The 72,089-nt window shown below is 32.0% G+C and overlaps 3 protein-coding genes across 3 annotated transcripts in view; 2 read left to right on the forward strand and 1 right to left on the reverse strand.

Moving 5' to 3' along the window:
* Positions 1–6,851: 6,851 nt before the first annotated feature.
* On the forward strand, positions 6,852–10,887 carry LOC134709793 (uncharacterized). The gene is made up of 6 exons (XM_063569937.1): positions 6,852–7,066; positions 7,438–7,516; positions 8,139–8,293; positions 8,943–9,115; positions 9,564–9,723; positions 10,716–10,887. Exons 1-6 carry the CDS (start codon positions 6,862–6,864, stop codon positions 10,859–10,861), a joined length of 918 nt encoding a protein of 305 aa, XP_063426007.1. The 5' UTR covers positions 6,852–6,861; the 3' UTR covers positions 10,862–10,887.
* A 9,991-nt stretch (positions 10,888–20,878) lies between these two features.
* LOC134711093 (muscarinic acetylcholine receptor M3-like) lies at positions 20,879–36,787 on the forward strand. The gene is made up of 2 exons (XM_063571526.1): positions 20,879–21,404; positions 35,982–36,787. Exons 1-2 carry the CDS (start codon positions 20,977–20,979, stop codon positions 36,736–36,738), a joined length of 1,185 nt encoding a protein of 394 aa, XP_063427596.1. The 5' UTR covers positions 20,879–20,976; the 3' UTR covers positions 36,739–36,787.
* Positions 36,788–54,232: 17,445 nt separating this feature from the next.
* The window catches only part of LOC134712690 (protein unc-93 homolog A-like), a 22,347-nt gene continuing 4,490 nt past the window's right edge, over positions 54,233–72,089 (reverse strand). Inside the window, exons 2-5 of the mRNA XM_063574480.1 lie at positions 61,990–62,123; positions 58,984–59,097; positions 57,980–58,244; positions 54,233–55,536 (exon numbers count right to left, since the gene is read on the reverse strand). Of these exons, the coding sequence (XP_063430550.1) occupies positions 55,304–55,536; positions 57,980–58,244; positions 58,984–59,097; positions 61,990–62,123 (746 nt within the window). The 3' untranslated portion in view covers positions 54,233–55,303. The remainder of the gene's footprint in view (positions 55,537–57,979; positions 58,245–58,983; positions 59,098–61,989; positions 62,124–72,089) is intronic.

Below are 72,089 nucleotides of genomic sequence, written 5' to 3' on the forward strand. Positions count from 1 at the left end.
AGTTCCATCTTGTCGCCTTCGTACTTTAATTCGATGGCAACACGACGGGTTTACGAGGTCTTCACGAAGTCGTGTTGCCATCGTAAGACCTTCGGGTAGCATCGTGATTCATTCGTGTAGACATCGTATTGTCAAAACTGCCCCATGGAAACGATGAAAACACGAATGCAATACGATGTTCAAAGATGCATTCCCGGTTACATTACGATGGTGAGGATGATGATACGAACTCAATACGAACCCTCAACATCGGACGCACCTTCGGGGATTTTTTAACATGTTAAAAAATTTAGAACCCTTCCCGAAGTTGTCCCCGAAGTCTAGAAAAAGTGGCAGAGGGTTCTACGATGGTTAAAGATGGCACTACGAATAGCCCGATCTGGATACGATCAGTCCCGATTTTGAAATTTTCGATAATCATGTTGCCATCGGCGTAAAAATCGGGATAGTGTGACGCGGGCATTAACAATCCAAACTTTTCTAATTGGATTTCATTTATATATATTCTAGAACTAGAAACAACAGACACGTTTTTTCCGAATCATTTTTAAACTTATACCTCGAAATTGACATACACGGTCATCCCAATGCCAGAATCTATGACTAACAATACGATTTTACTTTTTAAGCTATCGACTTACCGACCTAAGTAGCAATATACCAATTTCATCTGCAAATAGGATATATATTTCATAACTTATTTATAAAGGAAGATGTGGTGTGAGTGCCAATGAGACAACTCTCCATCCAAATAACAATTTAAAAAAAGTAAACCATTATAGGTCAATGTACGGCCTTCAACACGGAGCCTTCGCTCACACCGAACAACAAGCTATAAAGGGCCAAAAAAATTACTGGTGTAAAACCATTCAAACGGGAAAACCAACGGTCTAATCTATATATAAAAAAAAACCAAAAAACAAGTTTATGTTGTTTTCCTCTTGTAATTCCCTCAGTTATAGTAAGTTTTCCCTCAATCGATTTATGACTTTCGAACAGTAGTATACTACTGTTGCCTTTATTTACGCTTAGAGGACATTAACACCATACAAACTAAGCTCAATGTCAACAGGGTCTTATACTTCCATTTATCTGCACTTGAAGCAGACTGAAACTAATTATCCTATTTAACAAAATAATTATATCTTTTTTCTAGGAACACTGCTCATACAAATAGGATTTTTTTCTTGTACTTAATTATACTGATGAAAGATTTCTTTCTGGTATCCTTTATTCATACCTTGTACGAGGTTAGTTGCACGGGATGTTTTTGACATGTTTTACTGGAAGTCAAAAACTTGTATAAAAACTCATGAGCATCAGTAGACTGTAAAGAAATGTAGCATTATACATAAAAAAAAAGGTAAAGAAGAAATAAGTTTAGTGATATATTTTAAATTCTTAGATATATGATGCAAGTTAACATGGGTTTGTTTGAGATTCACACAATCCGACATTGCCCGAAACATTTGAGAAACTGACAATATCATGAAGGTCCTAGCTGGTACATTTTTGAGTGAAGCACACAAACAAATGATTAATAATGAAACAAAGCAAAAGTGTTATAGGGTTTCATTTTATACAAATCAAAGCAAATATACTAAAAAGTAAACATCGAGTTTTTTTTGGTTTTGAATCTCACAAAAACAACAACCTGTACTTGTCAATCCGAATCATTTGGAATTCATGTCGTTTAAATCCTAGTGCAAAAGTTTGCTTCTCATTATACCAAGAGATTTTTAACAAAAATAAGTTTTTACACCAATTTCAATCAAAAGTTTTGAGAAAATCTTAAAATTATATCTGAAACAAATCTTGGAAGGAAATACCAGCACTGTAAAATCGCATTATCGCAGATATTTAAACTCCGTGATGAACCATTTTCAAATAAAAAAAACTGAATTTGCACGTATATGTATCAGAAATGATTGACAGTTTATTCTTAAGATACGCGATATTTTTATCAGTTAAGATATAATTTGAACAAGCAGTCTATTTGGAGTATTCTCAGAACTCATGTCCCAGGTTAGAAGATTTAGATTCTCGAAACTATGTTCAACCCCGCCACTTCATAGATGCGCTTGTCCTGTGACAGGAGCCTGTATTCAGTGGTTTTCGTGTGTTGCTGTTTTTTATTTCTGTTTATCGTTCATTGCTTTGTACATAATTCAGGCCGTTAGTTTTTTCCCTCGTTTGAATTGTTTTACATTTCTAATTTGATGACCTTTTATAGACGTTTATACGATTAAGGCTTTTTTAAGGTTGAAGGGCATGGTGATCTCTCAAGTTGTTTACTTTTATGTTGTATAGTCTTTGGTGGAGAGTTGTATCATTTGGAATCATAAATACCTCTTTATTTTATATGTTCACGTCCTATTTCACAAAATAATTAACTTTTAAAGTCGGGCATATATCGAAGTTATAGGAATTTTTATGATCAAATAAAAGAATATAAAAAATGAAAGTGGCTTTATTTCCATAAGAGTATTAGTGATCTAATATATAATGTGATGATGTATGCAACTATTCACGCTATGACTTCTCAGAAGACATGCTATAACAATATATCAATCTTGTACCAAAAATGCACTAATTAAAAACTATGTCTTGTTCACAATAACGACAGCAAAAGCTTTATACAAAGAAACACAGCCACACGTACACAAACATAACATGCACACTCGCACACAAACAATAGCCAACTAAAACTGTCGAAACAAGTAAAGAAATTTTACAGACTTTCGAAGATCTTTAATTACATTAACACTAAAAATATTAATCACATCTTCAAAATCATGCCGAGTGAGGAATTGTAACAGAAGCTTCGACGATCTTCAATTACATTAATACTAACAATATATAATGCACCAACCAAATCAAAACGAAAACATATGATCGAAAATCTACAACGCCCACCATCACCAACTATATACACCACAAACCTAACTCTAGACGAACGAAGATTGTTAACAGAGACCTTTTAAGAAGATTTCTCTTTAAACTAACACCATCATGACCAACAATATATAGTTACTGTAGATCGCCCAAATCTAGACCACTATGACACCATTAACATATGTCTACTCCTCAAAAACTGTTAAAATATCTAGATGAAAGACAACATATCACGATTGAATGAAAATCATTTCTAAATGAAACTGTGTGAACAGATTCCTTGAGTAACTGTAACGGAGTTATGCATGTGGATCGTTAATTTGCAATATTATTCAAAACTATTTTAAAACATTTTGATAAACAAAACAAGAGTAAAGTATATTCAACAAATGAGAGGTATAGCGAGCTATACACCAGGTTCAATTTTACATAAGAAAATTCCTGCACCAAGTAAGGAATATGACAGTTCTTGTCCAAATGATTGATGTGTTTGATCTATTGATTTTGCCAATTGATTAGGGACTTGCCGTCTTGAATTTTCCTCAGAGTTGGTAATTTTTCCCCCGGTAAGGTTGAACGTTGCACGTCCTGTAAAAAAATAAATGAGAGTTGTTCCCCTCGGATTTCTTTTAATCGTAAAAGGGACAGTTATAACTATTGTATGCCATTTTTGTTTGACTCTTATTTGATATACATTATACTAGATATATAATTGTATTGAAATAATACCATCAATAAAGGCAACAGTAGTATACCTCTGTTCAAAACTCATAAATCCATGGACAAAAAACAAAATCGGGGTAACAAACTAAAACCGAGAGAAACACATTAAATATAAGAGGAGAACAACGACATAACTCTAAAATGTAACACACACAGAAACGGACCGAGCATCAGACAAAATCCCACGAGAATAACAAATACAACATGAAATAAGCTATGATGACTTAAACTGCAAAATACTGCACAGACTGCTCGAATCCTTCAAAATTTATTCAACGGTTTATCATAACCTTATTGCCGTATTTACACTACAAATTTTACTCTGTGTACAGACAAACCTGTACATCTTTAAAAGTTTTAGAGTATAACTGGAACTAAATAATATATATACAATTTTAAATGTATTTTAAGTTTCAGAATTTAATTTTTTTACTTGATTTTGCTATTCAATTTTATTCGTTCTTGCAGAAGGTGCCAACATAAACTCACTTGGGAAGGAAGTTTGAGAGCTCGCTCTCATATGATACGCGTTATGAGTTATATTGATTTAAATGATCAATAGACATCAGTCAAAACAAGATGATTCAAACTGTTCAACTGTGTGGATTGTATCAAATGAAACTCGTGTGTTTGTTTATTTTTCTATCTTCTGCAGACTAGAAAATTATGCAAACCAAAATCCAAGTAAGTTTTATAGTAGATTTAGGGGTGTTAAAACGGCCATATTTTTCAATTCCTTTAGATGAACCTCAACTGCTGTCACCAAACCTCTTCAACTCTGTATGCATATGTATACTTTACTCAATGGCCAAGTGTCGAATGATTTGAAATTCAAAAGGTGCGTAATCACGTGATACATATGCAAGGTCTGTTTGACTTTACTGTCCGGTCATAGTGAAAATAAGTCAAAACATAACATATAATCATATGCGAAAATAAGGATATTAATTACAACTTTGTTGCTACTAAAAGATCGTTCCAGGTTCAATTTTTTCACTACTTTGTCTAACATGAACTGTAAGTTGCACTAACAATTGAAGGGGTCAATTTAGAGTCTTTGTTGACAATTTTCTTTCTTTACAAACTTACTATGGAAAATTATTTAGATATCTTAATGATATTGAAAGCAACATATATTTCGATGATTTTAAAGTTTGGCTGAGACTTTGATCAGTAAAATTATTGGTTATTGTTTCACTAAAGAGCGCGTAGAATAGGACACTTGTACTGTTACACAGAATATTTTCCTCATGTTTCCTGCGCATTGTTCAGAAAGTAGGACTATATCATCAAACATCCGCCTTTGAAAACATGGTTATTCTAAAGAATCATGAAATCATGTCTTATCTAGAAATGATTCCTTATCAATAAATATTGACCGAACGAGAGAAGACCGAACATGTTTGAAGGTCTCGCGAAAGATCATAGATAAATATACAATTATAGTCATTTATACTTAGCAAAGAAATACATTGATATCTCGGAAAAGGTCAAATACATGATTTATAACGTCTATAAGAAGTAAACCTGACCCCTCCCCCCTTTAAAAAAAAAGTAAATACTTTTTGTTATCAAAGCATTTATAAATGTACCAATGTTGAATATTTGACTTCCCCGACATAAAAATGTGTCAATATTTTTTTCCGTATGCAGTGACCTTAACCACTAGATCTCTCGTTATAACTTCGGCCACCGCACATCGTATATGCGAGGGGATAAACATGATGCAAGAATGTAAACAACATGAACTGGGGGGTAAATAGTAAAACAAGATTCTTAAAAAACTAATTTAATACAACAAAACATCTAACGACTCTTAGACACCATTTTCTTTTCCTTAACAAATGGAAACGCATATTAAAAAATTCCAAAAAATCAAAGGTCTATGTCACATTTTCCAAGTGTTCTGTTTTTATGGTTTATCAATGTCACGATCCGGTAAATTCGGCAACAATCTCTAAAGTTAATTGGCTTATAATCACTGAACGAAAAAGTGTTTGTAGATAATACGTTATAGATACGTAATAATTATTAAAAAAAACCTGCATGCAAGACTTCGTTTTCTCTATCTGCATGTATCGACAACATTCTCTCTAGAAACTCATTTCATGACTTTAAAAATCGGCTTATATTGTTTCATAATAGACAACATATATATCCGACTTAAGTTCATCTTTTAACTGTTTCCTAAGAATCTGATTTCCTTTCTATTTTCTGATGTAATTTTAGGAGAATGTTACCAAATTCATGTATTCTCATATGTATGCATCTGATACCAATATATTATGAGAAATTTGAAGTCGCACGATCAAAATCTTAACGAAAGATAAGCAAAATCTGGCATGATATGCAAATTAGGTCCCAAATAATGACATATAAAAGACGGGACGATACGGATCCAGTCTATTCTTCAAGACTTTAGTACAGGTAAAACATTGTTCTAGCTGTTGGGATTTATGAGACTTTTGACACGTCAAAAGAAAGTTAGAAACAAATTTGGAAATTATTCGTATTAAGATATGTGTTACTGGAAGTGCTATATTTTAAATTTGATATGATAGAGAATAATATTGTGCGTTAAAACAAACGGTAAACTGTATGTGATACTTTGCTGGAGTATTGAAATAGATGTTTTAAATGAGTTCGTGCATGTAATGAATGATTGTACATAGTTTTTATAATTTTTTAATGAACTATCCTGCATGTCGATGTAATAACTACGCTTTTGAAATGTGAATACAATTGTGTGATATCTTTTTACACAAATTAAAAATTATTGCAATTGAATATATCTTAACGTATTTAAACAATTAACAGTAAAAGCATTGTCCCCTTTTTTAGATATTTTTACCTATGATGTCATACATGTGAGAGCTACCTGTATAAACAGGTTTAAACCAACATTTTCAACATGAGGGAATGCATGTATCAAGTCTGGAATATGACGGTTATTTTCCATTTGTTTTAAGCGTTTGAGCTTTGTTTTTGCCATTTAATTTAAGACTTCCCATTTTGAATGGTCCACAGAGAGCGGTATTTTTTTTATTTCACTTTCAGTACTCAAAATATTAGAGGTAAACCAAACCAATAATATTTGTATCGTGTACACTTTTCCCGGTCCAATACTTGTTAAATATTCAGAAATGTAAAATGGCAAACAAGGTTTGTTATACGTGTTTAAATATGCAACGTGTTTAATCATACATCTTACACCATAAATAAACTATCGTTTTAGATTTCACCATGAAAATTTGTTTGCTTGTATTGGTATTGGCCGTCGGAAGCCAGGGATTCCTGTTAGCTGATTTGAAAGAAACTTTCCACAAAGTTGGAGATGCGTTTACCTCAACCTTCCACACAGTTGGTGAACAGGCCAAACAAGTAGGAAACTCACTTTTGGGAACACTTAAGGAACAAGGCACGAGCCTTTTGGGCCAGACTGTACAAAGTAAGAATTTATTAAAAAGTACAAATGAATTATTTCTACCTAATGTTTATTTTCAAATTATTGACATTAAGAGCCATTACTAGTTTTGTATGGTTTTGTATTTAGTAACATCACAACCGAAATTGCATTGTGATCCGAAACTCGTTACACTGGTTACATGTTACAAAGTTATTTAACATTTTTCATAAACGTAAAATTTATTTTGAAATGTTCTGAAACTGACCACAAAAAAGTCATGCCCAATTTGATAAAAAAAATTATAAATATATAAATTATATATATATTAGCTAGATTTGTTTTTCTTTTTACATTTTTTGTAAATAACTTCAATACTGGAAATGTATCTGTTAACAAAAACAACGCTGTTTTAGGTCTATTGTTAGGAGGAATGCAGGCTTTACAAAACACTCAGGTCACCGATGCTCCTACTAAGAGGAATCTAGAAGCACAGTAAGTTCTGTTAAACACACCAAGGAATAGTTTCATCAATACATAGTTTATGAGACAAGCAGAGAGAAAATGTTATCTTTATGAGACATGTATACCTTGAACCTGAGCAATACAATAGAGCAAACAATTGTTTGTTAATTTTTAAAGGATTTGGTATTACATGACCGGGATAAGAAAAAAATCATATTATTTACCGTATTCTTTCTTCATTTCATTTGGCATTGTCATTCTCTTTTTCGTCTTGAACATGCATTATTTTCCAGTGGACGTTAGGCAACAAACCATCAATCAATATTTTGATATATTTGTATTTAGCATCTCATTTTCTTTAAATCGTTTGTTTAATTTGCCCATTATTCTCTAGTATTTTTTACCTCAAGACCTTTCTAAATCTATTTCACAGACAATCGTATTTATATGTATTTGAAACGGTTGGATAACTAACAGGAAAAAAATTAACAAATGAAATTATCTTACCTTTCTGACTACATGAAGCATCCATATTGAACACTCTAAAAATTCTATTCGATTTAAACTTTATTCATTTATTTTTCGTCAAACAAAATTTGACCCCTTGCAATACATTTTTTTTCTCTATAACTCGCTATACTTTTCATTCAAGAATTCTTGAGGCTGAGTTGAAAAGTATCCTTGCCAACAAATTAGGAAAATACCAAACAACCTTCAACAGTGCCGTTGATACTTTGACAAAACTAGGAGCTCTCTCTCATAGTACCGATCCAACACAATTGGTAGAAGCTGTTGACGAAATCGTCCGTAAGTATATAGTACTTGAACATTTATATTAACCTCCTGATTTACTTGAACCAATATTGTAATCAAAACATATACTTTGTTCATTTAACCCCAATGTATCCTTATATTAGCTACTAATACAAATACCATTAAAGACGGAATAAAGGAATCCATATATTCTGAGATAGTTAAAGTCTAATTGAGGACTTTATTGAAAACCATATTTAAAATACAAGTTAAGTCTCAAGAATATGGCACATGGCTTTTCGATTGTCAAACATAATTATCTCTGTGAAAAGTAAAATCACAAAAATACTGAACTCAGAGGAAAATCAATTTGGAAAGTCCATAATCACATGGCAAAATCAAAAAAACAAAACGTTGATCACTGAACCGAAATATCAAACATCCAAAAACCAACTGGTAAAGACGAGATCACACACTTCACAGACGAGATCACATACTTCGTAGACGAGATCACATGTGAACAAGTGCAATGAGAACCAAAGACTTAAACATTCCCACTTGAATAAACATTAATAAACAATAATAAACAATAATATCATACGTGAGCATCACGTTCTCACGTCATCTTGGAATGATAACAGATTGATGTGGATAATAAAATAACTTTCATTTTTGCTTTTGACTTTCTATGATATTTTTTCAGACTCTCACAATACAGCCTCCAACAAATTATTGAAAGAATTGATCCAGGAAGTTCAACAAGCTTTTGGAAAATCTATTGATCTTACCAAAAGATCAGCTTTAACTGATTTACTCGGACAAGTTGGACAAGGTCTAGCTCAATTCTTCCAACCTCATCTTGAGGCAGCCAAAAACGTGAGTACTATTTCTATAATAAATCAGATGAATTACAAATAGCTTCAAATAATAAAATTGAGAATGGAAATTGGGAATATGTCAAAGAGACAATAACCGGACCAAAGAACAATCAACGATGCATGGCCACTAATAGGTCTTCAAAGCAGCGATACAATACCGAAAATAAACATACATTCTTTTTATAGTTAAGATTCATGATTCATTTTCAAATAGACGATTTACAGAAGTTGAAAACCCTGTAAAAACTTTAAGTTGGGCATTATTTAAAATACTCTTTGACCTCACACTTTTAAAAATCATTTCTGAGTAAATCTAATACATTATTTATATAGTAATGTCGAACGATTTCAAGTATTGCGTCATGAGAGGGTAGTTCAATCTAATTCAAATTAACCTGCAGTTTAAATTTTCGATTACAATTATGTCAATATTCCTTCAAATTCAGCTTGTCAATGGTCTCGGAAATGTTGTTAAACAAACAGGAACAGATGTCGGACCAGCAGTCCAACCTCACGTTGACGCTTTGAAAACATCCGGAGCAGCTTTATTACAACACGGACAAAATGCACTTGCTGCCTTGAAAGATGCTGTAAAAGATATTCTACGTAAGTAATATTAAAGGAACTTTATACAAAAATTGACATAAAACTAGCTGATCTGAAGTGCTCGTTCCGCAATGAAAGGTACTTCCCAGTAGTTTCACCATCGTGGTACTAATGACAGATAAAACCCGATGATAACTTTACACAAAAGGACGAGGAAGATCGAATGCAGATATTAGTATAAACAAATCTGCTGTTAATAATAACATTAAAATGACAACATTACACAACAGGGTTACAATAAATAAACAGATAAATGGGAGAAAATATAGGACAGAGAAACAAACGAATACTAGCCATCAAAAGGTAACAGGTTACAAAATATTCATATACACCAGACGTGCTCAACGTCCACACAAAGCTATGTTCAGATGTAAAAAGTTTGAAAGCCATATTAACTACAAAGTTGAAGATCGCTGAGGACCAAAAGTTCCAAAAAGTTGTGAAGCCAGGGTTATCAACCTGGGACAAAAACATCATTATTATCAAGAATAGTACATAGTTTTGCAAACAGTCAATTTATAAAATGACTATATAATAGATATACATGATTAAACTGAAGTGGTGACTAGCTATAGAATTAAAACGAATACATTACAACATTTGCAGGCTTGGGACAGACAAATACAGAATATTAAATGGTCAAACATGTTTGTATGCGCTCAACCCTCTCCGAACATGGAACAGGGGTGTTACAACACAACATAAGAAAAAACTGTAAAACTTAAAACAAATAGTTGGACTGAATGGCCATGAACTAGACCAATCAATGCTTAGTTGTAACGACATAATATCACATAAGCATTCACAAAGGAATACTGGTAGTCGATTTTTTTTCACCCTTCTCCAATTTGATATAAGTTCAAATGGTCGACTACTGATCTTTATATTCACAACCCCCATCTTCATGTCACAACTCCATCACCCAAAAGTAATTTGTTTTTATAACAATTACATTCGAAGGTATTTAACATTCGCTGTCTATTTTATTACAGACCAGACCCTGACAAACATGCAGCCACATTTAGTAAATGTTGTACAACACGGAACTGCCCTTGCTGGCCAAGCTGGAGCACAGTTCGCTAAAAATCTAGGAACACAAATGTTATCTGGATTACAAACAACACCACAAGAAGCTTAAACATTATGGAAAGAATACATTTTTTTTAAACATCAATAAAAATAATATATTTCTAAAGATTATTGTATAAGTTTGTTTTGGCCCCATTTATCAATATTTGTGGTAACAGATTTAAGGAGTTTTTGTTCTGCATATTTTGCTTAAATCAAATTTCAGACACTCGAAATTTGCATATACATAAATACATTATTTTTACTAATAAAATATGTCTTATTGAAAGGAGATCCGAGACATACATGCAAGAAACAGCAATTCAATGTAACAAAACTATATTTGATTTATAATACATGATATGTTTAGCGAATTATTCTCTCAAAAAATGCTGCTTTTCATGAAATTTGTTAAATATTAAAACGTTCAAGTGCTTGCGATGTAGTTGTTGGGGTATACTCTTGGGATCATTGGGATGTTTGTAACTGTAAATTCACAAGTATTTGGTTTCTCAGACAATCGGTTTTATCTGTAATTATCTCTTCTTAAAGTAAAAATGTGTCACGTCAATAAAAAGTGGCAACTAATTGAGTTTTAGAAAAGTATGTGAAATGATCAATGGCAACGTACAGAATACATAAGCCTACACTAATGTCTTAACAATCCTATAGAATAGAATATAGAATAGAATATTTTAATATTAAAGTGCAACCTGAATTATAACAAATATTACATTCATATATACAAGTAATTTTCAGCCAGCCAAATAGGCTTATGATGCACTGTACATTGTGTATCATTATTGAAAGTAAAATAAATAAATAAATATAGTTCAAATTTACAAGCAAATTATATAGAAAGGCACGTTATCGGTTGATCACAGATTGTCTGATGGTAAAACAGTTCAAAATAAAGTTAGAAACAAGCTTGCTGTAATTACAAAATAAATGTTTTAATTTGATGTTCACTGGTAGCGTAGTTAAGTCTATGTTGTATTTATCTCGGATTTCGTTAAATAATGTTGTTCGTAATTGTTCATAGCGTTCACAAAACAACAAGAGATGGTATTCGTTCTCTATTGATTGAGACTTGCACATTTTACAAAGGCGTTGGTCAAGTGGCACATTACGAAATCTGCCCTTTTCGATCTCTAAATGTAAAGTTCTGCTTCGCATCCGGGCTATCACTGATCGTTGTTGTCTTGATAAACACTTTTTCAAGTATGGCTCTACATTGTAGTCAGCTTTAATGTTTTTATATGTTCGTAGTTTAGGCTTATCTTCCAGTGCTTTTAGCCATTCCTGTTGATGCAGTTCAACAAGTTTGTTCTTAACACAAGATACGATATGAGCCGTTAATCGTCGTTCTGAGTTTTGATTGAAATACACATCTTGTAGACCACATTTAGTCATTATTGTTTTTACATCATTACTCCAAGTTCTTTTATATCTGTTGGAAATGTTGAAATCCCACATAAAAGTTTTGCGACACAGCCTATATTCAGGAATTTCACAAAGTTTACACCATAGTTTTATCATGTTACATTGAGTTTTCATGTGTATAGGAGTCCAGCCTGTATCTCCTGTGATAGCCGGGAGAGGATGGTGCTTGCCAACTCCCAAAAATGTCCGTATGGCTCTGTATTGTAATCTTTCTAGCGGATTGTACTTCTTAAATCCCCATACAGCAGATGCGTATTCAAGTATCGGCGACACTGTACTGTCATAGATTTTAGTATAAGTATCATATTCCATGTTTCCCATATTATAGTATTTTGAAGTTAATGATCCTAGAGCTCTGCTGCCTGCGGTAAGTAATTCATGCGTTGTAAAATCGGTATGTTCACAAATGACTAGGCCAAGATATTTTGAGGTAATTTCCACTGCTTTATCATCAAACATAAAAAGTATGACCGCGCTGGTTAACAGTAGTTTTCCGAATGTGCATAACTTTAGATTTGTCGTAATTAACTGTCATTAAATGATCCTTTGTCCATTTGTGCAAAGAGTCAAGTTGCGATTGTAGTCCATCAGCACTGTCAGACAAAATAACTAAATCGTCGGCATACAAGAGACAGCTTACCATGTAGTCTCCTATGTTAATTCCTTTGTGTAAGTTATTGATTTCTGGGATAAGACTGTTTATGAAAAGCGCAAAAAGTGTGGGCGCTAAATTGTCCCCTTGACGGACACCGGCGTCAACAGAAAACCAGTCAGTTAGTGTGTTTCTTGATAATCGCACAACGCTTTGCAACTTCCAGTACATATTTCTTATAGTTCTGTAGAAAGTTCCATGTATACCATTTGACAATAGTTTGTTCCATAGCAGTGCGTGGTTTACAGAGTCAAACGCTTTACTAAAATCAATAAAGCACAGATAAGTGTCCATATTCATAGTTTTTCGGTTTCGCAAAATTGTACAAAGGGTGAAAATATGGTCCAAACAGGAACGTAATTTTCTAAAACCATTCTGTTCCTCACTAAGAATGTCGTTTTCTTCGATGTACTTTACAAGTCTTTTATTCAAGATATGACAACACTTTCGCAACAGTGGACATAAGGCTAATGCAACGATATGACAGCGGGTCTCGGTAATCCTTCCCTTTTTTAAGAAGCGGTTGTATTACATTTTGACACCATACATCAGGAACTATCCCGTTACAAAAACATGTATTGTACAGTTCGTGTCATACATTAGTTAAATAAGCATTACGTAAAATTTCGTTTGGAAGGTTATCAATTCCTACCGCTTTACCAAGTTTAACACTTCGAAGAGCTTGTTTAGTTTTTTCTAAGGAGATCTGGTCATTAATATCATTTGCAGTGTGCTCATTTTCATTACCAGTTTCAATGTCAATATTACTCAGTTCTTGTTCATATCTTGAGTTCAATTTTTCTATTTCGTCTATCAATTCACTATTCGCTTCATTTGAATTCCCCGAAAAAAGTTTAGAATACTCTTCTTTCCATCTTCCAAGGATAATATTTGAATCATTAGAATAACCCCCCTCATTTAAGACAACACAATCAATTTTAGTGTTTTCCTTTCCAGGTCCAAGTTTATTAATTTCCCGCCAAAATTCTTTAGGGTGTGAAGTGTTCATTGTTTTTATTCTATTCAGTCGTTCAGCCGTGTATTTACGTTCTTCTTGTCTTAAACGCTTATCGAATTCTCTCCTTTTCAGTTTATAGCTATTTTCGAGTTGTTTCCGTATTCTCCTATCTCCTTTAAATTTTAAAAATTCTTTTTCGGTGTTGTTTGTTTCTAACAGTTGTTGCTGTAGTTCGGCATTCCAATACGGTTTTCCAATGTTACGTTTCCGTTTGTTTGTACTTTCATTAAAGTCTTTGTACTCCATATATTCGTCCATTTCATCATGTAAAGTTTTTACCAGGCGTTCGTATATTTTCTATGTTGTTCATGTGTAGCATCGAATCGATTATACTTTGAAGAGTCGTACACATCTTTCACTATTGAATATATCACGAGGAATCGTTGATATATAATATTTACGGTTAAATGTATTTCCCGATATCGTATTAGCATTATGATGACTTGTTTCTGATAACTTATTGATTTCCTCATATTCTGAAAAAATGTATTACACATGTAAGAATCGAGTGATCTGGTAGTCGGACGTTCGACGATAATTGAATATTATAATCAATCACTAAATCAGATACAAGTTGTACCTCAAAATTTGAAACTTTGGTAAGTTCTTCATATGGTACTATCATATAATCCACAACAGACCTTCCTTGCGGCGATACATATGTGAAGTTATCATTGTTCGTTTGTCCTCTACCATTTAACATACAACACTTAGCGTCTCTCAAAAAGTCGAGTAGATAGTCTCTAACGGCATTTTTAGTTTCATCAATAGGTTGTCTAGGTGGTACCATGTCTGGAGTATCGTCAAAGTCTTGTTGTGATCCTGAACGGCCGTTAAAATCACCACAGAGGAAAATCGGAACACCAGTGCTGTATAAATATATCTGCGATAACAAAGAGTCATAAAATTATTGTGCTATATTACCCCTACATGAACGTTCGGGTTGAAGATAACACACGCAAAAGTAAAATTTAACATCCTGATCATATTTACATTGAAGATAGATCCATAAAATGTCATCTCGGTTTCTGTCGAGAATGTTTCCATCAAAATTATTAAAAATGTTATTCTTGATAAGAAAACCAACTCCTCCACTTCCACGCCATGCATTTGTTGAAATAGTTTTTCTGTTGTTCCCTATTCCCATTTATAACCGTTCAAATCAATTGTCTGTTCATCTCGTAAATGACTTTCACTAATACCAACTATGTCAAAGTTCAAAGATGTTAGAATATTTTCCCTTAATGTTCTACTATCATCAGTTTCTTTAGTAACATACCAATCATTACAGTTCCAAAAAGCTACTAACAATTTAGCATCGTGACTATGAGACTGGCTTAAATATTAATGTGATGACTGTACCACTCTACCACCTTTGAATTCTAAGTCAGGTATCTTCTTGACAATTCTCCGTATATTTGCTTCTTGCATTCTTTCTTGGCGGGTGCGATCAGTCTCTATGTAGATGTTTTTGTAGTCGTCCTTCGTGTTCAATAAACGCTTCTTTTTTAATATATCGATACGGTCTTTCTCATTATGAAATGTTACAATTAACGGTTTTGGTCTTTGTTGGTCAGTACCGTTATTATGGTTGCCGATGCGTTGAACATTTAAAGAGGTGAAATTTAAATCTAAATTGCCCAGTAGACCATCAACATCTGAGATCAACATAAGCCTTGAGGCTTTCTGTACTATCACCGTCGTCTGTGTAATTAACGTTTTTAAAAATCAATTTGTGTTGAACAATGTTCTCCGGTGTTGTTATTTGTACACTATTAGCAGGTTGTTTAAGTTTATTTTCTAACGCTTTTAATTTATTATCAAATTCTGCAAATTCTAATGTCATTTCATCTCTGATTTTCCCCATATTAATTTGTATTTGTTGCTTAAAGCTAGTCTCTAAGTTTGTCATTCTCTGTTCTAAGGAATTCAGAAGGGAATCTTGGTTTTGTTTTATTGTCATCATCAATGCATATAAATCATCTGTTGGTTTTTCGGATGTCATGTCTTTGGAACTACCACTTTTATCCGTGTTGGTCGGCATTTCGTTGTCAGTGTGAGCTTTTTGTGATATCGGTTTTGACAAAGATTTCGTGTTCATACGTTTAGCTTTGGGATAGGATGTTTCACTGTCAGTTTTAGATGAACTGTAACGATGAGATCTGAAGTTTGGTTTATTTTTGTATCTAGACATTGGACATGGGAGACGAGTGTTGCAGTTTCACCTACTTTGAGTATCATTTACGATCTGTTGGCCATCATTATCAATGTTTTATATCATCATATCTTTAGAAACGAAAACAACGTCCATTGTTGACGAGCCTCACTTTCGTATATACAATAGCTGAGAGGCAAAATCACATATCTGAGTGACTGTCACAGTCTGCACAAGTTTTGAACAATACACGTGTTTTAACAATCACAAATACTTTTAGCTTGAAGGAAACATTAAACAAATACAAGTGTCTTTTATATTGAATTGATATGAATTTATGTCACTTATCATTTTGAATAGACTGCTGCTCATATTCAATTTGTCAACAAATTTTGCATATAATTGTAATGTAAGCTCATATATATTTCTGACATAAGAGTGACTTACAAGTGACTTATCTGCACTTAAGCCTAGATTATATTCATTTGTTCATTTATCAATGATTCTTATATCATTTACATATCTATAAATACTTGAATTGGATTGGTTAAGTAGAATTTTTCTCTTGGTTTACACCTCGATAAACCATGTTTCCGAAACTACTTTTGTAATCTATTCATGCGCGATACATATTCTTGCAGGGATACTGGGATTTTCAGCAGGTTGAGATTATAAAACAAATGCATAACAGTTGTTTCTATTTTAATGCATATATTACCAAAAAAAAAAAAGAAATAAAAGAAATGCACTTAAGCTTTGAAAATGTATAAAAATACAATTTAAATAAAATTCCGTGAAATTTCACGAATGATTTGGCGAATTTACGTCACGAATTTAAAACACGACGTTATACGATTGAAAACTTTCAGACGGAAGAATATTTCGTTACTTGTACGCTTCAAATTCGGGTAGTATCTAAGTAAAATGTAGTTTTTGAGGTAGGTGCTAGTTCATTTTAAATTCTGTTGCATTTATCGAACATTTAAGTTTTTAAGAAAGTCAAGATGGCGGCTTACTCCTTAGTTATGACATGTCATTGTGCTTCTGATGGTGCATATAGTAGCCATCAAAGTTATAATGAAGATTAATAATCGCGTATGTTTGCTGAAGAAAAAAGAATAAAGGTGAAGAATTATAAGGTCCTATAATAATATAACAAAATTTGGAAAGGCTTGGTTAATTTTACTATTTTTGAAATTTACGGGGCCAAATATTGACTATGATTCGACCCTTTTCTTTCAGGAAATGCGGCAAAAGAGTGTTCTCATTATGTAAAGCATTTGTAAATTTACCGGTTTCTTGCTTATTTTGAACAAAGTTGTAAAGTCGAACAGTTATGCTAAGGTGTTGTAAAACGTTAAAGGAAAAAAAGTCGTTTTGGACCCGTCTATTGTTTTCAAACGAGTCTACATTTTAGAATATAAACCAAGGTTTTCTCAGATTAGATTGTTCTGAGTTTAGAAGTCATACGATATGTGGAAATTAAGGTGAGATTAAGTATAATTCTGAATAAGAATTGTAAGCAGTGTTGCGAAATAAGAAACCAAGTGTATAAGTAATGATAGCTGCTGAAGAAAGTGTAGCTTCAGGAAGAAAAAAGAATAAAGGTGAAGAATTTGTTACAAGCAAAGTAATTTAATAAGCATGGGATACGCCGTGAATTTTAGAAAACACTTGCTATGCAAAATAAGTTGATTAAAAGTTTCATATTAAGTAAAGCCTTAAAAACTAAATAGGGACGTCACAAGGCAAACTTATCATCCTTGCACATATCGTCTCGTACCAAAACCCTACCCATGTTTGAAACCCATCATCTAGGTGTATAGAGTACCCGAATATCCAATTTATGAAATGAACACTAGCAATTGTTAGCCTTGGTTGAGTACACACATGACAGAGAAACGACCCTGGTACAAAACCAAGAGTAAAACAGTTACAACATCGAACATTGACTCACCCCAAACAGCAAGCTATAAAGGGCTCCAAAGAATGACTAGTGCGAAATCATTCAATAGGAAAATTAAAGGTCTACACAATCAAAAGATTAACATAGACAAGTTAACATACACACAACGAACAAATTATATATGGCACAATATTAATGTTATTACAAAATCAATAAAACAATATCAGAAGACAACCATAACCTTGGACACATTAACGCCAAAAGAAATAATGTACGCAGGTAAACAACAATAATTTTGTTGTAAGGTATACAGTACGGAAGTTCGGAAATATATTTTCACAAAATCCAAGAACAAAAATGAAATTTAAAGTCATATATTAAAAATGAAGAGACATGCCTTGTGCAATGCCAAAATTAAAGTATCGACAGACAGTATGATAGTTGGGAATTAACCTTTTAATAAATAAGTATAATGTAATACGTAGATAAAGAAATCTCTATATAGAAAATGAACGTGGATGTGTATTTATTAATCCCCCAAAAATGTTTGACAAGAATACAAATTTAGTTATGTTTTAATTTGAGGATGAAAAAATTGATATTTGTGCCATTGTAGAGTACATTCATAGATATAATCACAAATGTAGTTTTCTATGTAGTGTACTATTATTTGTCTGTTTGTCTTTTTTCTTTTTTAGCCATGGCGTTGTCAGTTTGTTTTCGATCTATGTGTTTGTATCTTTCGTCCCTCTTTTACAATATTGGTAAGATAACCTTTACTACTAAGTGTGCCTAAAGGTTAGATAAGTTTACACGGATCATATAGTGAGTTCCGATTTTAAGTACAATATTACCTTAAAATTGAGAATACGAAATACCGTTTTTCGAAAGATACAACCAAATGTACTTGTGGATTGATGCCTGTATTTTTTTTTTTCTGTTGATCGTCAATTTGTAAGTTCATCTTTTTCTTTTACCCACCCCCCTTTCCCCCGTTTTTTTTTTGGTATCTTGTTTTGTCTTAAAATTGATAATTATCACAAAAGGCTGAATTGTTTTACATTGTCTTATCGGGGCCTTTTATAGCTGATTATATGCGGTATGGGCTTTGCCCATTGTTGAAGGCCGTACGATGACCTATAATTGTTAATGTTTGTGTCATTTTGGTCTTTTGTGGGTAGTTGTCTCATTAGCAATCATACCACATCTTCTTTTTATATTGAAGCTATCGAAACCAAAATTTAAGATGAGAAATACTATGCCAATATTAAAGAAGTTTGCTGCATGATATTCTAATTTATTGTAACAAAACCGTTGTTTAAAATATGAGCCATACACATTTGGTGTCTGATGGAAAGATATCCCACTTGCAATTAATATATTTATTAAAGATATTAAGTCACATGACGTTGTAACGGTCAAGTGATTGTTTACTATAAACACGTGTGTGTGTTTATATCAAGCACATGGTGTGTGTTTACGTTCTATTTGATTGGATGGCATATACCCGTACTGCCGGTTTTACGGGTATATGCCCTCATGATTTTCGTGAAAAGCATGATTAAGTATTACTTAAGGGGGTAGCTTGAGAAAATTAAGTCATTCGAAGTTTGCCTATAGTTCGACGTAGCAGCATTCGTTATTATGTTTACCCACCCACCCCCTTTTATGAGATGGTTATCGTTAATGGGAGTATATGCATTAGTACATTATATTAATATGATTTTTTCCTCTTTTGTAAATAGTTTTTGATTGTGTAACTGTTACTGTATATAACTGTGCTATTGTATGATTGGACTGGTGGTAGTGTGCCTGAATTTAAAGTGAAGGACTTTAATTTAAGAATGAAATTGAATGTAAAGTTAATATTAAAGGCTTCTACAGCTGTAGGCACACTTAATCCTATTTATGTGTTGTTTTATTTATTAAATAATTTATATTCGTTTGTGTTGGCGAATTAGAATATAATACCACTTATTATTTTCACTGTCATAAACACGAAAGTGTATAGATTCTCATCGTTAGGAAAAATATAATGATTTAAATTTGTTTTTTTGACTTCCTTTTTACTGATAACTTACAATTAATTGACACTTTTTTTTCTGAATTATATGATTTGTTTCTTGTTTATTATCGTTGTACTCTTTCACAGTGTCGTTATTGAAATACAAGTTGTGTAGTTCTATTGTTTATACCATCATCTTCTGGTAAACATATGAACTTTTTTATTATATAGATTCTCATCGTTAGGAAAAATATAATGATTTAAATTTGTTTTTTTGACTTCCATTTTACTGATAACTTACAATTAATTGACACTTTTTTTCTGAATTATATGATTTGTTTCTTGTTTATTATCTTTGTACTCTTTCACAGTGTCTTTATTGAAATACAAGTTGTGTAGTTCTATTGTTTATACCATCATCTTCTGGTAAACATATGAACTTTTTTATTATAAAGTTTTGGTTTGTATTAAAAGTTCCTTCAATAATAATTAAATTGTTATTTCAGAGGGGAAATGACGACATTTTCAAAGAAAATAATTACACTATTAAACATCCTTTGGAAGGATAATGAATACAAGTCGGTTAGATCAATCAGCTCAGGTATAAAAGTATTTCCGAACTTTTAATATTTCACTTTATTATAAAACCAATAATTACACAGCATCACAATCAAACTTCCCGGCAGTTCCAGCTCCGATCCGCATACTACTCTACAATAATAATGTTGTAAGCTAAAGGAAAATAGTTCCGGAACAGAATTGATCTGTGTACGGATTAAAAAGACAGAAGTCACCTGTTTCACGGAACTCATAGGAGGATCAACACACCACCCCAATTCGTGCTATAGAAAATAATAATAGAGCTGCAGTGCTTTACATTTAAACGAATGAAGGATTGAAAAAAATATTTTTGAAAGGAAAAATCGTTTTTACTAGTTTAGAAACAATCGGAAGTGGTTTGAGCTAAGCAAGTAACACAAAGGAAGCTGCCTGCAACGGAACAAATATGAGCAACAAAACTGAAGACCTTCCAGAATTTGTTCCTTCTAGTAAGAATATTGCCATTATTATTACACTCACCGCTTTAGTACTCGTGACTATAATAGGAAACTTTTTTGTTTTGTTAGCTTTCATTATAGAGTCAAAGTTACGAAAGGAAGCTTTCAACTATTTTATATTCAATCTCGCAATAACGGACTTTTTAGTAGCCATAACAGCCATGACGTTTTACATGATAGATACAGTCTTAGGATACTGGCCTTTTGGACCAGCCATGTGTGCCTTTTGGATATATGCCGACTATGCTATGACTTTTGCTTCGGTTTTCACCTTGACGGCAATTTCTATTGACAGATTCTGGTCGGTCACATGGCCCATCCATTACCGCAATAATTCATCAATTAAGAAGACGATCATTATGATTGCCATTGTATGGTAAGTATACATTTACTCTACAATTTGAACTAACTTGATACCAAGCCTACATTGCCTTAGCTCTTTTGGAATATTTGTTTTCAGTACCACCCGATTTTATCTTTCAACTGTTTTTGATACGAACGCACTTTATAACACAATGTTGTCTGCTGTATCCCTTCTTTTGACATTTTCACCCATTTTGTCTGTTTGTTTTGTTGACGCGTCGTGTTTTGTTAACGCATCGTTGTCAAATTGATGGAACTTGATGCCACTGCCGTACAAGTGAGAGACTTTGCGCTATAAAACCAGGTCCAATTCATCATTTTCTACACACGAAAATGCCTGTACCGAGTCAGAAATATGACAGATATATGTAATCCATTCGTTTGATGTGTTTGAATTGTTGATTTTGACATTCGATTTGGTAGTTCAGTATTTTTGTTATTTGACTTTTTTAGTCTAAATATATAGACGATGCAAGGAACGATTAATTAGCCTGTTCCTCATGCGTTTTATTTAGTATTGACGTGCATTATCTGGTCACTGTTGTATTATCTTACTTTGACTTGTCAAACCTTCAGAGTAATCTATTTTAAACTGTGACCACCCATGAGAAAGTCCATGAGATACAAAGAAAGAAAATTACGGGATCGGTAAAACAACGTAATAAGTCAATGTCTAATCCAAAAGTTTCAAGTCAAATTACAATACGGTGTCATTGACAAAAACATTCTACACTCGAATTGATGAAACCGCCTTTAAGGAGCTTTTTTAAAGCCATAGTTGGTTATTAAAATAAACCAAGTAAATCTATACAATCGTTGATATTTATGTCGAAAAAACTTGAATGGTTTATTAACTCATAGACTTCAATATAAATAGAATACCTTTGAAAGTTTCTTTGTATTTATAATAGACTTACACTATAATATATAGCTGTATTATTAATAACGTGGGAACTTGACATGCTTTGTATTCGATAACGACTGAATGAAGAGAAATTAAGAATTTAAATTTCGTTGCATGTGCATGTGCATACGCATTTAACTATATATGACTTACATAATCTACTAGCGCATTCACGTTATCAAGAAACGAAACCTTAATGCATTTAATGTTTAATTTTATAACCGTTAATGCTATCATTGATTCTGAATTGCCGTTTCTTTATACGTTGGCGAATAATTTGCCTATTTTCATTCGTAAAAGATGAATAATTGAATAGTTTCAATATATTTAAAACTTATTAATAATAGGGAGAAGCATACATGATCACAAATGCACATTGCTTAATCTTTCTGATATTGTAAACGATACAACAACATCTTCTATGTCTGTCTGCCATTTAAAAGTTAGGGCTATCACCATTGCTCTTAAATTTTAAACATCATTAAAAGCAATAATACATGGTGGATTCCTTAAACAAATTCTTATTTTGAACCGATCGACCTAGAAACTTGCCGCTTATCTTCATTTAGTTTAATATACTTTTATATATCGTCTACTCTAAAAGTTAAGGCCAAATATTGAAATTGTAATAGGAATGGTGATTTGTTACACAGTAGATTCTATTAAAACAAATAAAACTCATTATATGTTAACCACTGACAAACTTTACTCGACACATTCGTACATAGGTTTTCATTAAAGTCTAAGGACATTCACAATCTCTTCATGTCAACTAAAACAATGATATCAATCTAGAACAACTTGAATTTCAAGTTATTGCATTTTGAAATAAGTGTTTATCTGTTTTCAATCTGTAGTGCTAGTATCCAAAATTGTGTACAAGCACTTTATTGTACACGGATGATACATAATTGAACATGAAGATTTCAAAAACGGTTACTTCGGACTTTGTTGTATCAGATTTAAGTCGTAGTGCGGTATATTTTATGGACCGTTTGAAGGACGTGTTTTTCAACGAACAATCGGCACTCCAATTGGAACAAATTATGTCCCTCATCTTGCCCTTTTGATTGTTACTTGTCCTTTTATTCAAAACTTAATACAGGATTACGAAAAATGAAATAAGCAGTATCCGCTTTATACAGGATGTTCCATCACTACGAATTTGGTGACAATGTTGAACGGATCTATCCCATCGAACATGAGATAAGGTATACAGCAGATACAGCTGTTCATCATATCTTGACAAAAAAAATTGATAATGAGGCTCGATTCAAAACAACACTTAACTAGTTACGGAGTATATATCTCCCAGTTGATACGAAATTCCCGGGTTTGTATTTTCTATCATGACTTTCTTCATAGAAGGTTGCAGCTGACGAGCAATCTATTAAAAAGTAAAATCACAAAAATACTGAACTTAGAGGCAAATCAATTCGGAAAGTCCATAATTTCATGTCAAAATCAAATAACAAAACGCATACAAAACGAATGGACAAGGAATGTCATATTCCTGACTTGGTACAGGCATTTTCAAATGTAGACAATGGTGGATTAAACCTTGTTTTATAGCGCTAACTCTCTCACTTTGATGACAGTCTCATCAAATTCCGTTATATTTACAATGCTGCGTTAACTAAACAGACACAATAAATAAATAGTCAAAATATGAGTACAGCAGTCATTATCGTGTAACAATTTTAAAAGGAACAATTTAACAGAACACAAAAACATCTATCTACAAACACAGTAATTGATTTGCGTGTCTGACGTCAGTAAATTTTATACGTCACATATATTTGTCGTTCAATGTACATATAAACAATTTTGAAATTTCACATAGGCAATGTTAGCATACAGGGTTAAAAAATCAAAAGTATGTAAGAACAAATTACAGAAATAGACTGAGATTTAAAATAGTCCAAAAGTTATATGAAATTTATAAGAATCCACAAATAGTTAATTCCACTACGCGATTGAATAATTTTGACGTTTGTAATTCATAATAGAAATATATCATAATGACATAAAATAGAACAATATCATACTGACCGGATCTTTAAAAGTACAGAGTCACGTTATAAGAACCAAAGAAATACAAAAAGTCGCATATACAAAACATACTACCAAAAAAATGAAAGACAATACAAACACATTGATTGGATGTATAAGTACCGAGCCACGTTAAACGGATATCACATAAAACAATCCAACAGTAAAAATGAACAAAGACAAATGAAAAAACAATAAAACATGTTGTTAAGATGATAAACAACATCAGTACGAAGAATCTATACATTAAAACCATCATGTATTATTTGTGAAGTTGATACAGAATATTCATCAACAAGGTCTTGGTACCTTCCGGTGCACCTTTTTAGGAAAAGGACGAGGCGTTATTTGACATATCCCTGGTTCATCAACTTTCTACTCAGACACTGGTGACGTTTTACAAAGTCTGAGCAGAGCTGCAAGCTCTATAATATCGAATAAGTTGGGAAATATATATCCCATATGCAGGTGAAGTTGGTATATTGCTACTAAGGTGGGAGAAATTTAAAATTCTAATTAAGATTCTGGTACTGAGATTATTATTATTATTATTATACAATATTTATATAGCGCATTATATAATTTGAAAAATTACCCTAAGCGCTTAACATGAATAAACAAAAAATAAGACACATAAGGTAAAAGCAAACTATACAATCACATAAATACAATTTCTCAGCAGTGGCGTGTAAAATGAAAACATTGATTGTCGGTTAAATAGAATAATATAAAAGAATGTACAACCCACACAAAAAATATCAAAAATTTAAAATTAATCAAAATGAAAGAAAAGTAAAAAGTTTCAAAAAAATAAAAATGAGTTATGCCCGCGTCACACTGTCCCGATTTTTATATACGATGGACACCCGAATGCGAAAATTGTAAGTTCGTACGAAGTTGGTCCCGATCTCGTTAAAATACCAAAACGTGACCGAAGCAAGTACGATGAATAACGAAGTCTATACGATGGTGCCTAAATTATATACGATAGCAAAAGATGGACATACGAAGGTTAACCAAAGACGGGTATTTAAGCTTCATATCTCAGCCGAAGCCTACACGATGGATCACGAAGGCTACACGATGGATTACGATGATGGCGCTATGGCCATACGATGTCGTGTACAGCTTACGATGCATTTAAAATATATGGCGGGAAATCGATCTTTTTGTCTAATTCTTATAAAATTTAGTTTATTATCCCCTCGCCTACTACATGTAAATTGCGTGTAGATGATCAAAATTTGGTATGGTGTTACTCGTTAAGAATATCTTAAGCGCTATTGACTTTAAAGTTCAAAGGTCAAGGTCGCAGTGGCAGTTGTAATACAAGGCAATACCACCCTTGTGGACACTCTAAAACCAATATGCTTCAAAAGATTTTAACCCCATTTGGTATATTGTTCCTCCTTGTAATGATCTGACATTTTTTACGTTCAAGGCCAAAGATCAAAGTCATGCAGATGGTCTTGTTCTTTCTCCTTAAAATAGCATAATACACGGGAAATTGGTTGCTAATTTATTACCTGCTGGTTCAAAAGACAATATTAAAGGTATTTCCAGTAACTGAATGTTTTTGTTGATTTCTAAAAAAATTGTTTATGTATCAAATATACATATTCAATTTACCATTTTCTGCATGTGACATATACAAATATAGTGTCCATATTTGTCCCCAACATGTTACATACGAGGGGATGCCACGCTCGGCATTGCCTTGTTTGAATTGTAAAATGTGTGCACTAGTCGAAATAATCACCCATAATTATGCCCATGTTCACTGATCTATCCTAAAGGTAAGGTAATGGGTTCGTTGATCCCTTTTATTCGAAAAGAGCTCTTTTCAAGAGAATATCATAATAATATAGACAAAAGGAATGATATAGCGAAAGCAGCAAATGCGGCAAAATATGACATATAGAAAACAAAATTGTTATGGAGTAAACATTCGTGTGACAACAACTCGGACGATACATAAAAAATCAGAATAACGAAGAAAAGTTGGTTTCCCTATATACGTGTACCTGCAGTGTTGGTGTACGAGGCGCGTTAATGATTTTCATTATGTTACTTGATATGAAAAATTGACAAAAAATAATATTTTACTTGTAAAAGTAAATCCTGAGCCTGTTATAGCTGCTCTTCTTGTTCCATTTGAATTAATAGAAACCACGCTGTTGCCTTTCTTGTTTTCATAGAATCATATGATATGATCTCCATTTTTTGTGAACGTCTTTCTTAACTGTCGTATTAGACTGACCAATGCATATCGCGCATGACACTTTAAATGTATTTTAGCGCGAAAATTAACTTACATTTAGCTGGATTTATTGCCGTCGTAGTCCCATCTGGTCGCCTTCGTACTTTTATTCCATGGCAACATGACGGGATTACGAAGTATTCACGAAGTCGTGTTGCAAAGATGCATTCCCGGTGACATTACGATGGTGAGGATGGTGATACGAACTCAATACGAATCCTCAACATCGGACGCACCTTCGGGGATTTTTTAACATGTTAAAAAATTTAGAACCCTCCCCGAATTTGTCCCCGAGGGCTAGAAAAAGTGGCCGATGGTTCTACGATGGTTAAAAATAGCACTACGAATGGCCCGATCTGGATACGACCAGTCCCGATTTTGAAAACTTCCATAATCGTGTTGCCATCGGCGTAAAAATCGGGACAGTGTGACGCGGGCATTTAGAAAAATTTAAAATGTCCTCTGTATAAATTTAAAATAATGATTATCATTAAACCACAGTGACTCAAGTATTAAAAATTATTAAGTAAAAGTTCACAATACAATCAACTGGTAAAACAAATTGTTCATACATTTCAAAATTTTCAAAAAATCAATGAAAGCACTTCGGAAAAAATATGTCTTAAGATCCTTTTTAAAAACGTCAAGTGATTGTTCATTTCGTAAGGATGAAGGTAAGCTGTTCCAAAGAGTTGGTGCGGCAATATCGAACCGTCGTTCACCATAGCGTTTTGTCCTAACATCGTTTGGTAGTCGTAAAAGCATGCTTTTCTCCGATCGCAAGGCTCTACCAGGTTTGTAATGTTCAACTAATTCCTGTAGGTATGATGGTGCCTTGCCATGAATTGCTTTAAAAACGTACAGCAGGAGTTTGTACTGACAACGAAAATGAACCGGTAACCAGTGCAATGAAATGAGAACAGGTGTTATTGAATCGTATTTTCTCTTGCGCGTTATTAGCCGTGATGCTGTATTTTGCACACGCTGTAGTTTTGTTATTACACAGCTATTTGTTCCATATAACAGCGCATAACAATAATCTAGTCGTGATGTAACGAGTGAGCACACTAGAGTCTTACATGCCTCATCTGTATTCAGGGATCTAATGCGACCAATATTTCGTATCTGATGTAAACATGCTTTTGTCGTTGCACTAGCTTGTTGTTCCATGCTGAGTGTTTTGTCAAAATAAAATCCAAGATTTTTCACACAAGAAGCATCAGTCAATATAGTTCCATCGAATGTTAGTTGGAAACTGGATAGTTGCTTTAGTTGTTGTTTTGGTGCAAACACAATTAATTCGGTTTTGTCTTGGTTTAATTTAAGCATGTTGATACTCATCCTTGCACTGATATCCGACAAACAGTTCTCAAGACGATTGGAGAGGTCCGACCAGTCTCCAAGAGGTTTAATGACTTGATGCACTTGCGTGTCGCCAGCGTATGAATGGTAAGACATCCCATGTCGCCTGCAAATTTCTCCGACTGGTTTGGCAAACATACAGAAAAGTTTTGGTCCCAACACAGAGCCTTGTGGTACACCAAAGCCGAGTCTGATATCATCCGATTGTACCGATCCGATAGAAACACGATGAGTTCTATCTGTCAAATATTATTTCAACCACAACAGTGCCTCAGCAGTTATCCCAAATGAAAACTCTAAACGATTGAGAAGTATTGTATGGTCGATAGTGTCAAATGCAGCAGATAAGTCAAGCATAAGCAAGACTACACAACAGTTATTATCAAGTGCGCACACAATATCATTATGGACGCGCAAGAGAGCGGTTTCCGTAGAATGGTAGGCACGATACGCTGACTGAACATGATCATAGAGAGAATAAGACGTGATGTGATTCTCAAAACGAGTGGCAACTACTTTCTCATTTATCTTGGAAATGAATGGTAAATTTGAGACCGGCCGATAGTTTTTTAACACTTCTTTGTCTAAACTCGTGTTTTTCAATAGTGATCTCACTGTGTAAGTCAAATTCGAGATATAAGTCTAAAAATGAGGCGGAGGAAGCCGTGTCTGTTGTTTCTTTAATTTCTAGTTCTGGGGGATATATAAATGGAACTCAATCTGAAAAGTTCGGATTGTTTATGGAAAGAACATGCAAAATGAAGCATGTCACATGTGGAGCAGATTAAGAACCTGAGATAACCCTCATTTCTTGGTGGGTTCGTGTTGCTATGTCTTTAGATTTCTATGTTGTATTCTTGTTTGTCTGTTTGTTTGCTACTTTATTTTTATCATGGCGTTGTCAGTTTGTTTTCGACCAATGAGGTTAAATGTCCTCTCATTTATGGGTTTTGAAATTCATGTTCCAAGTGAAATTTCGGAATTCCAGGAGTTTTCCTTGTTGAAGACAACATGAACCTTATTTAGGGATATGTCTGAATATTTGAGGTTTTTGCTTCAACTTTTTAACTATACATGTATTCGATTTGTGGTATTATCCTCACTTTTTTAATGTATGCTTTGTTCGTTATTTTATATCCTGTTCGTTATTTGAACAAATGTGAATTTGGTTCAAGAGTTCAATGTTCAACAGTAAACATTCCTTTGTTTTCTATATTTATAAAAAAAATTATCTCTCAATTATTTCTTCAATTGTTTTGTTTTCTTCTTTTTTCTCAATGTGTTCATTCTAACATTCTTTTAAAATTGTAACACGATAATGACTGATGTACCCATATGTCAGACACAGCATATGTGTTTTTAATTTGATAGATGTTTTTGTGTTCTGTTAAATTGTTTCTTTTTAAATTGTAAAAAGAAATTGTGAATTAATGACTGCTCTACCCATATTTTGACTATTCTATTTATTATGTCTGTTTAGTTTACGCATCATTGTAAATATAACGGTATTTATGACACTGTCGTACAAAGTGAAAGGTTTAGCGCTATAAAACCAGGTTTAATTCACCATTTTCTTCATTTGAAAATGCATGTACCAAGTCAGAATTAACAGTTGTTGTTTATTCGTTTTTTATGTGTTTTGTCATTTGTTTTTGCCATGATTTTCCGATTTTATTTTCCTGTAAGCTCAGTAGTGATTTAACTTTTTTCTTTGATAATTTTAATAAATTTGTAGGCTGTTAAAATTTGAGTTTGAAGCAATTGTATTTTTTTAAGATACTCATGCATTTTGTTGTGAACTGTTGTTATCTTGCTGTCTCCTTAAGGTGTGTATCTGACATTTGCTTTATTCTCAAATGATGATAAAAATAAGCAAAGAAAGTTGTCAGGGATTGGATATCAAACTTAATTATTTGTAATTCTATATACAATAGTTATTATACATACCGAAAACACAAAACTAAAAGATTAAAAGAAAAAAATATATTGGAGTTGATTTCAAAAGCTTTGGAATTTATGCATATTCACTCGATTAGAGTTTAACGGACTTAAAAAGAACCATTTGCCTGAAGAATTTAATAAGATTCATTGTTTGCGGGTATACAGCACGCACCAGTTTCTTCTTTTTCAATTTGAATCGTTTGATGTTTATTGCTTTCATAGTTTCTGAAAGATCAAAATGACGAAAAGAAAGATTATGATACTTTTAACGAAGTAAAAATTGTTCGTGTAGGCGAAAAACAGTAAAAGTTGACATCGAATGATAAAAAAAATTAATTGCATGTTGAATTTTGAAATTGAACGTTGAATGATCAAATCGAATGTTGAATCTTAAAATCAAATGTTGAGTGTTAAAAAATGATTGTTTACTGTTATTATAAATCGAATGTTAACAATATTGATGATGAAAATTGTAAACGAATTTCATAATATGAATATTGAACAAAATAAATTAAAGAAAAAACGAAAAAAATAATAGATAAAGGCAACAGTAGTATACCTATGTTCAAAACTCATAAATCAATAGACAAAAACAAATCCGGGTCATAAACCAAAACCGAGGGAAACGCATTAAATACAGGAAAATTACTACACAACATTAAAATGTAACACACACAGAAAAGAAACAAAGCATTAGACAAAATCCGATGCGAATAACAAATATAACATCAAAACTAAATACATGAATTTGGGATAGAAAAGTACAGTGACACGTCTATAATAATGTGACTTCACACTCAAATATAAGAGGAAACAAACGACACAAAAGATCCACAACGTTAAAATGTAACACACACAGAAACGAATTCCTGACTTGGTACAAAGCATTTTTTAAAGAAAACAATGGTGGGCTGAACCTGGTTTTGTGGCATGCCAAACCTCCCTCTATAATAATAATAATAATAAATTCTTTATTTAAAGAGGGTAACTCAATTAGAAATAGTCTAATTTTCATTGAGGCCCTCAAACAAAATACACGCATACAGTTAACATTGATACATTAAATTACAATATATATTACTAGTATATACAACAATTCAATCACTAAAATATACAAAGGGTAATAAAATGACAATATTTGATATAGTTTTGTTAGAGAAAAACAAATTATTTGACTTGCATATAATTTTCAAGAAAATGATTATAACTATGTTTCTTGAATAATTCCACATTAGGACATTTTTATATTTCGAGTGGTAACTTATTCCATACTTTGGTTGCCTCTGTTATGGCCATGTGAAATATAACATAAAAATGACAACACAACATTACATGACTACAATAGAAATAAATAGGAGAACAAATTGACAAAGAAACACAAGAATAATAGTTAACAAAAGGCAACAGGTTTAAAATGTTTTCTCAGTTTGAATATAGAACCAACTTGACATCCATGTGATTTAAGTCGTTGTTCCTTTTTTAAACTCCGTGTTTGTTTGTTATAGTACACTCTATTAGCTTGAAAAACAGCACACACAACATTTTCCTAAAGTCCAAAAGGTGAAAAAGTATATTTAAACAAAACGCATTTGACTAACAGGTCGAACAACTGATGTTCTTTAACCCTGCTGACTGCCATTGGCGATTGCCAAATAAAATTGATCACAAGATGTAACAAAATGGATCCTAATATAAATTTAATACTAAACAGAAATAAAAGTTTAACTGGTGGCCACGATGTCATGCCACAAACATACGGTGTCAATATCTTTTAAGTACACCAGATCCGGATTTCGACAATAAATGTCTCTTCAGTGAAGTTAGGGATCAAAACGGTATTTGGAAGGCCATATAACAAGTACCCTCATTTTTAAAAAAAGTACCCTCATGTTTAGATAAACTTTTGAATTTTAAGAGTCAATATAGGATGAACGGATCATATAAACCGGAGGGAAAATATGATACAAGCCCAAACAAAAAATATAAACGAGTCTAAATTGAAAACTACGTTCAAACCTATGATTGCGTTGGATAAAAACCGCAATTTTTATACGTGTGCATGTAAACAAATTTCGTTGTAGAAGGGACTAAAAACAGCATTTTCCAAAAGACCAAAAGGTGAAAAAGTATATTTAAACAAAACGCATTTAACTAACAGGTCGAACAACTGTTTTTCTTTAACCCTGCTGACTGCCATTGGCGATTGCCAAATAAAATTGATCACAAGATGTAACAAAATGGATCCTAATATAAATTTAATACTAAACAGAAATAAAAGTTTAACTTGTGACCACGATGTTATGCCACAAACATACGGTATATATATATATCCATGTATCACCATCATTGATGGCGATCCGATGGATACATCTGTTGTAGGGTTGTCACTGACTCAGACGTACTTATGAATATAATTATTTTCTGGGACTGTATCTTACATTAATTTATAGGATCCTTTACTATAGATAATTTAGCTGATCTGTAACAACAACATCTTCATGCCTTATATATCATGTACTGTAGTACGCCGCTAGATTAAAACTGACGTGGAAAGGTATCACATGCCCACCGAAAGCCCTTTTTTTAGAGCCCAGGTGGACGTGTGGTCTAGCGGGACGGCTGTAGTGCAGGCGATTTGGTGTCACGATATCACAGTAGCATGGGTTCGAATCCCGGCGAGGGAAGAACCAAAAATTTGCGAAAGCAAATTTACAGATCTAACATTGTTGGGTTGATGGTTAGACGAGTTGTATATATATATATATAGTTTTCAATTTAGACTCGTTTATATTTTTTGTTTGGGCATGTATCATGTTTTCCCTCCGGTTTATATGATCCGTTCATCCTATATATTGTCTCTTAAAATTCAAGAGTCAATCTTAAATTGAGAGTAAATTATATGGCCTTCCAAATACCGTTTCGATCCCTAACATCACTGAAGAGACATATATTGTCGAAATCTAGATCTGGTGTACTAAAGAAATATTGACACCGAATGTTTGTGGCAATACATCGTAGCCACAAGTAAACAAAATTATTTTTTTCTGTGACGTATTAAATTTATATTTAGATTCAGTTTGTTACATCTTGTGATCAATTTTATTTGGCAATCGTCAATGGCAGTCAGCAGGGTTAAAGAACATCAGTTGTTCGACCTGTTAGTCAAATGCGTTTTGTTTAAATATACTTTTTCACTTTTTTGGTCTTTTGGAAAATGTTGTTTGTGCTGTTTTTAGACCCTTCTACAACGAAATTTGTTTGACATGCACACGTCCAAAAATTGCGGTTTTTATCCAACGCAATCATAGGTTTGAACGTAGTTTTCAATTTAGACTCGTTTATATATACGGCTGCAGTGCAGGCGATTTGGTGTCACGATATCACAGTAGCATGGGTTCGAATCCCGGCGAGGGAAGAACCAAAAATTTGCGAAAGCAAATTTACAGATCTAACATTGTTGGGTTGATGTTTAGACGAGTTGTATATACATTATGTACACAGCCATGTATCACCATCATTGATGGCGATCCGATGGATACATCTGTTGTAGGGTTGTCACTGACTCAGACGTACTTATGAATATAATTATTTTCTGTGACTGTATCTTACATTAATTTGTAGGATCCTTTACTATAGATAATTTAGCTGATCTGTAACAATAACATCTTCATGCCTTATATATCATGTACTGTAGTACGCCGTTAGATTAAAACTGACGTGGAAAGGTAACATATGGCCACCGAAAGCTCTTTTTTTGAGAGCCCAGGTGGTCGTGTGGTCTAGCGGGACGGCTGCAGTGCAGGCGATTTGGTGTCACGATATCACAGTAGCATGGGTTCGAATCCCGGCGAGGGAAGAACCAAAAATTTGCGAAAGCAAATTTACAGATCTAACATTGTTGGGTTGATGTTTAGACGAGTTGTATATATATATATATATAGGAAGATGTGGTGTGAGTGCCAATGCGACAACTCTCCATCCAAATAGTAATTTATAAAAGTAAACCCTTATAGGTCAATGTACGGCCTTCAACACAGAGCCTTGGCTCACACCGAACAATAAGCTATAAAGGGCCCCAAAACTAATAGTGTAAAACCATTCAAAACGGGAAAACGAACGGTCTTATCTTTAAAAACGAGAAAAGAGAAACGTATAAATTACATAAACAAACGACAACTACTGTATATCAGATTCCTGACATAGGACAGGAATATGTGCATTTATATTGTTTAATACTTTTTTGGTCTTACTAACGAATTTATACTTTTGGAAGAATTACCGTTGACTAGTTTCATATAATGTTGCGGTCTTGAAACTGACATTTCCATAGGCTTTCATGTAACACAGCTGATCTTTAAAATTTGTTATTCAAAAAAGCAAGTCAGAAATTCTTGTTCATGTACATATATACATTAAGTGTTGTACTTAAACGATTTAATGCAAAAGTAAGCAATTTGCTCTGAGGAATATTAAGTTAATCAACCTCGAAGTCAAAAGTAAATTTTTCTACTTTCTGTTTGCTGTTATCATCCAGACGGAATACGTCCATCGTCCTTGTTTAATTCCTGAAAAAGATGCAATATGTGTGTTTCATTGAAACAGAACTTTTAATAAACCATAAAAAAAATGGAACAACATCAATAGGTCTTTCCACGAAAGGCGGAAAGACCTTATAATAATAGCAATGACAACAATTCAAATGGATTTTCCACGCAAAAGTTGAAAGACCTGATTATATCCTAATATTAAAAAGGATAACAGTAGATCGTCAAGAACTATTAATACTTAACTGATTATGACACATATCAATTTTCAGTTCTCTTGTATTATATCTTTATTGTTGATGTTGTACATTCCTGTGGCATTTCAATGAACATCTGTATTTTATATTCTCCAGACGATAATGCATTTATTTTTAATCTGACATTATACACGTATACATAGCCCGACAATTAAGTATCTATAGTCATTTTAACTGCTACTTGCGAATCAATTTCCATTACGGATATGTTGTATGAAATTAATTATCCTCTTAAAATGTCTTCATATTAAATGCTGTCGTAATGAATAGGAATAATCTCTTTGTTGCTATAACATATACGATGTCATTCTTAGATGTAAACAACGATATCAAAAACAAATTTATTGTATAATAAATGTTACTTTCTAATGTTAATAACATAATAACACTATAATGGACCATCATCATTTGATATTAAACTTTGAAAGTTTAACCAAAAACAAATGATTTATCGCTTTTGTGCAAATTTAAATAAATAAATGAGTGAATACATAAAGGAAGAAACAGCTGTATTTACTAAGAGCACCCCTACAGTTGGACGTTCCAGATCCAGATCGTTTGTCTCGTTAAATGTTTATTCACACTAGAACTATTTCAAGGAAATACAGTTTTACGCTAATAAAATTAACGGTACCAATTTTCTTGCACCAGATGCGCATTTCGACAATACATGTATCTTCAGTGATGCTCGTGGCCAAAATATTTGAATTCCAAAGCTTATATAAAAGATGAAGAGCTATAATCTAAAAAATTGTCAATCACCTTTGTAGATATTTAGCACAAGTGGCAAACACTCATTGAAATTAATACAAGTAAATTAACCTTTGACTCACTACTGACCTTTGCAAACTTTCAACGACACTCATATCCTCTCTTAGATGGTCCAGATTTTTGAATCAGTCGAATTTATAACAAATCAATAACAAAAAAAGACTAACATACTATATAAAATGTTCTTTTTCAAAAGAAATTCGAGATAAAGATAAACAATAAAATGAACAAAAGATTAACAAGTTCAGTCTAACGCTATATATAATGATGTATCTTTTTAAAGACTTCTGCACATATTGAAAACAGTAAAATCACAAATATAGTTCTTGATGTTAGTTTGAAGTGAGATATTTAAGAATCCTACAGATTGAATATCCCATACAATTGTTGTTGTTTACAGGCCATGAAGATTAATCAAAATAGCACTTTGTTTTAGATGACTATAATAATAAGGTTTAAATGACTTGCATATCGTTTATGTTTTTTTTCTTTATTTCAGGGTTATTGTGGTTACGATATGGACTCCACCATTTATTGGAGATCGACTGAAGCATAACGAAGAATATTCATGTATTTGGGAACCAAACGAAAACAGGGAGTTTATAATTGTAGTAGATGTGATAGGGCATTATTTACCATGCGCCCTTATGATGATTTCTTACGTCAAAGTTTTGACTGTAATGAGAAAAAGAGGGAAAATTAAACCTAAGATCCATGCGAATGCCAGGTCTACTATTAATGAACAACAATCGAATATCACAGTCACTAGTATTTATAGTAAAATACAAGACCTCCCAATAAACAAGAGTACACAAAATCCTTACTCAAACGATACCACAAAGCCACCTGATAAAAACGTTACAAATAACCAGATTGAATTTATAAGCAGTCCACAAGATTCTCGACCTGTTGCTCCAGATCAACTGACGTCAACGTCATCATCTCAAACTACGCAGAGAACGCAAGGTGGAAATCGATGCACCAATGAAACAACCAATGATGTAAATTATAACAAATCAGAGAGAAAGATTTTCATCACCTTGTCATATGTCGTTTTAAGTTATCTTATATTTTGGTTTCCGTTTTATGTCACGTGGGATATATATGCGTTCCATCCAGATCTGGTTCCACCGTTGTTATATACGGTGATGTTTTGGATGACATACTTAAACTCAACCCTTAACCCTATCATCTATGCTTATACCAATAAAGATTTTCGACGTACCTTTGGGAAAATAATGAGGTGCAAGTGTTGAACTATGACTTAGATGATGTTATTTTCAACAAATTAACTCAAAACAACCTCAGACTGGCATGCACTGAAAAGTGATCCTCAGGAGGTTGATGGTTTTCCTTAACTAAAGAAGTAGAAGAACATCAGAAGGAAGGTTAAAAACGGAAGAAAAGAGTTTATAGCTAAAGCTAAAGCATCTGTTCTTATGTTGTAATGAATTCTGTTGTATAGTTTTATATGTACCAAGTTGTAGATTAGTTTTTTTGATATACAAGACATTTTCTGATACTCCTCAACGGAAGATTATTAACACAAAACAAGTATACTTAGCACAAAATTATTTTCATTTACCTGTGAAATACGACGTTATATTTTTTTTTCAAAGTTGATGTTTTTCTAACATTTCACATGGGTTTTATGCTTTTATCTTAGTTTAAACATAGTTATTTGCCTGTTGCCCTATTTTTTTCATCCCTTATTCTTATTAATTATGTATTTGCATTGTATCACAGATCAAATTCTTTCGTTCGTTGTGTGTGTAAATTTGTCTAACTATGTTTTTGATTAATTTAAGCCTTCCGATTGATATTCTATAGTGTGTCTTCTATGTTGTGATGTTAGACTATTGTTTATGAAATGGAAAAAGGATTGGTACCATTAAAATGTGTTATCCCGCTGCATTTGTTTGCACCTGTCCTAAGTCAGAATCTGAAGTTTAGTGGTTGTCGTCTGTTTATGTGGTTCATAAGTGTTTCTCGTTTCTCGTTTTCGTTTTTATATAGATTAGACTGTTGGTTTTCCCTTTTGCATGGTTTTACACTAGTAATTTTTGGGACCCTTTATAGCTTGCTATTCGGTTTGGGCCAATGTTCCGTGTTAAAGGCCGTACCTTGACCTATGATGGTTTAATTTTATAAATTTTTACTTGGATGGAGAGCTGGTTCATTGGCACTCACACCACATCTTTCTATATGTATTTTATAATTACCATTTAAAAGTTACCACTCTCGCACACGCCTGTGTAAAAAAAGAAGACAAATAAAATATTGAATGTTCATGCAATTGTGGAGGAAGTCTTAACAATTATCTTGAGAAATTATTTATTCATTGATAGAACAAAGCATTACTGAGTGTAAACGGCTATTACCTTGCTGAATAGTTGTCAAAGGTACAAGGATTATAATTTATTACGCCAGATGCGCGTTTCGGCTACATAAAAATGATCTCTTATATAAAGTTTTAAAGTCGTACATCTGATTAAAGTTCAAACCTTTTTGCTATTGTACATAGATTATAGTATAAAGATATTAGATATAATACTTCCGTTATATCAACATATAAAACGTTACACAACAACTAATTTTCATAGATGTAAATTAATGTTTTACATTGATGATGTATTCTCGTATATTTCAAAGACAAAATCTGTAAAAACAACAAAAACATTATAAATTAATTAATTAAAATGAAAAATTCTGTCCGAGGAAATGTTATTATCAGAGGTTACGAGCTCACGAAGAAGCAACTCGGTACAAATCTAATACATGTCATTAGGTATGCTCATGTGGCCTTAGAACTGAGATAATTTAATCTAAGTTGAGAACCTATTATATAAGTATTATCAGTCCAAGTGTGGAATTTAAAGGCAACTGAAGTTAACTTAATTTCAGATCCCGTAAATATATAAGAGAAAGACAAATAACGGTCAGAAATAAAAATTAAGGGAATCACGTGAACTTTAAAGGAACGAGACTGAGTGTTTCGAATGCAGCAACTGTCATGCAAGTCCTAACTCTTAATAAAGTAAATGCAAAATATAGAGAATTTTGTCATGTATTGTCTATAATAAGGATTATTTTGTGTAGAAAATGGCATAAAGATTAACATTACGGGGGAGGTTTTGTTTTGAAATGCAAGCAATTATTTGGTTACGTGAGTCACTTATCGTTTGATGTACGGTGAATGTAAAAGAGGGTATAAAGATACCAGAGGGACAGTCAAACTCATAAATTGAAAATAAACTGACAACGCCATGGCTAAATGTGAAAAGGACAAACAGACTAAAAATGGAAATGAAAGTCACTCAATAATTGCTGAACAGCGTCAGCCTCTTTTATTTCACAATACAGCTTATTTGTTTCATAGACAGATACTGCGATCACCCTTTTAATTAATTTTGGTATTGGCGAAATACAGATATAATGCTGATTATAAAACGAGTTTCAATTGATAAGTATTATTAATATATTTTGTCAATTTATGCTGTTTGTTTTAATACCAATACATGTTTACTAATTGACGATTGTATTGTGAAGTCATACATTTGACCTGTGACTTCCCTTTTAAGTCTGAAACTGATGTAAATACACTGAAATGAGAAATGTCACATTAGAATTTCCTTATTATCGTTTGGTTGCGTCTCTCAGTATGCTGCCTGTTAACTTTTAAAATTTACAATTCATTCCAGTAAATCGAGATAATTACACAATAGATCTTTCTTTTAATCTGTTAAATATACATAAATACCATTCCGCATAAAAGAATTTTATAATACCGAATAGCAAATCATATTAATTTGTATAGGAAAGTTAATTTATCTACTTATACTCGATGTTGACAGTAATTTTTACTGTAGATAATTAGTTCTAATAGATGGCAATATTTCATGTATCGACTGGTTTGTTCTCGTGATTTGAAATTAAATATACCGAACTCAAAAGTAAAACAGAAAATCCTTCATCTAAAGACAAAATTAAAGTCTAAGATACCTCTATCGAAGAAAAACAACTTTGAACGGAATTAACGGAATTTTGGGTCTACACCTACGACTAGGACCTAAAATTACCCTCTTCATATATTGAAGTCTTAAAAAATTCACACAACCCATGAACATATTTCATAACAAAATTATAACCCATTGATATATTTGACGTATTTAAAAAACGAGAAAAACCATTTCATATACTTTATTTACGATTCCCTGTAAATAACTTACGATTACCATAACGATTTGGTCAATTGATCCACAGTGTCTATGTATCAACTCTTGATTGACATTTTAACCGGTTCTAGATTCAAATACCAGGAACAGTCTGTACATCTACCAATGGTGTCAAAAGCCATAGCGAAGTATTTTACTTAGTATGGGTTCATAATAACGTCTGATGCATGTTAAAAGGATCCGCTCCGTTTTAATTCGTGAACTTCGTAGTTGTTTTTTTTATTATCTAGGTTTGTATATTGAAAAGACTTTTGACAAAATTTGGAGGGATGGACTTTGGCATAAACTATTATTAAACAATGTAAATGGGAAAATGTTAAATGTGATTCAAAGTATGTACAAAAATATTAAATCAAATATTATTTTTAATAACAGCAAGTCTGATTATTTTCCGTGTAATAATGGGGTAAGGCAAGGGGAAAATATGTCCCCTTTTTTGTTTGCAGTTTTTTTAAATGACTTGGAAATTTTTTTAAAAACAAAAAACTGTAAGGGCCTTTTCACAGTTACAGAAGAATTAGAACATGAACTTGATATATTTCTCAATATCATTTTATTATTATATGCTGATGATACTGTTTTGATGTCTGAAACACCACAAGATCTTCAAATACAGTTAGATTTTTTTTTAAAGAATACTGTAACTACTGAAAACTGAAAGTAAATGTATCCAAAACCAAAATATTGTGTTTTTCATATGGAAGATTACCGGACAATTTACACTTTGTTTTAGATGATCAAGAAATAGAAATCGTTCAAGAGTTTAGTTATTTGGGTATCTTATTAACAAAAACGGGAAATTATAAAAAGGCAAGAAAATCACAAGTTGAAAAAGGGACAAAAGCGATGTATGAGATACTAAAAAGGGGGAAATTTCAAAGCCTATCAGTTTCTTGTCAGTTAGATCTTTTTGATAGAGTAGTAAAGCCTGTTCTTTTATATGGTTCAGAAATATGGGGATTCAGCAACTGTGATATTGTCGAAAAGGTTCATCTAAAATTTTGTAAGTTGCTCCTAAATTTGAAATCTTCCACTCCAAATTGTATGATATACGGTGAGCTAAGACGTTTTCCACTCTCTATTGGTGTAAAATTAAGGATGATATCCTACTGGTCTAAATTAATTATGGGAAAGCAGTCAAAGTATTCATGTATTATTTATAAGCTACTGTACCACTTGTATTGTACTAAACACATAGATTTTAAATGGTTAATATGTGTTAAAAATATATTCGATGAATGTGGATTTTCTTATATCTGGAACACACAGCTCTTTTTAAATGATGTATGGTTGAAATATAATATCAAAGTAAGATTATGTGATCAATTCAAACAAACATGGAACGAGACTATTCAAAACTGTTCCAAAGCCTTGAATTATCGTATTTTTAAGAATTTATTGTGTTTTGAAGAATATTTTAATATTTTAGACGAAAAATATTTTTTGACATTATATAAATTTAGAATATGTAACCATAAACTTCCAATCGAACTTGGAAGATGGTACAATATGGAAAGAGAAAAAAGAAAGTGTAATTTATGTAAGCTAGATATTGGAGATGAATTTCATTACATTATTAATTGTTCACATTTTACAGAAGAGAGAAATAAATTTATAAATCGAAATGTTAGTATAAGGCCAGATATTATAGTATTTACTGAAATTATGTCGTCTACAAATAGGACAGATCTCATTAATTTATGTAAGTTTATACGAATTATAAACAAGCGAGTGTGTCCTCCTGAATAAGTTCTTTTTGTCTTTGTTGTTGTTGTATATATTGTATATTTATGTTTATGTACTTCATATATTGTATTATACATGCATGTCTTCTCTGTACCTATGTATTTGGTGATGAGAATAAAGATATATATATATATATATAAATTTGATTGTTGTCTCTTATTGACCTGAGATGACATTACAAAATGAAAGTAAACTAATTAAGACATGGTCAGTGATTGATAAAGCTTACATAAATATTTCAATGCAGTTAATTAGCCGGTCGGTAATATATGTTAGGGGCAAAACAAAATAATGGATCATGCATTATGATTAGCATCGCCTTGATGTTAGAAACTAAGCATCAAAAGAATCCATTGTAGAACAATACACAGCAATATAGAAATAAGGAGATTAGCTTTGATTGCCAGTAAAATAACCTTTTCATACAGACCACAACACAAAGATGTGTAATCTGAATATCGACAAAATGCGTGTACATGTATCAATATTATATATACTAATTACGGTTATACATCGGTAAATAAAGGCAAATACTTAAAGTTGGTTCTTTGAATAATTCGGGCCAATTATAAAATTTCAATCGTGGTATTTATGATGAGCTTAATGACCAAATTAATAAATGAATAATAATGTTAAAATTCCAGGGTGTCTGGAAAAGGAAAATATTTTTAAAAAGTAAAATTTTACTTTTATAATCATGCCATTAGTGGGAGCCAGGTGTTCCATCAGGATTACGCCCTTTGTAATGTTTTTATTTTTTAACTAAAAAGGATGTTTTCAATTTACAATTTGTGTGCTTATGATATTTTTTTAAAGATACAATGTCTAATTGTCAGCTTTGGACAAACTCTGTCATTTTATTGTTGAGTATATATTTTTCTTAATTTATTTATTAATGAATGCAGTGTGTATTATTACGGTACATTGTTAAGATTTCTTAATGTGTAATTTGTTTGCAATATCCCTCAAATATTTAAACAACTTTAACTAGACATTTTGCTTAAAACGATCGGATTGACAAGGCTCTCCGAAATGTCGATTCTTTCTCTGTATGTAAAAAACAGTTCACGAACACGTTCCTGTGGTATGACTGTTTAAACACCGGGACATTTCAGATGTGCTCAATGATTAGTTTTGAAACGTAAAATCCAGAACAAATTTTCTTACAGATTTTTTTCATATCCTAATTGTTGGTATGCATTCAAAATTTAGTAATAAATTTGAAAGATGTATGAAATAAGGACAGACAAACTCTAACCACACTAGGGACAATATTCTTTTTACAGTCTTATTGCATTTCGTAATTGCTATAATACTAGTATGCATAAAACATAGGGGACTGCAATTAGATATTGGTATGGGAAAGTAATTTAATATATACACTGGGGGATAAATCCATTGGCAACGAAAACGAGAGAGATAATCGTTTTCTAGAAAGGCAGTTAGTTTGTATAGCATTCCTTATGTGTTATTATGTATTTCACCGCCTAAGTTTAAAAAAATGAAATTTCATAAAGCTATAAATTAAGAGTTTATTTGTTTAAAATTAAAAAAAAAAACTGTTATCGATGTCATGCGTTCAAAGAGTTTTTCTGAATTTACCTTCATCTGGAGAATGATAAATATTGGAGGACCAACAATTTATTTGTTGGATTAACACCTTTCAACGCTGTTCTGTTACTACGTGGCAGTCAGTTTTAATTGGTAGAGGAGCCGAAAGCCAGGAGAGAACCACCGACCTTCGTTAGGACAACTGTTAATCCTAATCCACTAAGATCGAAGTCGCGTGCACCTGCCCCGTTGAGGATTCAAACTCACAACCTCTGTGTTGACTGGTAAGTGATATCGTAGTTGGACTGCTAAGACCATTCGGCAACAGAGGCTCCCCCCAAAAAAATGTGGTTCACTTATAGTTTGACGGTGAAGCTAAAACACCCAATCATTGCTGAATAGCGTCTGCCTCTTTTTTGCACCATATAAATAAGTTGTCTCATTGACCATTATGGCGCTCGCCTTGTTAATTGATATTGCATATGCATCGAATAGAGTAATAATACTGATATTACAAGAGTTTCAATGATTAGTCTTCAAAATAATTAGGTTTTCGTTTTTTTTTAATACATTTTTTTCTAAGTTACATTTATATTGTGAAGTTATATATTTGACCTCTTACGTTTCCTCTTAAGTACGAAACTGATGTAAATGAACTGCAATAATAGATAAAGCATAATCATTACAATATAACAACTTATAGAAGTAAATTGAGATAAGTAGACTATATAGCTTTCATTTTGTCTAATCTACCAACGTATACATTAATACCATTCTCAATAAATTAATGTCATAATATGGTAAAGAAAATCAAATTACTTGGTATAGATAATCGAAAAATATATAATTATTGGGTGAATAAATATCTTCAGTATTCTTTTATGACAAAATTAACAAATCTTGATTGGTTCGTTCTCGTATTACATCAAAAAGTAAAATAGCAACTTTTTTTTTTTATTTATTAATATTTATTCATTCAAAGTGTCTTTTATTCTCAAACCAGTTATTGACATGATACGAGATATGTTCTTCTTGTATATTTCATGATGCCAAGATACTTAACCCATTACGAAAGGGATTATTCTTAAATTTCATATGATGAAACATAATCTTATGAATCAGTTTAAATTAAGTCTGGAGCTGGCACGTCAGTAACTACTCGTCCTTTGTTAATTTATGTTCATCATTGTTATTTTGCTAAATTTCTTCTGTTATCGTATCTGACATTGGATTGGGATTTCTCTTAACCTGAGTTTTACTGTGCGCATTGTTGGTTTTGTTTGTTCTACATCGGCTAAAGGCTTAAGGGGAGGGTTTATAGCTCACACTACACGTATAACTCCGCCGCATGTTTGTGTCTGTCCCAAGTAGGGAACCTCTATTTTTTTTAGTCTTGCATGTTTTTTTTTATATGTTTCAGAGTTTTGAGTTACGTACATTTTTGCTGAAATAGTATAAAACTTTTTAAGTGGCCTTCTGAAATCCAACTCTCTGTGGTTGGATTTTCTTTCTGTGTTGGAGACCAATTGGTAGCCTTCGTCGTTTTGGTCGAGTAATTGTGTCGTTAAAACATTTTTTTGAAACATTTTTATGTTTACACCTTCAAAGGATTCACTTTGTTTTGATTCATGAGTTTCCTCAGTTTATTTTATCTTGATTTGTATGATGTAATTTAATTGCGGTCTCTTATTTTGATTTTAATTTGACATTAAAAGATGAAAGAAAGACAGTGCTTTTGACAGAGTACATAGATATGCCTTGTAGTTAATTAGAACTGGTCCGAAACCTTGTTAGCAGGTACGTAATATAGGTTAATTAATAAGAATTATTTAATAGATCTTGCATAATGATTACCATCGTCCTTGTTTATTCTGGATACGAAAAATTAAAAGAATCCATATAAGAACGATATACAGCAATATAGAAATTAGGAGATTTGCTATGATTGCCAGTACAATAACCCTACATAAAGACCAAAACTTTAGGATGTAAACAATTCTGGAGCACCTGAGATCCACCAGGTATTTGGTTGGGTACATACTGCTCCGTCTTAAGTGTTCTATGTTTTGTAAACTTTTGTGTACTTTCAGATATGTTGATGATGCCCTATCACAGAATAACTCATATTGCAGTCAGTACTGCATCTCATACATTTGCCTTTCTGCAGTAACATACCATCTGCCTCATCATATGGTGTTTTCATAACTCAATTAATTTGTCATGCTCGTGCATTTTTACACTATACAGATTGCATATACAAAAGGGTGCTCCTTTCACATAAACTACTCCCATAGAGTTATGAGGGGGAAAGATTAGAAATTGCACTCCTAAAATCTTATGGACACCATCACGAATTGGTTGATTTATACGAAATGGTTTTGTCCTTACTAGGTACCAACTTTTAACCACGTCTTTCTTTGTTGTTTAACATCTATGTCGTCAGTATGCTAAGTAACGAAGGTGACCTTTTCCCAAATATGACTGTCCTTAATTATTATAAGGCGTGTCTCGATATTTAACCATCCGACATTTATATGTTTATATATGATGTTTCTTTTGTTGGTTCGGTTTGATATTGTGTTATGTCTGATCATTTGTTGTTTTAATTATGTTTTTTCAGCATATGTGAATTGTCGTTAAATCGAGTTAAATTTCCATTTAAAAAGATAAGGTATGGTGTCCAAATAATTATAGAGTCGTCACAGCATTAATGATCACTACATGTATTTGTGAAAAAAAGTGAAGTTTTGTATCTCTATTCATGTATTTGTAGGAATTTCATGATTATGTATACGTCACTGATTGTAGCTAATGAGACTGACTGTTTAGTTATAAACTATGAAAATAAACAAAATAATATTACTAAAAAACTACTTATGTTATTGTAAATACATTATTTTCCCACATAGTTCAATTGGATTATAATATTTGTTGAAGTCATTGATATCTTCAAAATGAATCAGATGTTTTGGACATATTTCCAGAACGAGATTTCAACGAGACTGAAATGTCGGAAGAATACATCCTTATCAAGATATTTGTCATCCAGTGGTGAAATAAGAATTTTGAGGTAAAAATTATTTTTCTTGTCATGTGAAAAGATACACACAAACTTAAATAAAATAATTAAATTGTTGTTTTCACAGAATTTTTGGTTTGTAATTGTTTGATTCACAAAGTACAGGCTGCTTGGATTGTGAGTTGTAATATTATAAGTTAAAGTTTACTTTTATAACAATTCCATAGTCCGCTTGTGTGCACAATTTGATTCACTTATTATAAATTATATATATAACTTTTGGACTAGTTTAAATCTCGGTCTATTTCTGAAATTTATTCTTACAAATTTTTGATTTTTCAACCCTGTATGCTACCAAGTCAGGAATATGACAGTTCTTGTCCATTCATTTTTCATGCGTTTTGTTATTTGATTTTCCCATGTGATTATGGACTTTCCAAATTGTTTTTTCTCTAAGTTCAGTATTTTTCTTATTTTACTTTTTTCAATCTTTTTATAAAAAAACTTATATAAGTCAAATAAGTTTACTTCTCAGAAATTATTGGTCATTTTGTTTTTTGTGTATATGAATTTGTTTCTGTATTTTTTTATGAAACTAAAACAAAAATCACAAAAAATACTGAACTGCAAGGAAAATTCTAAACAGAAAGTCCCTAATCAAAAGGAAAAATCATATGCTCGAACACATCAACCAATTTGATTACAACTGTCATATTCCTGACGTTTCACAACCGTTTTTCTTTTAAGGAAAATAGTGGATAAAACCTAGTTGTATACCTAGCTAAACCACTCGTTTGTTTGACAGTCGCATTAAATTCCATTATATTGACAACGATATGTGAACAAAACAAACAGACAGAATAAGTAAAAATTACAAATATAGGGGTACAGCCGTCAACATAGTGTAAACATCTTACTCAGTATAAAAACAAACAATTATGTAACAAAGATGCTCATAAAGCGCAGGCTTATATCTAAAATAATACTAAACTAAAAAAGGTTTAAAGATTTTATTTTATAATCTCCCATCGGTGTTAAATTTCTTTACCGCCCATAAAAAAATCCCACATGGTACTAAATGGAATACATTTAAACTTTTCATGAGGTGTGCAATGGTACTAGTATACGTACACATTTCTATGAGGTACGAAATAGTATATATATGAATCTCACATGAGGTACGAAAGAGTATATATAATCCTCTTTAAGTTAAGAACGGCCCACATCAATAAGACAGTTTTTAGCAAAAAATTTAAAAGCAGATACATCTCCACAGAGGTAGGAAATGACATATAAATACATTTTCAATGTGGTACGAATGTTTACATGTATATATTCCATGAGGTACGAAATGGTCAAGCTATGAATTGTTAAAAGAGTACGAAATATTTTTTGTCATCGTCCGAAATAGGAGGGGCGTGTTGAGGTTACGAAGTGGTTAGAGTACGAAACTGGTATAATTCGAAACAGATATATCCCGTTCACACTATGCCTTTTTAAATCGGGTCGTCCCGAATTAGTTAATCAGAGTTGAATTTGAGTAGTGTGAACGCCTTAACATTATTTTAAAATTACCCCTTATTTGAGGTGAAGTTAATGTGGGGCGAATCTGGGATAACTACCTCATTTCTAAATGTGAACGAAAGTGAAGTTAATGTGAGGTTGTTGCTATAGTGACGTTTGCGTAATAAGTCTTCAATGTGACGTACCATTACTTGTCGTTATATATCGAATGACGTCATATTTTGACAGATGTCCAGTTACCCTATATATGGGTTCACGATTTATATACCCCATATTAAATTAGCGACAGCAAGTGGAGTACAATTGTATAAATCTTTGTTGAAAAACCTGCAAAATGAAAAACGATTATTTCTATCTCATTCCCGTCGCTGTTTTGGGCGAAAAATGGGTGTAATGTTTTTTAAAGTCACGTTATTTGAAAACACAGAAAGTGGTTGATGGTGATCGAACTCCTCCATAGCGGCCAGGAGTGCGGTAAAAAAATTCAGACTTCAATATAATGCATCTGTCATTTCTGGGGCCCTTTGTAGCTTACTGTTCGGTGTGAGCCAATGTTCAGTTTTAAGACCGTACTTCGACGACCTACAATGGTTTACTTTTAATTGGGACTTGTATGGAGAGTCGTCTTATTTGTACTCATACCACATCTTCTTATGTCTATATAGAGTGCCATTTTAATATTTTTGCTTATAACATATACACAAAAAGGCCAACCCACTGGAAATCTTGAGGTTTTGTAAATTTTTGGTTGCAATTGCACAAATAGGCGGACTCCAATTGATTTAAAATAAAGGACTTATTGTTTTTTTTTATATTAATATATATTAAATAGAACTTAGTAGAAAAGACACGATTAAATGCATTTGCCGAATTCATTCATTTTAATTTTAAATATATTGAAGGTACTATGTCAGACAGTAACCTACACACCAAGAAATAATTTCGCTGACTGGAGTATCTATATTACTTTTCAGCATATTTCAAACGTTATTACTAGTACCTTTGATGAGTTTTTACAATAATTTCTTTAAGTGTTCACATATCGAAAATTTAACGTTACGTGCATTACCTTATACGAAGTTTTTTTTTACAATTATGCTTCTCATGAAAGAAAGAACCAGCGGGTTGATTAAGAATGACAAAACAAACTCTGGTTTATTTGCTTATATATCTTTTTTTTTTTTTTTTTATTATTTTGCAAAATGGCCGAATATTTCTTTATTGGCGTTCATTGAAATGTCTAAATAGTACTGAGTTAGATGCAAAGGACACTTCTGATAAATAACTTAAACGCTTAACAAGATCGTACATTTTATGTCTGATATTCGCGTTGATGTTAAATCTAAATATGCCTTTCGAACATTACTCATAAAACTACAAGATGTTAGATAAGGATAAAAAGTATAACACCAAGTGATTTAATATTACCTTATCCTCACATTGTATACCTTTATCAATGTAGTTCATCTGCATATTTGATTCAAAGTGAAAATTTGAGCTTCTTACTTATGTTTCTTTGAATTAAAAGTAAAATATTGTTCCTTATAAAGGTTTTTTTTATGTAACAACTAACTTTAAAAACTCATTTGATTCAAACTTAGTTACTTGGAAACAAATGGGGAAATACTGCAGTTAATCAAATTGCTGTAAAATTTTGTTATTGTCTTCATTCTAAATTTGTTGTTTCTCCTGTATTCACACATGTACCTTAACTTTTAATTTTGTAAACACTGTTCGCTTCTTTGTAAGGAGTGATAGTGTCTCCTTTTTTTTAAAGTCTCTTACTCTCTAGGAAAATGTATAAAATATGTTTCACAACAAGTTTCGTGACAAAGAGAGACAAATCCTGCTTAAATAAAACAAAATATGGAAAAACAAATTGTAAAAACTCATCAAAGGTACTAGTTATAACGTTTGAGGTGTGCCGAAAAGTAATATAGATACACCAGTCAAGTTCGGAATGATTTCTTGTACATATACCAAGAGTGTGTGCCATTCATAGAGCAACAATTTTTTTTGAGTACCCTTCGAAGCATTTGACTTAATGAAAAGCTTGTATTTTGCACAGTTCAAGTTTGATTTTTCGTTGTGTTATGTTGAGTTACAGTTTATTTTGTAATGACCGTGTTTTTTTTTATCTTAACTATTTTTTTATTATTGGAAAAAGTAACCGACGATTCATATCATATGAGCAGGTTACATATTTTGAGTTTGCATTCAATATTTGCAAGTCTTCTTTGTTACGATATTGAGGTATAGATAAAGATGTAACTGCTTTCCTTGTAATGCTTATTAATTAACGTTCATTTTTAAATGGCAATATTTGTTTTTTAACCGAATAAGTTAAAATTGGGAAGGTAAGGTAAAAACAAATTTCTCCTGTGATTTGAATAGTAGGCGATACATGCGTAATAACGGACACTATTCTGTCAACGAGCCAGGACTGGTTCGTTTGGCTGCATTTGATTCCTCCAGTTATTTTGTATTTGTATATTCCTCCTTGATTTATTTGATAAATACATTCTTGCGATTTGAACATCTTTAAACTACTGTTGCATTAGCGTCTTCATGATGAGGCTTTCACAAGCCTGGATTGTATATTCTTATATACAGTTTGATTTTGTCATTTATTTAATGATGTATCATCGAAGTTATCGAACAATAAGTTCTTCAACATACGCATTAAGCATGGAATTCTTTATTATGAAAGACAAACGTATTAAATTTAGTTTCAAATTTTCGCCAATAATGTAAGATCTGCCATTTTGCATTCACAAATGTGTTCTGCCCTCCGCGGAACGCGAACACTTTCTTCTGTGACATTGTTGCAACCGAGCCTACACTGTGTTTGGCACCATAGACAACACTATTAACTAGATAATATAAGAATATAGCTTTCGTTAGTCGAGTAATACATTTCTATTTAGGCTTTGTCTAGGGATGTAACACAGTATAAGACGTAATGCGGCAAGTAGGTTAGCAAATACAATTGAGCATTTGTCAAAGACACAACATTCCGACCAAAGAGTAGAATAAAAAACAGTAGTTTTATGTCGTTAGAAAATATTTGTTTCTCAAAAGTTCTCGATTTTGAATGATAGTCGTGTAGTAAATACATTTGAGTTATCCCTCTTTCGTCATTACTATACTTGTCAACAAAAGAAACGATACACGACTTTGAAATAAAATTGATCAAAAAGTATTAAATATAAAACAAAATGAGATACTCTTTTTTAAAAAGCTTTCATTTGCAATGTATGCGCATGTGATAATGAAAATCAAAACTTGTCGCAAAGTATCTAAATTTCGTGTAAACGATTATAGGGTGCAAATTAGTTTTGCGGAAAGTTGAATAAAAAATCGACACATAATTTTAAAGTACTAAATAAAATTTCAAATTTGTTAAAAAATATTCAATATGTTCATGTTGTAGCTAATGGGTTTGAATATTGTTTTTTTCAAATTATTGGTGAAAAAAGTGTTTTTTGAAATTTCAAAAAATGCAAAAAAAATATTTTTATTTTCGTCTCAAATCAATGCTTTAGATATGAAAACAACAGACAGTAAATTTAGAACCTTTCGGAATAGTTTTAAGATTGTTTCCGCTTTTTGAATATCACTTTACACATACTGTCTATGGTAAATCAGTTGATAATGTAACGATTTCTCGTGGGCCGAACTTTGCTTAACAAATGAATGAAGAAACTGTATGATTTTTAAAAAACGAAGTCATGGCAAACACTGTCTTTACCTTTAAATGACAGGTTGGCATCATTAGTTGGAATTTCTATTTTTTTAAATTGTCGTTTTGTGTAAATTTTGTAAAATAAAAAAACGCTAAAAAACGACAGGAGAGCAAAAAAAATGCAGTTATCAATCTTTAACTATGTTAATGTTTACGCAAATGCTGTACAACACATATTGCTTTTTTTTTTAAAGGGAAACGATCCGATTTACGTGGTTACTGGTCAATGACTTCTGAACCGTTCAACTTATGCTTTTCAAATTTCAAATGTACTGATGATAAGATATAGGTCAAGTTAAACATTGGCTATTTTCACTTATGTTTTTGAGGAATTCTGATCCCTAAACGGTAAAAAAAAAAGTGAAGTTTTTTTGGGGTTTGCATGGATCTCGCTTTTTTACGTAGTGTTGTATGTTGTATTGGAATTATGGTTTACGGGGGACCTCTTTGATTTTGTTTATTTTTGTTAAAACAAAACACACATAGTCTAGTCTGGTTAATTTACAACATAATACATAGAATGGTATTGCAAAAATAAAAAGCACTTAAACAAAAATATTAAGTCCGCTCTTCCTTATATCCGGTGTGAAATAAAAGGTGACTTCACTCAGGAGTAATATTAACATCCATGAGTTTAGCATTTATATCACATCTTCCTATGTCTATTCATAACTGTTTTCTGTTTAGCGAAAGTAGAAGGGTTGCTTCAGAAATTGATATTTTTTTTTGATTTTGACATATCTAAATCCCTTTAAAATGAAATCTATGAATTTGGTTTACCAGTATCAGCTTTCTTTTTCTCACCATATCCTCTGCTCCATCCTTGAGGTGTTTCCACATCTCAGTTATAACTTTAAGTTCGCATCTGTTCACACCATACGGACACAATCACGAATTAATGACCGATACAGTGTCCATACTTGCTAACGATATATCTTCGCTGTTTAAGATATAAGTATAGTAATCAGATCTGCAATTTTACCTTTTACCGAGTGATACATTTGCCCGAGTGTGAACTCGTAACACTACTGATGCATACACAATTGTAGACATTGTTGATATCGACGCACTCGTCTCGTTCATGTTGTAACTGTTGTATTTCCTCTAGACTTCTGTTGGGTACCTTGATTTGTCTCTTCCTTATCGACTTACAAGATTTTGTAAACAAACGTCGCATTAGTTCAACAGACGCAATATATCTTTCCGGTCATGTGACTTCCAATCACCCATTCTCATGATTCTTTTCGTTCCTAACAATGTTTCTGTTGTTTCGTTGTTTTCCTATTTAAAGTTGATGTGTTCATTTCCCGGATTTTTTTTGTCTTAAATAATTTTGACTTTTTGGATGACAGTTTACTACTGTTGCCTTTATTTACGTCGCATATGACGTAGCTTCCATATGATATTATCACATTCTTACCCCACAAAGTGCTAAGAAAATGTTCCTCTCGTCGGTTTTGTACTTACATGAGCAACAGGACTGGTTCCACGTCTGGAGCAGGATATGCTTACCCATCCGGAGCACCTGAGTTTTATTTCCGTTTTAGAGGGTACATGTTGCTCCTGATCAGTCTTTAGTTTTTCATGTTGTGTTGTGTTTTGTTGTGTTTTTTTTTATCATTTCTCTTTCGCCTCTCCTAGTCTTTTTCTAGAAGTCAATACAAAAGAATAAATGGCTTCAAATAAAAAAAAAAAGAAGATGTGGTATGATTGCCAATGAGAAAACTATCCAAAAAAAGACCAAAATGACATAGACATTTTAAACAACTATAGGTTACCTTACGGCCTTCAATAATGAACAAAGTCCATACAGCATAGTCAGCTATAAAATGCCCCAATAAGACAATGTAAAACAATTAAAACGAGGAAACTAACGGCCTTATTTATATAAAAAAATGAACGAAAAACAAATATGTAACACATAAACAAACGACAACCACCGAATTACAGGCTCCCGACTTGGGACAGACACACACATAAATAATATGGCGGGGTTTAACATATTAGTAAAAGTAATTTGCCGCTGAAACTATATTTATCTCTATCTAAAGAAGCACGTAAACACTCAAACTAGAAAATGTTATCGAAGAAGAGCTTTTTAATCTAATTATTTCAGTACAACAGAATACCAAAATACAACAAAATATAAATAATACTATACATTTATAATACAGTATCAAAGAATTCTCCAAAATGTTTGAAGCATTCTCATATTACTGTATCATTGATATGAAATTATACCTTTATAAAAAGCGTTACATATTGAATAGTGATGATGATTTACATATGCATATATACATGTTTGTGTTCGTGTGTGTGTGTTTGCGTGTACGTTTTCAAAATAGAATACTATTGCAAAATCTTTCAGTAAAATACATCTTAGGTATTTGTAAAGGGAAAACGCTTACCATGAAATTGTTTCTCATACGAGGCATTAATCTAAAATAATTTCGTTTTCTGAATTTTTTGTTAGAATTGGTTTATAACATTATGAAATCAATGACTTTAATATCAAAAACAAGCACACGGACATTTTTTCCTGCTTTTTAAGATCCTTCATTTATAAACTATCAATCGAAATCAGTTTCATAAAAAGCTTTATCTTTTGAAACCGAGTGGCAAATATCCTTAAATAATTTAATTTTGGATGTATCGCGTCTTCTGATTGGCTGACGTCGTTTTGTTTATCATATCATGGACACAATTTTGTCATGTGACAGTGACGTCATCAACGTTTTTTCATGATTTACGCCAGTTTAAAATGGAATTTAGAATGAAATTGAATAGTTCACATATTTTATAATGTTATTCACCTCTACACAATGTTATTTAAGGAATGACTGTAATATTTTGTCAGTCTATTTGAAAAAACATAAAAAAATGTGGTGCACACTGTTAAATAACCCGCTACGCGCGTTATTCAATGTGTTCAACATTTTTTATGTTATTTCTTCATCAATAGAAAAAATATTACAGTCCTTCCTTAAACAACATTGTGTAGCGTTGAATAACATTATGAAATATGTGAACTTTTTGAACAGGTATGCTGATAGATATAACCTCTTTTACAGAATCGTATATTATTTTATTGATAACATGAATGATTTCCATTACAAAAGTTATAAAAAAAGACGTACTTGTTATTATATTTTTTTATTAGAAAATATAAAGAGTACAGAATATGAACTAAATAATTATAAAACTTTAACTTGGTATATGTACGTTTTATAGACTACAAATTTACATATGTGTTATATATTATTTTCATATTAAATATAGTTAAGCTATGAGTTATGTGTAGAATTAAAATTAAATATGATTTTCTATTTGTATAGCCATTCTAAAATTAAGAATCTTTAGCGAGTACTCTTTGAATATATATGAAATATTGTAAACCCACAAATTAGGAAATAGTACAGCTTTAGTTTTCCTAGACTATTGGTTGAAAATATCAAAACAATAAAGCTATTAAAGTTTTGCTAAAACTAAGGTTTGGTGATTCGTGATTAAGAAACATTTTAAAGCAAATAATGTCTATGGCAATGACTGCACCAATGATTAGAGAATGTATATGGTTTATAATACTGTTAGTTCTTTATCATACTTGATTGATAGCCTATTTAAATCACGCAGAGTACATTTGTTCATATCATATATACATACAGATAACATATATAACTGTATCTTTTTAAGGATATATCAACATTTTCCTCATCAACCTCGTTTTTCCATATTTCTTGCATTTGACTTTAAGTCTAGCGTTTGTTTCATCTGTTTGTTCTATTGGCATATATCGAAACGATTTTATCGAACATCATCAGTAAATGTTTCTCTAATGTTACAGAATAGCTAGTTCCTCATAAAAAATATTTGCCAACAACTTGATACGCTGAAATTAAAACACTCTCAGTGTTCGTTACACAGTACATTTTGGTTCATCAAATGAACAAACACAACGTTGACTACCGTTATTTACAGAGTATAATTGCTATAATTAATTGTTATTCGTTCGAAGGTTCGTCAAAAACGTCATTTTCTACTTGTCTAACTTTATACTCGGCTAGCACATAGAACATTATAGCAATGACAAGGACAATCATCAGCATATATAGTTTTCCTTCTACACACATGAAAGTTCCCGACAAGAAAGCAAACATCAATCCAAACGCCTGAAGCATCCGGTAATTAGCAAACGCTATGTCCGCTTCCTCTACACATGTGATACAAATCAAAGCTGAAAATAAACATTGCTATAATAAATCATGCATCACTTTTATTGTAGAAAAGATTTTTGTATGAAAACCATTGATATTTGTTATTTTATGACAGGTTTAAATATATGTACGAGGATGCAGGAAATTCCAAAACATACACTGACGTTTGTATAATATCATGATAATCATTTAGACTGATTTTTCAGTATTTTGTTTTGAATAAATGTATTGACTCCGAAGATTGATATCTAGGACAACACACTATAATAGATGGATGTGTTGTAGAATAAATAAGTCTAAATATGCCTTTAAATTGATAAAAATAATACAAAACATGCATTGTGATTCATTATTGACGAAATATAAACAGCTATAATTGTAATGTGAATTGATTTACTCAGGAATAAAATATGTTCAATTGGACATGCAACATGTTTCCATGGCAACTAGAAGTCGGCGTCATGTACATTTTTATAAACGAATTTATCTATTTGATGTTGCTTTGAACAATTAAGAAAAGAGTATCATTTCAACTAATGCTTTTGAAACAGCATACAATGATTTTTATTATTGACCCAAGTATCGCTGATGAGCTGTGTTAAAACGAAAAAGATTACAAACAGATTCAATTATATTTCCATTGGATCGTATTTCTAACGTATTACTTCAAACCATCGGCTTTTTGTATCACAATGTTGTTTTTAATTGTGTTTCCCCAGAATTTCGATTCTATGATAAATTATATTTTTGAGAATAAATGACGTAATATTGGAATAAACAGATTATGATATCTCCGCTGTGGGATGGTAACATTTATTTCATTTGTTTCTACTGTCATGAACAGAGAAGGTCATATATGATGCAAGTAGTTCAAGGGTATATAAAGATGCATTAAATGAACAATAAAAGAGCTCAGTACATTGCACAGAATTCCAATGGAGCAGTTTGGGGAATCTTTTGTTACATTATAAAGAAAGTCAAATTTAAACATTTCCCAAAACAATTTTCGATATAACAAATCTTTATTTTCCAAAAATAATGTAAGTTGTGTTGTATGTTTCTTTGTTTAAACTTGTTTTCAAATTTATATTAATAAACACTATATATCAATGGTATCAATAAAAGGACCGTACGAAAATATAGAACAGACATTTGACTATTAGTTTAAACATATTTATTTATAGTGGATTGGGAAACCAGTTTTGCAACTTATATTAATCCCTTTTCACTTTGCGGGTGCGACTATTTGATAATCACTTCTGATATTTCAAAATAATGCATTTAATATCTGAATATAATTGGAGGATTCATAAACAAACATACCATAAAAATGAAAACAACACTTTTTTTTGCAAGTTCATGCATCCAAAGCGTTTTTCTAAACTTCAAATTCATCATCAATGCTCAAATCCGAAAAAAATAAGGTTTAAAAGAACAGAAACAGTCTAATGACCAAAACGGACGCGCTTTCTAGATAACCCTTCATATAAAACGTGAAACAAAAGTATGCGTGCGTTTGTCTTTTGTTATTGGTACTGTATAAATAATAAGATCTTCTTTAATGCACACATCAGTCTGTTATTCACTGGTTGCCATTGGTTTCATTCTTTTATATCTGTTTATAGTTTATTGTTTGTTTTTTGTTTGAGTTGTTTCACATTGTGTACTGTCGGAGCCTTTTATCTCAGACTATCATAGGTTTTCTAATTGTTGAAGGCCGAGCAGTGAGCTATAATTGCTACAATCCACGTTATTTTGATTCCTGTAGATTGTTGTCTGGTCGGCAATCATACCACATCTCCTTATATTTTCTATCCAAATCCTGACACGCACATGATAAACAAATACATATTTGATGCTACAGCATATACGGAAAAGAAATATTTGTCTATATGATACATTTCTATATCAAAAGGTTCAGATGTTGTATAATTGAAAATGAGACAACTGTATACATGAATTTCAATGAGGAAGATAAAAGCAATCATTGGTCACTGCACGGCCTTCGACACAAAGAAACTCATACCGTAATGTCAGCTATAAAAAGGCCAATACACGGTACATGTGAAATAATCAACAGAAGTAACAAAACGACAAATTCATACAAAATATGTTCGTATTAAGCTATGAAGAGATATATCTCTTATCAATACACTGACACGTCTGTTTGGATGGTAATTCCAAGAAAAGCAGACTATTATAAATAAGATGACCGAATACCATGGGAAGTTTGACGCACTGCTATATTTCTTTCAGTTGAACGTATCAATTGTTCTAAATCAATGGGATATTTTAAGGGATTCAGAAAGAAGCGTGTGAATACGGAATGTTTCTAAGAATATACATATGTAACTTGAGGCAAAGAAGTTTTGTCATATACTATTTCAAAGACAATTATTTTCTTCAGGTTTAGTGCATATTTTCAAATAATATTTATAATTTTATCTACTTTTATAAACTTACTGTTGCATTGGGTTTGCCATACAGCGTCACATACTCCCCATGAGGCTGCTAATAGAAAATGAATGTGCTTCGATTGATCTGGAATCCATATCAGAAACCCTATCATTATACCCATATGAATAATTCCACCGATGGCAAACACAACCTCTCTAGGTATATGTTTAGCACATATAGCAACAACTATTGCTCCGAGCACGTTTGCAGCACCCATTACAATCATTGAGTATCCAACATACTTTTCTCCCAGTGCACACGTCACATATGCCTGCAAAAATATGTGAATAAGTATTTAACAAAAATACTTATCATCCTATTGAACACATCCATATAATCACAAAAATAAAATGAAGAATGTGCCGATGGTACACAGATGATGTACCGACCTGTTTTTAAAATTATAAAGGAGCATAAATCAAGTTAGATAATAGTGACGTCACCTAAATCCCTAAAAAAAAGGACGGACAAGGGTCACATTTTTACTACTCTTCCGCGGCGTGACAAACGATTTATCAAAACCTTTTTGTGTGTGTTTTCAGGAGAGAAACCAGTTGAGTTTTTTTTTTAACACAATCCGAAAGAATACTTATTGACCAGGGGTGGGGATTAACTGAAATATTTAGAAGAGTGGAGGCTTAATCTTGTGTTACCGCCAGTCTTTATAAAACGTAAAGAGAACCTATAGTACAGCTGAAATTGGTTCGACTTATCTAAATTGGTGAGGCAATGACATACACTGCATGCATAGATCAATTCAAACTTTAACAAATTTTCTAATAATGTCCTTTTCCAAGTCAGGAAAATAGCGGTTGTTATCTTACAGCTAGTTTCTGTGTGTACTACATTGTCGTTTGTTTTTTGTTGCGCTCAAGTGTTTCTGTTGTTTCGTTGTTTTTCTGTTATAGTTGATGTGTTTCCCTCAGTTCTATTTTATAATCCAGATTCGTTTTTCTCTTAATCGATTTATGACTTTCGAACAGCGGTATACTACTGTTGCCTTTATTTACCTGATTGAAATCAGCGAACACAAACCCTTGCTGCAAGCCACTAAAAATAAGAAGTGGAATCAAAAGACGAAATGTTTTGTGTGTTGTCAGTAAAGTCACGTGCTGGATAAAAATCTGAAAATGAAAATATCGTAAAATTGAATAAGCGTCTATGAAATATAAACAACGATAAATTGAGACAATTGCTTCGGTTTAAAATAAAACATACATATACGAAAACTAAATGTCGCAAGATGAGAAATGCACGAACTGTGTTTATATTTGGTTCATTGAATAATTAATGCCATTTATCTTCTTTAAATTCATATCAGAAGGACACATTTTCAAACGAACCAACAAAAATGACAAGTGGAAGCACTTACTTTATAAAGTGGTATTCACAGGGTTGATACAGGTGCTATATATATAGTGTAATGCTAGTCTCCGAGACTATCACCAGCCCCGTAGTCACTCTGACATGATTTATAACAAACATTTTGAAATATTATACTGAAAATTTTAGAAACTATTACTAAACTTGTAAAGTATACCTTTAGTAGATTTCATCTAAATTGTTAATGTCCTGTTTGCTTTCATGTATACATGTATAACTCTTCCAGTATGGAAGTATTAATACATTACTTGGTTTAGAATGTTTAAGATCTTGGGAGTAAACCCTAAAAGAGGGCTTTGGACGCTTTAAATGTATACAGTTTTATTTTCCCTTTTAAAACTACAAAACCTAAGCATGATGAAAAGTGTCAATAAAATGCATAAATTTGATCTGAGTGTGAGTTAAGGGAGTTCGCTTCCCAGTTTCAAAGTAATTAACTTTTTAAAACACTAGTTTATATTGATAGGGAATTAATAATGGAATCCAAAGAGCAAAAAAAATATATAGGTCACCGTGCTTGTTTTCGAGATATAATCAATTAACTTTTTGGCGGGAAAATATTCTCTCTTGATTTTTCATAGCTTTACCATTGACAGCTTGAAGTTCTCAAAAACTGTTATAAAGTAATTAAAATTTTATAAGACTTTTAAAGATGGCTTATCATTATACATGTAAAAGATTTACAAAAAGAAAAATAGGGGTCATTGGGCGATTTTTTTCAAGGCATTCAAATAGATAAATCCAGAGGATTCCGAAAATCTGACAAAAAATCCAAAACATGACAAGCCAGCTTCCTTAAGTGAAGGCGAGAACATATTGACTGATAAGAGAAAATACAATCAAAGATATGACGTTATTTGGTATGTTATTAAAACAAACATGAGGGGTAATATCAATCAAAAATAGTTCAATCATCCGTGTTTTACTTTTCTGTCATAGAAATAAAGAAATGTACCGTTAACACATTACCAATTAGTACAACATGTTTAACACCGATATTTATCAATCTAAAAAAATGATGAAAATAAATAAATAATATTAATCAATCAAAGCGATGCACCATGCGTGAAGTAGTAATCCGGTCAAATACAAAATTTTGTTGTTGTTGTGTTTTGATTTGTTGGTTTTAGCATCTTTAGCAAGTTTGAATTAAGTTTGAAATTTCAACGCTCAACATTTGGAGTTCGTTAAATTCAGTTCTTATTTAAGAATTGAATGGTTCTTCTGGTAAATTAATTGGGTTGTAAAAGCGTTGACCGACGTACGTTTGTACTATACGCTTCATTCTAAATATATTTGCACGGTCAACGCTTTAAAATAACTAAAATTCATTCGTTAATTTATTTAATTTAAGAATTTCAGAATGACTCGAGATGGATGTTAGCGAATCAAAATAACGTATTACTATGAAACATAGTTGTAATTAATTATTCCAAGTATGAAAGTGCTTTGGTCACATCTATGTATATGTTTGTATGAATAGTAACAACCTTTCTGGTAAAACTTTAAGGAATGTTTAGTCCTCAATGGTCTTCAACTTTGTACTTATCTGGCCTTTTCGACTTTTTTTATTTGAGCGTCACTGATCAGTCTTTTGTAGACGAAACGCGCGTCTGGCGCAAATACAAAATTGCAAAACTGGGGTCGGTTTTACAAAATAAATCACGATTAAGATTGATCGTTAGTCATGAACAATTCAGTATACTTGAGACAAATCTTAGTCGTAAGTTTTTTTTGTGAAACCGACTCCTGGTATCTATGATGAGTTTATTCGTTACTTATGAATTTTTCTCTCATATCAGTTATATAAGAAGATATCATAATTCACCTTTTCTATTCTAATATATATGACAAGGTTATCCCTTTGTTATTGGTTTGCGTCATTCCTTATATAAGCATGACCCCATAAGAAATATAAGGTACTTGTTTTATATAAAGTTTCATGTTGTAGAACTTGTTGGTTGATCGTAACTAACTGACTTTCAATTGGATTCTTTGAAAAAACGTAAATTAAATTGTCATTGCATTTCTTTCCATTATTCGAATGCATACGTTATAAATTATGATTGACTTTGAAGAGTTGAGCTTGAATTATGTATATCGGACATTTTGCATTATGTATTTTTACAGTGGAGATGAGTATGCAACATCGGTGAGCGATTTTTCGGAGAATTAAGGTTTTTATTTTGTTTTAATTACGGTATACTAGGGATGCTATAGCCGAGAATAAGTCGATTATTCAAACGTTTTATTAAAAAGATCATCTTAGTTTAATTTTATAAATAAACAATTTATATTTTATTATTTCACGAGCACGAAAAAAAATCTATATAGATATAAGATTTGCTCATCACATCTCTATGTTTTCCTAGCTGCATATTTTCAAATGGTTAACGCTTTATAACAGTTTTCTGATAACAGAATTGTATTGCCTTTCTTATATAAGTATTATAAACTATATTTGTTCTTGAGATTGTTGATTAAGACAACATCATTTTCTTGCATGATTAGGTTTGGCGTCTTGTATATTTCATATGTTTGGTAAATACACATTCTTAATTAAACAATTAATGAAATTGTAACGATTTAATCTAAAGATATATAAGTCATGAACACTTGGTTTAATTGATTACCTGACGTCCTGTCTTTTCTGGATCTATTCTAGCACCAATTCTATCCAAGCAGAAGAAAATAAGGCAAAATCCCATAAAAGCAATTACTAAATAGGCACACATCAGCTTCCATATCACCGGAAACATATCCAGACCTTTAAATAAAATATAAACATATAACTATCCAAACCTTTAAATATAATATAAACATATAACTATCCAGATCTTTAAATAAGATATAAACATATAACTATTCAAACCTTTAAATATAATATAAACATATAACTATCCAGACCTTAAAATAAGATATAAACATACAACTATACATCCAGACCTTTAAATACAATATAAACATATAACTATCCAGACCTTAAAATAAGATATAAACATACAACTATACATTCAAACCTTTAAATAAAATATAAACAAATAACTATCCAGACCTTTAAATATAATATAAACATATAACTATCCAGACCTATAATATAAACATATAACTATCCAGACCTATAATATAAACATATAACTATCCGGACCTATAATATAAACATATAACTATACGGACCTATAATATAAACATATAACTATCCAGACCAGAACCTGGGGTTCGTGTTGTTTACTCTTTAGTTTTCTATGTTGTGCCATGTGTACTATTGTTTTTCTGTTTGTCTTTTTCATTTTTAGCCATGGCGTTGTCAGCTTGTTTTAGATTTATGAGTTTGACTGTCCCTTTGGTATCTTTCGACCCTCTTTTAAATAAAATATATATATATAACTGTCCAGGCATTTAAATTTAAAGAAACATAAACCTATGCAGGCTGCAAAAAAAAAATATCCAAAGATAATATTTTTAACACGTTATTTTATACTAAAACGAAAACTAAACAAATCAAAATTATTTATAAAGGCAAACCGCTGTAATTATGAATAAGCAATATGACTATATATATTCTTTTTTATTTTTATGTTTCGAATGGCTGTAATGAAAACAATTCTGTGCTGTTTCTTCTATTTTTTTCATATTTGGAATGCCCGATATATAATATTTTGTTCAGCTTCGTGCGGGCTTACAAATAATATATCTGATTAAGTAAAAGAAAATCTGAAGCCACCTCTTTTTTGCATTTTAAGTTTAAATTTTTTTCTTTTTTGTTTGCAAAAGACGATGTTATACATTTATGATATGGTAATGATCAATGACGTCACGCGAATCGCAAACTATGTTGGTGTTTTTATGTTTCCTTTTTTTTTTAAATATTGTAATTCGTGATATGAATAAAAGGAGGTATTGTTATACCTCAACAACGAAACAGCAACCTAACATTTAAGAAAGACATTCACATGTCAAAAAATGGACATAAGGGCTTAATGTGTAAATTAAGGAATGTATCTCCCTCATGCAAAGCTCTGATTCCTTTTACGGATTTGGCTATACTTTTGGACCTTTTGGATTATAGCTCTTCATCTTTTATATGAACTTTGGATTTCAAATATTTTGGCCACGAGCATCACTGAAGAGACATGATTTGTCGAAATGCGCATCTGGTGCAGAACAATTGGTGCCGTTAATGTTATTACTTATTATTGACACAGATGGACGAATTTACACAACAATCTATGACAAACGGGATATTCCATTTTCCAAATTATCTATTTCCGATTTTTCAGCGGAAGCATACCCCTTACTCCTTCGTAGGGTGTTTACATATCTCCATTTGTACGTTATGCACAAGCATGTTCAAACTATAAACTGTATTCAACCTCCAACAGGTTAATGAGGAGGAAAAATTAAAAAAGACACTCCGTAAATTTTATGGACGACATCAAGAATTGGTTGAATTATACGAATTGGCTTTGGCTAAACTGACTAATGACATTTTTACCACGTCTTAGATTGTGGTTGAACATCTTTTGTCTGCTTAGTACCTAATTTAACCTATTCCCGAATATGACTGTTATACCGAGTGTGAATTTGCATTACTATACGACGTGTCTCTATATTTTGTACATTCAACATTCATGTATTCATTTTTGTTGTTTCTGTTATGATTTCGATTGGATAATTTGTCATTTTTTATCGTTTATGCTCAAATTAATTATAAAGTTGCCTCTCTTTAACGTCACTGTCATGACAATTCTTTGGACTGGTATTGTGAAAATAATTGTATAAAGATTGAGATTGCATGTTACTAAGTAAGTGCGTCACTGGTTTATATATCATATGATGTTTGTCGTTGATGAGATATGTTTTGTGCTGTATTTAGTGTTGTCCTTCAGCGATATTTATTACAATTGTCTGAAATAAAGGCAACAGTAGTATACCGCTTTTCGAAATTCATTAATCGATTGGAAAACCCAAATCCGGGTTACAAACTAAAACTGTGGGAAACACATCAAATATAAGAGGAAAACTACGACACAACAGAAACACAACATTAAAATGTAACACAAACAGAAATGAACTATAATATAATAATGGCCATTTTCCTGACTTGGTACAGGAAATTTTAAGATAAAAATGGTGGGTTGAACCTGGTTTTGTGGCATACCAAATCTTCCGCCCAAATGCCAATGTTTAATATAACTTTGAAATGACAACATTACATGACAGGATTACAACACAAATAAATTGGAGAAAATAAAGGACAGAGAAACACACGAATAATAGCTCACAAAAGGTGTCAGGTTTAAAATCTAACACGTGCGTTTCGTCCACACAAGACTAACCAGTGACGCTCAGATTTAAAAAGTTCGAAAGACAGGTACAAAGTTGAAGAGCACTGAAGACCAAAAGTTCCAAAAAGTTGTGACCAATACTGACATAAAGCAGGAGTTTTGGTTAACCAGTAAACCAGGTTCAACCCACCATTTTGTCGTAAAATGTTCTGTACTTAGTCAGAAATTATCAAATAGTTTCTTTTCTAAGTATGTTAGAGGTGTTTTTTTGTTAACTTTAGTGTTTCTATTAGTAGTTATAGTTGATGTGTTTCTCTTGGTTTTAATTTGAAACCCGGATTTGTTTTCTCTCAATCGATTTAAAACCATTGAACATCGGCATAATACTAGTTGCCTTTATTTAACCTCATGTCAAATTCTATTAATCAGCCATGGCCCGTCCCTGGTTGAAAATACATTAAACACTTATCACTCAAGATCAACACCAACGCGCTTTCTTTATAAGGACAATTGCAGACGAGGTTCTTATCTTTAAATACGCAGGCATAATTGTAACGGTATCATCTAGTTGTTGCAGTTACTCTCGTGGTCTAGATTGTTAAAACATTACCGTTTATTAAATTCTTCAAGTGGAAAAACATATTTCCACAATAAAGTTGTATATTTGTTATGTTTTAAGGTAAATGATTGTTTTGTCATGTACGAGTCTAAGTTGTAAAAGTGTTCTGCTGATACCAAAAGCACATTTCTTGAAACCTAAAACGCCAATGCAAACTCATACATAAACAGCAAACGGAGATATGTTGATTCCTTTGGAAATTCAAATGAATTTTATCATCACTAAAGAAGACAAACAAGAGGAAAGATAGAGAAAAGATAGAGGTTGATAGAACTGTGATACAATTTGCTTTGAAGATGTACGTCAAAATTTCTATAATAACACGGTCTTGATATGGAACATCAAATTTAGTTACGGGTGGTTCATGTGGATGAATATCATTGATATTTTTTAAAAGCCAATGGCTTTTTTTAGAAAAAAAAATAGCTGACTAAAATGATGCTTATTGTACAATTAATTCGCCGAAATTTTCTATACTTATTCTAATGAATTATTGCTATTATCGATATTGTTAAAGAGAAATGACATCGCGGATATAACCCTGTATGTCTATATTGCTTCTTTATAATATGTTTTGTGTGTGTGTCATGTCTGAGTAGTAGCATCGTCTGGGTGAACCAGCATGACCATATTGTTTATCATAGATTAATCTCTCTATTGTAATCTGAAGAGAAACACTTCATTAAATATCGACAGTAATAATGCTTCCGACAGCGAAATCTTTATCTTATGTCTCCAAATAGACACTAACGTGTATCGATTAACACTCCAATCAACATTTCGTTTGTGTATAATCAATGGATTCAGTTTTTCTTTTCATTGTATGTATAGAACATATTTTTTTCTTCCTTTGTAATGTAAAGAGCCGTTATCGAAATGTCGAATAGGTTTTATCACGTCTGAGAAATGAGGCGATTGGCAAAATGGAAAAATTTCACACCACAAGAAACTAAATCAAATCACGCGCTGTCAGACAATCGATTTGAAAGTGTCGTCTGCTAGAAGTATCAAATCATTAAGAACTTAATACTAATGTCCATCAGAATGTAGGTGCCGAAGTCAAACAGTTGCCCTATTCAGGATATACATGTAAAACATGTTTTTTTTCTAAAATCTGTCTAAGTGTGTTTAACACCCATATAACCATATGATATTTCCAGAACGATAACAAACTCTTAAATCAAATCATTTGAATTGTTTCAATTTAGGTGGGAGTATGGATAATGTGTATCTAATGATTTGAAACATCACGATTCTTAAAAAACTACATCTTAATCAAATTTAATAACTTGATTATTCCTTGGAGATGACTTTAAAGTGTTCTCCTTTTATGACCTTTATCAATGATTCATAGAAATCTCACATTCTAGTGCTAAGATATATTTGTTCTTGCCTTTTTTTTCATTCTGGTATTGCTTTCTTCAATCAAGACTTGATGCTTGAAATTATTGGATTTTATTAAAGATAGATGAGTTATAATTTCACATCATAACATTGATCTTTATCTTTACATTACAATAACACGTAATGTTAAAAGTTAAAAAAGCACAACCTGAGAGAGAAAAATATAGATAAAACATCAAGAGATGTAATGTCGTGACCAAAAGGAGCAAAAGTGAAATAAATACTGTCATGCTGAAAAATTAAAAATTGAACTTCAATAAGTTTGGCGCTTTTCTGAGTTTACCGTCATTAAAACCGAAAATATTTGCATAGAATGCACAAATGCCTAAATACGTGAAGAAAAATATAACCAAAAGAAACTAAAAAGAATAGACTAATTTACTTAATGTCAACTTTGCTTATGTGAGTGGGAACCTAAGTCGGTAAGGAACTTCGAAACACTTTTCTAGATATACCATTATCCGGATAAAAAAACCCAAAATATTTGAAAGCCAAAGATGTCAAACATGAATCTGTAAGAAACTTATTACCTAAAATAAACAAAGTTGGATAAATCCACTAGGATCAGTAGTTCCAAATGCATAGGATAGCCGTTATAAACTATTAATACAAAAGATAGGGGTAACAAAGTATGCTTATACATAAGGAGTTGTGGAGCCAAAACCTAGGAGAGTCAAAGAATTTTAACACATAAGAAGTTGTAAACCCAAACCATAGTGAACAAAGTATGCTAATACATAAGAATGTATTGAACAAAAACAAAGGAGAACCAAAACGTGATAATACGTACGCCGTGGGTCTATGGGCATCGCAGAGAAGAGGAAAAGGACTGTAAAGCGTTAGCTTTGAGAGACCAATTGCGATACTACTGTTAATTAGAAGAAAAAGAACCATTGAGTTGTAAAGCTTAACTTAGAAGAACCTAAGTGCTAAAATACATGTAAGCTTATCCTATGAGAGTCAAGGAGTGATAATACATAATGAAATATACATTCAAAACAAAAACGAGCCAGAGTACTAAAATACTCTTATAACTGTAAAGATCCAATCTTATAAAATACCCATAGAGCTGTGGTAATACATGATGCACTGTTAAGATCCAATCTTATAAAATACCCATAGAGCTGTGGTAATACATGATGCACTGTTAAGATCCAATCTTATAAAATACCCATAGATCTGTGGTAATACATGTTGCACTGTAAAGATCCAATCTTATAAAATACCCATAGATCTGTGGTAATACATGATGCACTGTTAAGATCCAATCTTATAAAATACCCATAGATCTGTGGTAATACATGATGCACTGTTAAGATCCAATCTTATAAAATACCCATAGATCTGTGGTAATACATGATGCACTGTTAAGATCCAATCTTATAAAATACCCATAGATCTGTGGTAATACATGATGCACTGTTAAGATCCAATCTTATAAAATACCCATAGATCTGTGGTAATACATGATGCACTGTTAAGATCCAATCTTATAAAATACCCATAGATCTGTGATAATACATGATGCACTGTTAAGATCCAATCTTATAAAATACCCATAGATCTGAGGTAATACATGTTGCACTGTAAAGATACAATCTTATAAAATACCCATAGATCTGTGGTAATACATGTTGCACTGTAAAGATCTCATCTTATAAAATACCCATAGAGCTGTGGTAATACATGATGAACTGTTAAGATCCAATCTTATAAAATACCAATAGAGCCTTGGTAATACATGATGCACTGTTAAGATCCAATCTTATAAAATACCAATAGAGCTGTGGTAATACGTAATGCACTGTTAAGAGTAAACACAGAGCAAGAAAATTGCGATAATACAAACGTTGCTTTTAAATTAAAAAGCAATATACAACAAAAGTGTGATAATACACCCATGGTGTAAAGCCAAAAAACCAAGGAAAATCTTCACTGTGATAACATTTGTATGCTGTGATGGCAAAACAACAGTACAAGGACAACCAAAGTGTGAGAATACACCCTTGATGTAAAGCCCAATATCAAGGAAAATCTCTACTGTGATACCATTTGCATGCTGTGATGACAAAAACCTAGTGCAAGGACAAACAAAGTGTAATAATACATCCATGGTGTAAATCTAAATATCAAGGAAAACCTTTACTTTACAGTGATAACATGTGTATGCTGTGATTCCAATAAATCAGTGCAAGGACAACACAAGTGATATTAAACACACATGGTGTAAAGCTAGATATCAAGGAAACCCTTTACTGTGATAACATTTGTATGCTGTGATGGCACTAAACCAGTGAAATGACAACACAAGTGTGATAAAACATACAATCCTTAAAGCAAACAAATCAAGGAGAACCAACGTTTAAAAATACATAAGAACCTGAAAAGTCTGAACTTAACTAAATCAAAGACATCCAATTGCGGTAATAAACAAACCATTCAAAATGAGTTGATCAAACAGTGCATTCAAACACAATATCTTAGAAAATACATATAATTAATTAAAAAGTATTTTTCCATCCGCGTCTTAATAGTCTATTTTTTTACATTTACCTGATGTGTAGGCCAAATTTGGAATAAAACTTGATAATTTGTTTTCTTCGTAAGATATTATCATAATGAAAGACGATTTTGAAATATCAAATCCAGCATCAACATAACATTTAGAATAACTGTCAACTAATATAAAAAAAAAAAGAAGATGTGGTATGATTGCCATTGAGACAACTATCCACAAAAGACCAAAATGACACAAACATTAACAACTATAGGTCACCGTACGGCCTTCAACAATGAGCAAAGACAACTAATTAATGAAATAAAATCATGTTTTCCCGATTTCACTTGTGTGACGAATGCTTTTGACTAAAAAAAAAACCAAACAAATCCAGTCTTTTTTTTATTCATCTAATAAAAGTGTGATATTAAATGTCAATTTTGGAGAAGAAAAACTGTTGACCCAAACTGGTGGTATTTAATTTCGAAAAAGGAATATACAAAATCAGCAATGAGACGAAAAAATAACAACGCCAGAGGCACACACTAAAACAACAAAAATGACAAGCAATTCCAATTATTTGAAGTGTTTTAGATACTACAGTCGTGGAATATGATAGTTAATCATTCACTTAAAAGATGACCATTTGAAGCTGTTTAAGTCAAAAGTATATATGGAGAATTAATAACAGTTTTGGAATGTGGACTGGTTAACTATTAGCGTTATAAAGGTGTTATTTTACATTAGAGAAGGGTTAGTTGAGAAATAAATGTACTTCGCAAGAAAGTGTTATGGGCATCAAAATATTTCCCAGAGGCGCTTCCTTTAAAGTAGACGATCAATAATTCATTAGGGAACCATAGCAAAGGTGTCATGTGACTACCATTCATCACACGGATTAATAAAGGAGGTGGTGAAGTTCCGAAAACAACATTTACAAGATATATATAAACAGTGAGATGATCACACGCTTATTAAGTAGATGTAATGTATAACTCTTTGAAATAACTAAAAATAATTCTTTATTACGTTTATGGCAAATGAGTTTCAGGTTTATTTGTTTATTTTTCAAATATTGAATTTAAAATTCTAAGTTGAGATTTGTTATAAACATATGTTGATAATATACGTTTCTTTAACACCATCCCCAGCTTTCTGGTAAGACTAGAGATCTATCTTTCAAGTTGATTATAGGAAGATGCTGGCTTTGTTTCCTAATTAATCCTCAAAGGGTATGGAACTGTTTCTCAATAATGGAAAACTATCAATTGGATACGAAACTATACTCCAGGGTATAAAGTTATACGAAACTATCGTCACCAGATACCATCTTGTTAAACAACATTATTCAACCGTAGGATTAAATTGCGTTTCTGAGCCAGTCAGTTTTCATTGTAAATAAATTTTTATAGATCTTTTTTATTCATATAAAGTTTCAATATAACTTAAAAGCAGCTGTTTAATTGATCGTCTGCCGATAGCAAAGCTCTTGCTAGTGACATCAAACATCAGCTTCCTTAGAATGCGGACAGATCTATTTTGTTTAAAGTACAAGAATACTCAAATAAAAAATTCAATATCAAAATGTCGAATAAATTCCAATGCAAAACCAATTTTGAACACTTCAAGTTATGCAATAGAAATATTAAAACCTCATAAACTTGAAAAAATCAATTGGACACAAAATCAGTTGCAGTAAAACTTGTATATATATATAGGTTACATTTTATCGACATGAAGATACCAATCATCAAATGAATAATTTTAATGTCAGGAGAGGAGAAAACTCTTAAGCGGATATCCTCCCCCCTCCCCCCCCCAAAAAAAAAAATATCGTGTTCAACCGACTGCTTACCACGAAGACGACGAAAAGGAACTATATATATAACATATGAAAGTCAAAGCTTTTTTGGAAAAACAATTGTTTAAAAATGGTGATCACGATTGAAATTGAAGAGAATCCTCTGCTTTACATGTGGCATTTATATATAATATATATAAAAGAAGAAAACAAAGATGTGGTATGATTGCCAATGAGACAACTCTCCACAATAGATCAAACGACACAATAATTAACAGCTATGTATATTTTGTTCTCCCTATACATGTTCTATGTTTTGCATCAGCTTGATTTTAATATTTAGATTATTGTTCATGTATTGTAGTGGTTCTGTTCTTTATTTATATTTAAGTATTAACATTTTTTCAAGTATAAATGAATTACAGCACTCCTTTTTGAGTGTCGCCCCCCTCTAATACTTCAAAGTACATTGATCTTAAAATATAAACTGTAATATAAGATATGTCGGATCTATTTTTTTTTCAAATCAGCTCCCTCAGATTAAGATACATAACTTTATTTGCTAATTATTTTTCTCTTCCGCTTTTCGTATATTTGATCAAACATTCAGAACAATTTAACCACATGAATTATCCAGTATTCCGTCTAGCGATGTTCTTCAAGAATCATATAGATTTTCTCGTACTACAGAGTAATTTAAATCATAGAATAAAATCAATAAAATATACAGTTGAAACAGACATATTATGTTCCTGTCAGCTGTAGCAGAAATCATAACACACTGTCATTCTAACGCTAATATATTTGTGCGAATTTGTAGTCTTTGAAATTCTACAATGTGTAGCTTTTATAAGTCCTTTACATATTATTATATTCTTGATTTATAATACTTTAATAAAACGTTGATATTTTGTTGAGATCATTTTGTTTTTCATGAGGCATAAATGTATACAAAAGATATAATTTAACAATCATGACGCATTAATGTTGGACTATTATCACAAAGCAACTCTGAAATTAATTTACAAATGTTGCAATATAGACAGAATCCCTTTTCTTTTAAATTAGCCGTTGATGGCAACAACATATGAAAAAGTGTCTTAATGAAACTAGGAATACATTAT

The sequence above is a fragment of the Mytilus trossulus genome, chromosome 3, assembly GCF_036588685.1.
Source record: "Mytilus trossulus isolate FHL-02 chromosome 3, PNRI_Mtr1.1.1.hap1, whole genome shotgun sequence".
Classification (NCBI taxonomy): Eukaryota; Metazoa; Mollusca; class Bivalvia; order Mytilida; family Mytilidae; genus Mytilus; species Mytilus trossulus.

Excerpts from the sequence above, each read along its gene's own strand:
- LOC134709793 (XM_063569937.1), top strand. The coding sequence starts at position 6,862 with ATGAAAATTTGTTTGCTTGTATTGGTATTGGCCGTCGGAAGCCAGGGA. Across the intron at positions 9,116-9,563 it reads ATCTTGAGGCAGCCAAAAAC|CTTGTCAATGGTCTCGGAAA; the intron begins GTGAGTACTATT and ends CTTCAAATTCAG. Across the intron at positions 9,724-10,715 it reads TGCTGTAAAAGATATTCTAC|ACCAGACCCTGACAAACATG; the intron begins GTAAGTAATATT and ends ATTTTATTACAG.
- LOC134711093 (XM_063571526.1), top strand. The coding sequence starts at position 20,977 with ATGAGCAACAAAACTGAAGACCTTCCAGAATTTGTTCCTTCTAGTAAG. Across the intron at positions 21,405-35,981 it reads ATTATGATTGCCATTGTATG|GGTTATTGTGGTTACGATAT; the intron begins GTAAGTATACAT and ends TCTTTATTTCAG.